The sequence below is a fragment of the Sminthopsis crassicaudata genome, chromosome 1, assembly GCF_048593235.1.
Source record: "Sminthopsis crassicaudata isolate SCR6 chromosome 1, ASM4859323v1, whole genome shotgun sequence".
NCBI lineage: Eukaryota > Metazoa > Chordata > Mammalia > Dasyuromorphia > Dasyuridae > Sminthopsis > Sminthopsis crassicaudata.
The window spans coordinates 555,070,759-555,142,847 of NC_133617.1; the positions used below are offsets into that span (position 1 = coordinate 555,070,759).

Sequence of the window (72,089 nt, forward strand, 5' to 3'; positions counted from 1 at the left end):
GGCTGCCTTGTAATTCACTACAAAATATTGGCTTTCATCATCATTATTCCAGAAGTCAGCATAATTGACATCAAAATATTATCAGAATAATTGCTTCAGATAAAGTATCACTGAGATAACTTTTTGATCCCTTTAGTTCTTCCTAGTCATTCTCCTCAGAAATATGGGAGAAGGGTACAAAGTCCATGTCACTTGATTGTCACACTTAAAGATTAAAAGGTTTAAAACAATGAATAATGGTTAATAGATGCTGTAATTTATTCATGCAAAAATGTAAACAGTCAGAAGTAAATTAATATATTAGTACAAATACAAAAAAAATTTCAGTAAAAGAGAGAGGATAAAGGCAGCTAGAGAAGAAGGGAATGCTATGTTTAACTTCTCTCATATTGCTTGCTATCTTGGGGAGGGAAGAGGAGGAGAGGGAAGGAGAAAATTTTGAAACACTAGGTTTTGCTAAGGTGAATGTTGAAAACTATCTTTGAAAACTATCTGGAAAAATAAAATATTATTGAAATAAAATTATTTTCTTAAGTGAGGAAAAAGTAGGGAGAGCTGAAGTGGGGACTCTCAATGTATAGAAAGTAAATTCGAGGCTTGATCAAGATAAGCCCTCTTTATCTTAATCTGGGTGAAACCAATAGGATTTATGTTTGGAGATATTTTTTGGTCAGGCTACCTGTTAACTACACTATGGAAAAATGGATGATGGATATGATTAGGTTGCAATCACCAATGATATGTTTTAAATAAGGCAAAGCATGAGCAAATAACAATTGGCCAATTCGTAAATTTGTTTTCTTTAAATATGAAAAGAATCAGAACAAGACCTCCACGGAGGTTTGGTAGTTACTTTATGGAGAGTATAGAGAAAGACATGAGTAAAAACAGGACATTGTTAAGGAGATGTGAAAAGTAGACTAACATATGCCAGTAAGATCAATAAATAGCTCTATTTCCCATTGTTTAGAAAGGGAGGGGGGGGTTTGTTGTTTTTGTTTAGTTTGATTAGGCTTGGCTTTTTGAGTACTAGCAAATTTTCTTATAAAGAAACTTGTTTACCAGAGGGTTCACTAATTCAAGCATCCCTGAAGAACACAGGACAGTTGTCTTATTTACCATAATTCATCAGTACTTGATGCTTTGTGCTCTGTTCTGCTCACAAGCATCTCTAAAATCCTTATCCTTACTATTGTGATTTCAGAAGATTCTGTAACAAGTTCACAAGAGACCCATTGTTCCATAAAAAAATGATTCTGATAGTCAGCCACAGGTTCTGGGCCTTCACTGCTTTCTTGAGTAGGAAGGCTGTCTTCATCCCTGCCTACAGGCTGAGTTGGACAAACATCGCCTAGGGCTGCAGGAGAACTGAGAATTAGGAGTACAAGCAGGGATTCATCATGCCAATCAAACCCGTTGGTTGGATATGTGGCCAAGTAGTGAAGAACTTTTCCGGGAAAAGTATACACAATCTTGTTCAAATGGGAGTGGGGGTGTGGGAAATCGGGATAAAAATTCCTCCAGACTTTCTTATTTTTTCAGTCTCCAAGGAATTGCCACCCATATATGTTGCGTTCTTTGGGAATGTGTTGGGGAGTATATTTTTAGTTAAGATATTTCTCTGGCTTCTTTTCATCTCTCAGTCGAGGGATTACAGAAAGCAGTCATGGACCTTGTAGACGAATTTAAGGATGAATTCCCCACCATATTAAGATTATCACAGTCAAACCAGGTAACGTGACTTTCTAATTTTGAAAAGGGATCTTCTTTTCAAAAAACAAATGAATATTGTATTTTTCCTACTACTTGTTTGATTCTTGATCTTGAGGTTGAATGCATAAAGACACAAGAAAGGTTGATAGCTCAAATATAAGGGGAAAATGTTTCCAGTTTCAGCTCATAAGACTCCCTAAATTTTAGTGCCCTATAAGGGTTCCAGCTTAAGGAAAGAAGACAAGATCATGGGTCAGAGAAAAAAAAGTCAAAAAACCCAACATACAAATGTTAGGAATTTGATTCCAAATCATCCAAAGGTCAAGAACTCCTTTGGTTCTATTTATATGATTAACAAATCAAAATGATATAGATGGCAATATGAAGCAGGATAGGAAATTTCACCATCCTCAAAGTAAACAAGATACAGTTCACATAAGATTTAATTAATGTAAAATAAAAATGCATCTACATATACTCTGAATAAATTTACTTGAATTAAAGCAAATGTGATAGGGAAATAATAATGGGAAAGAAATGTTGTGGATATGTATTATCCAGTCAGTTAATAAACATTTATTTGGCACCACTATATGCCAGGCAAAAACCAAGTGTTGAAATACTTAATTATCAAGAGACATTACTATGGAACTCTCTGAGTAAGTGAAAGGGTTTGAAAGAAAAATGACTGTCTTGCACGGATCAGGAAGAAATATAGCTTATTTATGAAAGATAAATAATCTGGTTTGCCAGAAAAGTTCATACTCTAAAGTTAAGGTTTTATTATAATTTGGAAGAAAATATTCTTTAAAAATCATCCAGTTACTTAATAACATCCCACTAGCAATCTCAACCATCTGTAATACTTCCAAAATTCATATTGAGATATTTAAAGCAAATATTTCAGCATATTTGGCTATTAAATAAACGTTACATAGACATATCTATGTAATGTAAAGATATTAATTTGGAATGACTTTTTAAAAATTCAGATATTAGAACGAAGTATAGCAATACTGAATGATTATTCTCTGTAGTTCATTTTCTTTTGAAAATCCAAGAAACATCAATTTAGAACTGGAAAAGATCTTAGAAACCATGGATTCTGACTCCCTCATTTTACAGATGAGGAAAAGCTCAGGATCACATAGCCAATAATTGCCATTTTCTTTAATTTTTTTTGTTTTATAATTTAGTTCGGGATACTGGATAGCGCCTGAGCTTGAAATTAGGAAGACCTAGATTTAAATTCCAACTTTGCCAATGAGCACACAGCACACTAGCTACATGACACGGGTCAAGACACAAAATCTCTTCATGACTCAAATGAAAATTTACTTGCTAAATTGTAGAAGGTTTCATATTGGTAGAGGGTGTTTCCAATATACACTGGAAGATTCCAATTCAATCAAAAATCCATGGAACATGTGGGGTTTGTCTAACAGGTATTATCATATACAGGGAATCATGGGGATATGAAGTTGTACAAGAACTAATGTCAGCCTTCAAGAAGCTTTCAGATCATATACCAGTCACTTTTCAAGCTTTGTTTTTCAGAAAACAGATGAGGTCGTGAAAACATCTAAAACAAAAATGGCTACCACTCTTGCTAGGATACAAGGAGGACCAGTCCTTCAAGGATTACATAAAATATCGAGATCATCAAAATCAGTTGCCAAACTTTTGCACCCTCGACTCGCCCATAGGCTTTTAGAACTAAAGACCATATCTCATCGTCTGCTGAGGGATATAAACATCCCAAAGCAACCTCTGTATAAAGTTCAGGTAAGAGAAATGAACATTTAAATGACAATAACTTTATTATTTGATAATCTAAAATGTTTGGGGGGGGGAGAGTATGTTTAAGTTCCTAGGTGCAAAGTTTGCTAGGACCTTTCATTTTATGCAATTTGTTCTCAAAGATTATGAAGGGGGAGAGTAATGAATACAAAGAAAATATATCTAAGAATGTCTCCTTAAAACAACCATATAAATTAGCATAAATCTCAAAGCTAAAAGAATTAAGCCACAAAGCTTAGGAAAAAAAAGCTTTGTTCTCTTTTCCTTTATTACCTTCTTTCTGCATAATTTCATACCTATGTATAATCAAAGATATGTACTATTTTGTTTTTGATTGCTGAAATCTTTTAAGATAGGTTGAATTTCTTTCATTAGCACCAGTCTTAAGCCCAAATCACTCCGGCTCTCATTAATTAGTCAACAATAGGTCCCAGATTGACTCTGAGAGAAAGTAGTTAATAATTGTTCTGTTTGGGCCAGAAACTCTGAGGGTCTTCCCTCCCAGATTGCATTTTTTTTTTTTTGACTACATAATAGGAGCCATTCTTTGCCTCAAATCTTATGTAGCTTTAATCACTGAATGGGTGTTGCCTCAGTCAAAATAAGACCTGTTAAAGATCTTCCCTTAAAAGGCAAAGGTTCCCCACTACATCCAGGGGCATCTTCAAGTCATCCTGATCCTGATATTTTGCCCCTGGACTCAGATGGCTCTGGAGAAGAAAGTGAGATTGATGATTCTGTATGGCCCACCCTCATTTAAATCCAACTAATTTACATGTCATATACATGCTCCCTGATGTCATGGTCCTCTTTGAGAACAAAGGACAAACAACAAACAACAGCAGCAACCCTTTTTTTTTTTTTTTTTTTCTCAACAGCATTTTATTTTTCCAAATACATGTAAAGATAGTTTTCAACATTCATTTTTTTTTTTTTAATGTTTTATGTTCCTACATTTTCTCTCTCCCTTTTTGTTATTAAAAAGACCCCTTGGAAACCAGCAGCTATTGCTGCCCATTTTTCTTTTAATAAGGATTTGATTTCTATACTTTTTCTTTTTCTCCTCTTGAAATCTTTTTAGCATCAGTTTACATTCCTCATCACTGGGAGATTGGTCATTCTTTCAACCATTATCCTTACATGACCTGATCCCATCATTTACACATCAGTGGATGGACCTACTGGTATCATCTTTGTCAGGGAGGTCTCTATTAGTCTCTGAACTAATTTTCTAATGCAAGGGATTATACGACATACCACAGCATTAAGATTCGTGGCTAAAAGATTGATACTGCCATTTCTCTCTATCTACCAAGCCAATTCCAATTGATGAGAGTTAGGTAAGGGGGAACCCCTTTTGGTTCAGCACAAGGATACATAGTTAAATGCAGTCTAGTAGCAGCGCAGAGTCCCCTGTAAAGGAATTTGCAGGCCCGAAAACCTAGATTGATAAAAGAGGTTTATTATGGCGTTTGGAAGTAAGGGTAAAGGTAGAAAGACACCAGGGCCAGAGCTAGTCGCTGGGCAGACAGGAACCCTTGGCATGGCTGACATAAGAATGCCTTGTTTGGGTTCCTGCAAAGAGTGGGCTCCAGAGTTCCCCTTTTTATAATGGGGTTGTGGGGGTTGGGGAAATCTGAGCAGATCATTAGAGTGGGGCTGGGAAAGCCAGGATATCATTGGAATTCAAAAGGGTGCTTTGGTGATCTTGAAGGTGGGTGGAGTCCCAGGTTGGCCTCTGGCTATAGCTTCAGCCAGGGTTAGAATTGAATAGAATTCAATGGGTTTTTAGATAAGGAGGAAGCTGTTTGTGGGGGTTGGGAATCAGAAAGGAATCTTAAAGGGACTTCAACCCACATCACAATCATTCAGTGATAGGGTTCTATTCCTGAATTCTATGCTAGTTCCTCAGAGAGGGAGGAGAACTCTTGCAAAACATTTGTAATACTATCTTGGGGGTAGCGTTGTTGGTATAAAAGTACAGCAACTCCCTTCTATATCTTATAAACTCCTTTTTCAGTCAAAAGCTTGTCTAAGACCATCCTCTTTTCCTAGGCCATTCAGCTTATAACATTCAGTTGGCTAGCAATACTCTTCATTGTCTCCCTAATGTAATTCATCCAAAAGTAGTTACCTACCAGAATAGGAATGACCCAGATCAGGACTAACTTGATTTCTAGTCTTGAATTCACTAGATACTACCCTTGACTTAATTCTTCCTGATTTGGTCTCATTTTCTTATTCAAATGCCATTGTAAGAGGAATAGCCAAATTGGATCAGTGCACAGATGCCCACTCAGTTCACAGGCAAAGTATTTGATTTGAGACTGCTGCCTCTACAAAACCATACAAGGTGCTAGAGGTATGCTCATCCCTGAGAAATTGCCAGAACTATCCTCAGTTACATTCTGAATCTGGGTATATGAAAGCACAATCCCTAGATTTTAGAATCTTTCACCCTGCCAGGGGAGGCAAGCTGAGTAATTTCCAGAACTGGGATGAGAAGGGCCACTATATCCTGGTTTATTTCCTCACAGAAAGAAATAGATAGAACAAAATACTGCAGTTCTCCCCAGGGTTATTTATTTTGGGAACAGGAAGACCACGCACTTGAATTCACTCTCATGTTTTTCCATACCTAAAGGGAATAGTACTATCTGGGCAGTGGGGCAACCCATAGCACAGGCACAGAAATTGCTTTTGTTCAGACTCTTTACAGAGTACTTTACCTATTCTAGTCTTCATATCCTATTTCCTATCTCTATTGTTTGTCTTAATTCTTTATCTTTCATCTATGGTTTAAGAACCATGATTCCAAATCTTCCTAGGAGACATCTATTCCCAAACCATATGTTGAACTTACTCTTTGATCTGCATTCTCTAAATGTCTAGATCTCATAGCAAACCAAACATTATCCCAAATTGGACAGGAAGTTCCATAAAATCTCTTTCTCCGCCAGGCACAAATACGTATTATAACTATTTAATTATCTGTAACTAGGCAAGCCTTTTGGTTGAGGTTGGGAAGGGGATCCCAAAATTTTGGGGTCATAGACCATTGTCATGAGGTATCTCAAAAGAATTTGCAGGATTGAACCCATTTCCTGCTCAAGGGGCAAAGTTTTATTGGTAATTACCAGTGGACTAAATTCCAAGAGAATTTAGCAGAGTGCTAAGATACCTAAGATACTTCAGCTATCATTGACATGCTAATTCTATGGCCCAAGGTAGGGCAAGGAGTGGTCTTCTCCAGAATTTAATTCTCACTGACCAACAGATTATCATTGTTGTCTTAGGAGTTTGGTCCATGGGGTTATCTTGAGGCCAGAAACTATCTGACAGTCAGCAATGAATTAAGGAGTGGTCTGTTTAGAATATGACAGATTGTTTATTAGATTGGGAATGTGGGAAGTCCCTGAAGCCGACTACAAAGACAAAAGATTTAGAATACTGACTAAAATCACAATCATTGCTGTCTATAGAAGCTATATTACATCATTTACCTTCTATAATTTGTTTGAATTGTTTGTGGGGTATCTTTTTCAGTAATATTTACCACTTAAATCTTAACCTAATGTCCCCCATTCTAAATCCCAAATACCATTGTAGCAGGGGAGGAGTTTTAATACTATAATCTCCCCCCCCCCACCTTCATGGGATCAACAAACTCCTTACTGGGGACCCACTCAGACACTGAGTAGATGGGATCCACTCACCAACCAGCTCCAGGTTCTTCCCAAATCAAAGGAGTCCAAAGTTCTTTGGGTATGGGGCAATAATCTCATTTTCTGAAATTACTTTCTGCTGAGAATGGGCATAGTGCTGTCATTTTACAGGGGCCCGATTTGGAGTGTTCCTCAGCTTTCTCAAATAGTTAAGTCCCACATCAGAGGCTTCAGATCTAGAAAGGGAATATTTTATAAGCCATCTCAGGACTAAGATGATGGCAGGCATTCTCATGTCATGCATTCTTTTCATTTGTGCCAGTAGGCTATAATCAAAACTAAGTGCAGGAAAACCAGAGGTTTTGCTTGTAAAGAACCAACACTGTCAAGTTAAAATCCTGCTCTAGGTTATCATATTCATTAAACAATGACATCACTATGCACTTAAGTAAATGCTAAATAATTTGCTGAAAATAGAGACCATAATAGAAGTAATAGGTTTGCCCACTTTCTGAGAATTTAGTTAACCAGAATCTAACAAACTTCTCTTAAAAGTTCCTTGCATTACTGAGCAGTAGAACTCTTGATACAACATCTTATCTAAGTAGATCTTCAGCATTACAGAAATCATCTGTCCTTTTAAATAATGGAAGCAATTTAACTTAACCAGTAGGAGCCCCACTAGTGAGTCACTGAACACAAGTGGCCTTTTTTTTCACCACCATCCCTCAACCCCTTTGGGAAAGGCCTCGGGCTAGGGCTTAAGGAACAACCACATCCAGTGGGAGAAAAAGCCAATTGATCTAAAAGGAAGCCATGAGATTATGCAAATAATAGTATGCTGTTTTCAATCCTCAATTTCAGATTAACTTCCAAAAATTCTAATGAAGAATTTTCAGAAATTCAAAGGTGAAGAGATTTCAAAATTATTTCACCTGTGCAAGGGAGCCTTATCCCTAAAACCCAGCTCTTTCCTCCTGATGAGGTGCTAATGATAGAGAATTGAGGAATCCCTTCTGGTTAGAGACACAGGTCCAAAGTGAAAGGATTCACAAATCCAGAAGTCTGAGGCAAAAGGGAATTTTATTGTTGGCACTGAGAAGCCAGCTTCACTAGGAAGACAGACTTCTCAGTGGATAAGATCCTGTCAGAGAAATAACAAAGATTAACACTGAGAAGAGGGTATTTTTACAGCTAACAGGAGTCCTGGCAGGCAGTTTTGCCAAGAAGAGAGCTTCTTGGCAAAGCATAATACTGTTTCTGACTTCGGCAGAGATTAGGAGTTTAGAATTGTCTTTTATTAGTGGTCTGAGGCTAGGGTTAGGATCAAAATTGAATGAGAATACCTCAATGTTGTCAATGCCCCCAGGCCTAGATTTCCAGTTGAAAAGAGAGTACTTATCTTGGAGTTTCAAGCCCTCAATAGGAATATCAGGCCGAGATCTCCAACTGAATGAGACCTCTTAAGAGGGTCTTGTCTGGGAGAGGTAAGCTTTTCCCAATGGAGAGCTTGAGACCCCAAATCTCCCTTCTTTTACAGATTATAGAGGATACAGTTTCAGGTTCACTCTTGTCACTATGGCTGTTGATATTGCTAATAAAAGTTTCAAGAAACCTGGCAAGTTTACAAATTAGGGGAAGATACCCAAAGCAGGGGCTGAGTCTGCTTCCCCTTTTTCTAACCTTTTGTTGTTATAGGCTATATTTTTTACTACCACCATCTCTCTTTTCCTACATATAGCAATTATCAATTGCAGGTTTCAATATTATGATAATAACCCCAAATAACTTAACAATTTCACAATTTTTATAAGTGATAACCAAACAGTCTTAAAGTTCAATTATAACATAATTTATCACAAAATTGCATAGGAATCTCATGTAATTTACATTGTTTCCAATCTTAACACATATACGAATTGAAAAAGTTACTTTGAAATCAACCAGTACTTTAATTTGTGAGATTGTTTAAATTCTAAACATGTTCCATTCAAACTCAATTGCCTTTTAGTTGTCCCACATTACACAAACTTTTTGTCTCTTTTTGTGAGCCAGGAAGTGTCTGTTTTTATTTCAAGATGCAGGTCTTTTAACTTTGAGGTTTTCACTGACACAGCCCCACTAACCTGACTTCTGCTAACGACAATACAAACTTCTTAATGCCTTTTAATGTTATGGATTGCTTTTACAATGAACCTTTCTTATCCCTTGTTTTTAAATACATTCCCCCATTTTAAAAAATTCTTTATTAAATTTCAAAAACTTTATCTTTTAAGTATAATTTAAGGGAGAAATCAAGGCAAACCTTAAGATTCAGAATGTAAGTAATATCTAAATAATTTTTGGCAATACTTTACAGAACTTATACCACATGGCCTTATCTATCTTAGAAAGTGTATTTATTCAATACACTTGTTGCAAAAATTTTTTCCCCAGTTAACTTCTAATTTTTACTTCATTAAGATTTGACAGTGACAGATGTTTCAATTCTTTATTCATTAAAAGTAATAGGAAACACAGCACAAAATGTACTCTTATTTGAGTTTTATATGATTTTACTTAACTTATATAAGACACAATTCTTGCATTATGGAGATCACAAAAACTGACATTGACAAAATAAAGGATGTTATTTGTGTTATACCAAACAGTCTGATGGTTTTCCCTACTTTATTCAATTTAAATCTGAATTTTGCAATGAGAAGCTCATAATTTGAGCTATATTATATTTAGTTCCAGATCTTGTTTTAACTACGTAGACCTCTTCTACCTTTGACTGAAAAACACAATTTAATTTCCATATTGAACATCTAGTGCTATTCATATGTATAGTTGCCTTTTGGATTGTTGAAAAAGAGCATTTGTTATAACCAGATAGATATTTTTATAAAACTATCTGTCTGTCCTTTGCTTCATTTTGTACTCCAAGGCCAAATTTGCCTTTTATTCTAATCATCTTTTGATCTCTCCTACTTTAACATTCCAATCTTTTCTGATGAATGACATCCCTTTTTATTATTTCTAAATGATGTAGGTCTTCACAGAATTGATCAACTCTGACTTTTTCAGCAACAGTGGAATGATTTGCCATGGATTTGGATATCATTGTTACTTTTGAAATTTTACCCTAGTACTGTTTTGTAGTAGAATGCCTTTTTTTGGAGTAAATGATTAAAATTTCATTTTATACTTCACATTAAGGCTTAAATTTTTTAACTTTTGTTAAAGTTAAAACTTTTAACTTTAAGTTTAACTTGTTAGTTTTTTTAAAAGAAAGAAAAAGAAAAAAACTTATACTTTTTTCTTTTCCTACAGGTCAGAAAGGGTTCTTTGTTAGATGTAATCTCCTTTCCAGCAAAAACTGTCTTTGCAAGCATAATATATGCATCTTATGCAGCGCTAATTTACTTGGTAGGTTAATAAAATACTTCAGAGTACAATAGTTCTTTCACGTGATAGTGAAAATATAATTTTATTTTTTCATAAAGATCAAATGTGGTATCATAAAGATCAAATTAGGGTATGGCTAGTATTTGGGTGGAATTTCAACTTTGATTAACCAGAATAAATACCTTTTTGAGAATAAGGATTACATACCCAGGCATTCATTCAGTTGTCACACTGTAAGAAAGAATGACCCCATTTTCACATCAACCTAATTATAGTACAGTAGAGCTTGTGTTAGCCAAAATCTTAATTAACTAAACATTTATATTATCTAAAGTATACTGAAAGAAAATAAGAGTGCTGAAATAGTCTTGTCAAAAGCTATTTCTAGAAATCTAGTATCATTTAAATGTTTCCTCTGACATTGAAATTGCACTATAAAGATCCTCAAATTTAAATCCTCAAAATTATAAAAGCTGTCATTATTTAATTTAGATATGTAATAGGGGGTCAGGAGACCATGGCTCTAATCCTAGTTCTACCATCACTTAGTATATTTGGGCAAATCATTTTACCTATTAAGGTCTGAGTTTCTTCAATTATAAAACTGGGGGGAGGGATACTAAATGATCCCTAAAGCCTTTTTTGCTCTTGATATTTGCTCTGTGGTCTATAAATTAACTAAAATAAAGCCACCCTTTATTTAGCTTGTGGCCTACCTATTATCATATTCCTAAACCCCCTATTTTCATCTAACTCCCAGAACTATCAATCAATAGAATGAGACCATAGCCATGCAAATAGGCTGCAAGCAGGCCTTTGGCCTAAGTACACCTAACTCATACTAAGTATTTTGTATAGCCCTAAAGCTTACTTAAACATGTTTGCCTTAACTTGCAAATATTCTGAGATAAAATGCCACAATTTTTAATCAAATTGTCAAAATATTACCAGATTAAAAAACAATTAAATCTTCCTTGTTAGAATTTTAGCTCCCATATCTTACTTTCCTTTTAAACACCCATGCCTAGTTGTTCATAAGTTACAAAAACTTGAATATATTCATAGCCTTCTCCTTGCTGTACTGGTTTGAGTGTTCCAGAATGAGTTGAGACCAACTCATGGATTGAATCTTGATATTTAATTATCTATTTGCATGCTGCTTACCTGGTAGAATTTAAGCTCCTTAAGGACAGAGACCATACTTTATATCTTTGTAGCTTCATGTGATAGAACAGTGTAAGTTGCTTGAGAAAATTTTGAATTGAACTGTACTTTTCTTGAGCAGTTGCCTCTAAAAGTATTTAGTTTATTTGCATGCTGCACTATACAGCATAGGCATGAGACCTGTTTCCCAACTTTTTGAAATTATTAAAACTCTTAAAAAATTTTTATTTCTCTCATACATACTTCTGATAAAAGGGTTATATAGTATAAATTTATCTATGAGTGAGACTTCTGGGGTTGGAGGGGATTTTAGTGATACTCATTGAGATAATGAATCTAAGATATCACAAAAGTTGGGCTGGAAATCACTGTTCTTTTTTCTTCCTGAGTTCCTCCCCAAATGATCTATATTCTTTTAAAATTATAATCTAAACAATTATTTCCTATATACAGAAATTCCAAAGTTGTTATTAAGAATTCTGTTTTATAGTATTAGTGGGGAAGCTAATTCAATCAATTAGAAAATATTTTCTTTAACATCATAAAAGCATAAATTCTGAAAATGTTACTGGAATACATAGATTGCTAACTTTAAAAGAAATATTTAATATTTAAAAATAAAATAGACTTTTCTTTTTATTACATAGACAGTCTGTATTAATGCATTGCTGGAGAAGGCGAAGAATATTTTTCAAGAAGAAGAGTCCATAAGGCAAAACAAAAAGGATAGTTTTGAAGTTAGAAAAGCCTTTTCTGAACCTGTGTTTTCTGAAAGTGAAATCATAGCTAAGCCTTATAGATCTCTGCCGGAGAACCCAGACACTGTTCTCCTTTCCAAACTTCCTGATATTAAGTTGAGTAACAATATTCAAGTATTACATTCTGTATTTGACCAATCAAATGAAATGAATGAATAAGTAAATATGAATACAAAAATCACTTTTTAAAAATGGAACTTAAATGCTATCTGAAGGTACATTTAATCTAAAAATGGGGAAAATGTCGATATATTGAATATACCCTACTTATAAAAAAAAAAAGCAATTGCTACTGAAATGTCATTCTCTAATGCTATGTAGAAGAAAAATAAAATGAACTGTTTTATATATATATATATACAACATGTATATATATATATATAAAACATATATATGTATATATAACTGTTACATATATGTGGTTTTCAGCTAAAAAAAGAAAAATTAATATAGATATATAAATCAGTGTAAGTCTTTACCTTAACAAATCAATATTAATTGGTAGATTGTGTGTACTATAGCATAACCTAGATTGTGGGTGCTCTTATAATAAATGTTTATTTTTTGAAGTCTGTTTTGAATATCTTTCTAACAACTGAAATTATTTAAAAATTTTAAATGAAGTTTTAAAGATTAACAAAATGATCTATGATATTTTTCATTATAAAGACTATATGTAAGTATTCACAAACTGCATAGTCCCAGATTATTTTGCCATGAATAATTACTTTCTGTCTCATTTTCTTTATCTGAAAAATGTATAGGTAAACACTTGAGATTCTTGGGTGATAGTACTATTTAATTATAAAATATTACATTTACAATTCAAATGTGATTTGCCTGGACAAATTTATTTGTATTACATCTTTATGATAACTAGATGATATAGTGGATAGAGACAAATTTATTTGTATTACATCTTTACGATAACTAGATGATATAGTGGATAGAGACAAATTTATTTGTAATGTATATTTATAATGTATTATTTATAGATTGCAGAGAATTATCAAATTTGAGGTCACAAATCAGACTCAAGCATCTTATCATATAAACAGGTAAACTCTTTGAGGAAAAGGACTATTTTTTTTTGTTGTTGTTTTGTTTTTGTATAACCAGCACTTAGATTTTTGTAATTTTTGTAATCTCTTGGTGTTTTTAGTGCTTAAAAAATACCCACTGAATTGAACTGATTTGATTTAAAGCTAGTCCTTTGACTCCAAAGTCACGGGCCTTGCAAATGAGCTATACTTGTTTTTTTGCTGTATCTTCAACCTTTGGGAGCAACATCAGTATATGGATATAGTTAACAAATTCCTTCCAGAAGGTGTAGAAAGGTAGTTATTATTCAGTCATATCTAAAGCTTTGTGATCTCTTCTGTGCTTTCTTGACAGGGATCCTGGAGTGTTTTGCTATTTTCTTTTCCAGCTCATTTCTGTAGTTGAAGAAACTTGAGACAAATAGGATTAAGTGACTTGCCCAGTGTTACAGAGCTATTAAGTGTCTGAGGATGGATTTGAATTCAGGTCTTCCTGACTGGGTGCTCTAAGCAATGTACCTTTTAGCTGCCATAGAAGTTCTTTATGCATTCTTTTAGTAATGAATGCTGGAAATTTGCTAGGAATTTGAGCTAATTTCATCATCCTATGGTTTAAAAGCCACCATTTCTTACCCACTTTTTTTTTTTTCTTAAAACACAAAAACAAAAACAAACAAAAAATAGAACATTTGTTCTTCCCTCATCCTGCAACAACTCTCACATTATCTGTACTCTTTCAAAAAGCATGAACACTGGTTCAACATTAACATTCCAAGAATCTGGGATACATTCCAGATATATCTGGGCCAGGTGACTTGAATTTATGGAGCAGTTAGTTGTTTTTTCTTATTATCTTCTTACTTATCTTGGTTTTCAACTTCTTATCATATTTATGTTCTATCCTTTGCCAGTCTAAAGATCATTGCCCTTGGTAGAGAAAACAGACACAAAAACTGAACACTTTTACCCTCCTGTCATTATGGCCCCCATTCACTAGAATACTGGTCCTATTTTTGAGCTTCCTCTTGTCTCAATTCAGATTAAACAAAATAAAACAACCCCTTTTTTGTTATTTCTAACATTCCTTTCTAGCCTCAGTTCTTTCTGAGCTTCAGTTTTCCAAACTTAAAGGACCATGACATGCTTTTGCATTGATCCTGGTATCTTCCCTTGCTTTCATTTTTTGTATATCTTTTACTTTTTAAAAAATTGACATATTTTGTTTTTACAAGATTTTTATTTTGCAATATATCTTTTTCCTCCCACACTCAGAGAATCATCTTTTATAAGAAAAAAGAAAAAAAATAGGGAAAAATGTTTAGCAAAATCAATCAATCATATGAAGTGACATTATTCAATATTTATACCCAGTCTCCTGCCTCTGCAAAGAAAGAAAGAAGGAATATTTTCATATCACTTCTTTGGGTTTAACTTTGGTCATTAAATTACTCGGTAAATATACCAAGTAATTTTTTTTAGTTGTTATTGCTGTTTTTCCTATTTACACTGTTCAAGTAAATATGTATTTTTCCCCTGGTTCTGCTTAAATAAGTTAATATGTCTTCTTATGCTTCTCTATATTAATATTCATAATTTCCTTCAATGCAATAATATTCCAATATATTAATTTCTGTTTCAATCAGTTGAAGTTAAAAGGCACCTACTTTATTTCCATTTTCCTCAAGAAAAAAATTTATTTCATTTTGTTTTATATCAATGAGTATTCTGATAAGGAAAATATATCATAAATTTTATTTCATATTACATTTCTGTTTATGTTTCTCTGAATTATTATTTTTTGATGTTTTTAATGACACACATGCCAGGTTAATTCTATTTATTGCCTTTTGTATAAAATTCTTTGAAAATACTTTCTTTACACACTTATGAAAATATTTTGTTTCATTATTGTCATGTAGTTTTAAAATCTGGAAATTTCTTCAGTGTAGAAGGTCTTTGAATTACTTTAAACTGTCCAGTAGCATAGAAATCAGAATCACATTTAAAATCTGAAGGCTTAGAAAGAGTCACATAAATATGCCCATTTTTTACAGTCACAGTATGGATCCTTTGCTTTATTCCTTTGGAACACCATTTGGGTACTGCTGATGGATCTTTAGGGTTTATAGATTGATATAGTCCTTCTCCTGTTGATAAAGTAATTTTGTATTTATGCCAGGGGCAAACAATACATGCTTTTCCATCAATATCCTAGGGGAGAAAATGATTAAGCACATTTAGCACTTTTGAATCCCAAATTCTCACATTAAGCATAAGATTTTTAATGTAATTTTTTTTTTCATATATCAGGCATTTGTTTTCTCTCTTCCCACCAACTCTGGGAATCAAAAAAAAAAAAAAAAAAAAAAAAAGGAAAAAAAACTTTTTCATTAAATTTAAATAGCCAAACAAAACAAAATCTCACAGTAGTAATTTCCAAAAAAGTATATATTTCTACCAGCATTTTGAATCTTATTTCTCTGACAGGAAGTGGATAACAAGGGAACAAGATTTTAAAAATAAAAGCTATATCAACTTACATTTACTAAATGCCTACTACCTGCCAGGCACTGTGCTAGATACAGTAGATAAACTCACTAATATGATAACAATTCATGTCCCAAAGCAACTTTAATTGTTTGGGGTTTTGGCAGAGACTTTTGCTTTAATCTGCATTCTGAGTTCATCAGTTCTCCATCTGGAGGTATAGTATGCTTCATCTTGAGTACTTTGGAATTGTGATAGGTCATTGATTAAAGTTAAGTCAAAGTTGATTATATTTACAATATTGCAGTTATCGCATACATTTTTTCCTGGCTCTGCTCACATCATTTTGCATCAGTTCATATAGTTTTTTTGTTTTTTCAGAAACTATTTAGTTCATTTCTTACAGTATAATAGTATCCCATCACATGTATATACCATAATTTGTTCAGCTATCCTCTAATTAATAAGCATTCCTGTTTCCAATTTGCTATGAAAGAGCTGTTATAAATATTTCTGCATATATGCATCCTTTTTCTTTCTCTTTGATCTCTTTGGAGTATAGCCCTAAAAACATTATTGCTGGGAAAAAAAAAAAGGCATATAATAGTTAAAAGTGTTTTGGACATAATTTCAAATTAGTTTCCAGAATGGTTAAACCAACTCCACCTACAAGACATTTGTGTAGCTATTTTCCCACATCACCTCCAACACTGGCTAGTATCTCAGACTTGTTTTAATTTGCATTTCTCTAATTATTAGTGATTTAGAGCATTTTTTAAAAATAGGGCTATTGATAGCTTTGATTTCTTCCTCTCAAAACTGCCTATTCATATTCTCTATCAATTGGGGAGCAACTTATATTCTAATAGACACCTAACTTATAAGTATAGCAAAAAGTGTGTTGGTCCTGGAGTCAGGAGAAATCTAGGGTTGATTCCTACCTGACATTTTACCTTTGTGACCATGGACAAATCATTTGCTCTTTATGAGCCTTGATTTCCTTAACTATAAGATGAGGATAAGAGTACATATCTTACAGGGTCTTTGATAGGGTTGAATGATAAGAGTCTATGTAAGGTGCTTTTAAAGATTAAAGAGATATATAAAAGACACTTAATTTCTGCCTGCTTCATTTTCCTCAACTGTAAAATGGGAATAATAATAGCAACTACCTCAGAGAATTGTTAAGGAACAAATGAGATAACATTTGAAAAGCTCTTAGCACAATGTTTCAGTGTTTTGTGCATAGTATGTGCTTACTCAATGCTTGTTCCTTCTCTTTTTCCTATTCATATTACAAAATTCAAAGTGAAATTCAAAGATTTTTATTCCCTGTTCCAATAAAGAACCAACGGTATGACATTGAGAAAGTTATTTAACCTGTTTTTAATCCCAGGAGTTTGAAATCTATCTGTTGGAGAAATATCTTAGCCATTAAAGATACTTTAAATGTTGCATTTGTAAAGTATTATAAAGTGTTTTGTATGAAGTATTTATAAAGCAAAAAAAAAAAAAAAAGTCCTCAGATAATATAAAATGCTCTATTCCCTTTTATCTTCAAGAGATTACAAAATAAAACAACCTGTACTTGTTATTTTAATTATGGCTTCTAATTCCAATGTGAGTTTAAGAAAGAAACAGAAAATGGAAGGGACAGATAATAGAAGGACCTTACAACTTCCGGATCCTCTATAGAGCAACACTTAAAGGAGAAATGTTAATAACTCTAGAAGAGTGAAGGAAGACACTTTAGATTGGGCACAATACTATGTTTGGATTTAACATGAATATCATTCTTAACATGAACATTTATTAGTAGGCCTTCAAATTTTACCCAACTGGTCTAATAGCTAGCTTCAGTTGGGAAATAAATTCTAAATGAAACTTCTGAATTTGTCATTCACTGTAATGCCCTATTAATCTAGCAATTTCTTACTAACACTAAATTACTAAATCCACACAAGTTAAATATGAACCAGATAGATACAAAGTTCAGAAAGAAAAAGGACATCTTCGAAAGGCTGAAGAAAAAAGATAGTGCTATCCATTTTTAGTATGGAGTAGAAGGCAACAAGCAAGAACTGAAAGGAGGGGCAGTTTTCAAAATTTTCTGTAGTTGAATGTACTTCTGTAGTTGTAGTAGAATGGCTTATGTATTTTGTAATATGAGTTTGGAAATATTCATGTCAATATCGCATATAAATCAAATTACATTCTAAAGCAAAATATAATTATGTTCCTCACTAGTTTTGATAGCCAAAAAATAATAAAATACTAATCAAAGAAAATATTAAGAAATGAAATAGACATGTCTGAGTTTGTACATACCTCTATTTCCCCCAAGTGTAAAGGTCCTCCTGAATCTAAAATATAAGTGAATACAATATCTGGTTAACAAAAACAGTTTCATAGTTAACTATATAACAGCAAAGAAAACATATGTAAAAATCTTACGGTAGCAGCGAATATCCATAGCATGATATTCTCCTTTGTGATAGAAAATGACAACTTCTTTGTCATGGACTACAGCTGTCATTCTTTGAGATTTTTTAATGTCTTCTTCTCTGCCAACACAGACAGGAGAATTTTCTTCTATTGTCTCAGGATCTTGTGTTGAGTTTTGCAGATTCATGTCTGCTAAATAAAATAAGTGAAAAAATATGCTAAATAACTAATAAGAATCATCTTTTTTGTTCAGGACCTTAACCAATACAGAATTAATTATATTGTATAAAAAAACCAAAAATTTCTTCCAGATGAATAAGACACTTTCCTTTATCAATATAAAATTCTTATAAACACAAAATCATTATTAGCTCTTAAAAAGATTCCCTCCTCCCCCCAGGATAAATTGGTAAAACTAGGTAAGCTGTCTTAACCAATAGTTTCCACATTGTTACTCCTCAATTGACCTAGCAAAGTCACTATTCATGGAGGGAAATACCAGTAAGTTATTACTAACTTTTTCCTATTAGTGACAGGAGATGCTTCTGGAGACATTTTTGGTTTTCTACTGTGGTGGTGGCAAATTTAACTTTCAAAAGGGGTAAAAAAACATAACTTTTCAAAGACTATTGTGTTTTGCTTAGTACTTTTAAAATGTTAGGAAAAATTGTAAAGTGTTAGAGTCTATTCCTTTAAGAAGCAAGGTTTTTGAAGGAAGGTACTTAAAAGGAATAAGTAAGGTTTTTCAATGGAGGAATAACTTCCAGGACAGAAAAACTTTAAGTGAATTAAGGTCAAACCGTGTATACAACTGTTATATACCACTATGATTTGAAGGGCAGCTCAGAGTCATGTAGAAAGCAAAAAATATACAGGTACTCAGAACTTTAGCACTCTAGACCAGTGGTTCTCAAAGTATGATGTGGGGATACTTGAAGGTCTTCAAGACTCTTACATGAATAGTCTGTGATTTTATAATAATACTGAATTGGTACTTGTCTATTAAAATACTATTTTTTTCTAACCTCATATCTGAGGCTGTATTTTCTTCATATACTTAATTCAAACAATATATTGCAACAGATTGAATGCAGAAGCAGATATGAGAATCTTTCTAATAAGCCAGATGTCAAAGAGATTTGTTAAAATATGTAAATAATGCCACTTTCCTCATTAATTATTTTTATTTTAGAATAGTTATTTGTAGAAAATGTTATTAATATTAACATGTAATAGGTTCATTATTATTTCAGATGAATAAATTAACATTTAAAAAGTTTACCAGTTAATTTCTAATACTGTAAATATTAGTATATATAATCATATTAACAAAAGTTCTATGGGATTATTCTTAACTTTTAACATGGTAAAGAAAGAGCTGCTGAGACCAAAAACTTTAAGAACCACTACTCCAGATCATAGTTTTTGTCAGAGAAGAATTAAGAGTAGTTAATGTTCACAACTGTTATAGAAACAATTAGCACATTTTTTCTTTAAATTAAGAACTAGCTAGAAGAGAAAGAGGAAAAAGAAGAAAACAAAAGCCCTGAATTCATGGTACAGGAGAAATAAAATGTGGAGTTTTAAAAGAAATCAAAAGTATTTTGATTGTATTTATTTGTAGTTTTTCTAATCAATACTTTTATTAGAACATCAAGTGAAATACAAGAACAAAGTTTTTTACTGACTAGCTTTGTGATCTGGACAAATTAACTCTCAAGGCCTCAGCTTTATTTTTAAAAAAGAGAATTGTTTCTTTAAAAAAAAAGTTTTAAATTAAAAAAAAAATTTAAACAATTCTAAGGTACTACTACACACCTCTTAGATTGGCTAAGATGACAGGAAAAGATAATGATAAATGCTGGAGAGGATGTGGAAAAACTGGGACACTAAAATAGTGTTGTTGGAGTTATGAACTGGAGAACAATTTGGAACTATCAAACTGTGCATACTCTTTGATCCAGCAATGTATCTACTGGGACTTTATTCCAAAGAGATTATAAAAAAGTGAAAAGGACCCACATGTGCAAAAATGTTTCGAGGAGCCCTCTTTGTAGTGGCAAGAAATTGGAAATTGAATGAATGCCCATCAGTTGGAGAATGACAGAATAAGTTATGGTATATGAATATTATGGAATATTATTGTTCTATAACAAATGATGAGCAGGATGACTTCAGAAAGATCTTGACTTACATGAAGTGATGTTAAATGAAAAGAGCAGAATTAAGAGAACTTTATACACAAGAAGATTAAAAGATTATTAAAAGATAATCAACTGTGATGGACTTGGCTCTTTTCAACAATGAGATGAGTCAGGCCAATTCCAAGAGACTTGTGTTGGAGAGAGTAGTCTACATCTTTTTTGGGGGACTGAATACAGATCACAACATAGTATTTTCATCTTTTTTTGTTGTTGTTTGCTTGTTTTTTGTTTTTTCCTGTTTTTCTTTTCTCCCATTTTTGATTTGCTTACAGCATTTAAATGTGAAAATAGGTTTAGAAGAATTGCATATATTTAATCTATATTGGATTACTTGCTGTCTAGGGGAGGTGGTAGGGAGAAGAGAGGAAGAAAATTTTGGAATACAAGATTTTGTAACAGTGAATGTTGAAAACTATCTTTGTATGTATTCTGAAAATAAAAAGCTATTTAAATTTTTCTTTTTTAGTCTTCAATATTCATTTTCTAAGGTTTTATGTTTCCAGTCATTAAACCATTTGGTACTGGCTAAGAAATAGAGTAGTTGATTAATGGAATAAGTTAGGATCACAGGACAAAATAGTCAATAGCTATAGCAATCTAGTGTAAAATATGTTTCTTTTCTTTTTTCTTTTCTTTTTTTTTTTTTTTGAGTATAGAAGTATTTATTTTTAGAATCTTGCAACTTCTCTACACTGGACTCCAAACCAGTCTAAAGAGGTTAATTTCCAGAGATTGAAATGAGTTATGTAGTCTTTTTTATTAATTTTATAATTATACATTTTTTGACAGTATATATGAATGAGTAATTTTTTTTATAACATTATCCCTTGTATTCATTTTTCCAGATTTTCCCTTCCCTCCCTCTACTCCCTCCCCTAGATGGCAATCTCATACATTTTACATGTATTACAGTATAACCTAGATATAATATATGTGTGTGTAAATCCAATTTTCTTGTTGCACATTAAGTATTGGATTCTGAAGGTATAAGTAACCTGGGTAGATAGACAGCAGTGCTAACAATTTACATTTACTTCCCAGTGTTCCTTCTCTGGGTGTAGTTATTTCTGTCCATCATTGATCAGCTTGAAGTGAGTTGGATCTTCTTTATGTTGAAGATATCCACTTCCATCAGAATACATCCTCATACAGTATCATTGTTGAAGTGTACAGTGATCTTCTGGTTCAGCTCATTTCACTCAGCATCAGTTGATGTAAGTCTCTCCAAGCCTCTCTGTATTCCTGCTGCTGGTCATTTCTTACAGAGCAATAATATTCCATAGCCTTCATATACCATAATTTACCCAACCATTCTCCAATTGATGGACATCCATTCAGCTTCCAGTTTCTAGCCACTACAAAAAGAGCTGCTACAAACATTTTGGCGCATACAGGTCCCTTTCCCCTCTTTAGCAAAATATTATGTTTCAATTTTTTTCTTTTTCCCTTACCTCTTCCCTCCCCAAGATGGCAAGTGATGATATAGGTTATACATGTACAATCTTTTTAAACACATTTCCATATTTGTCATGTTGTGCAAGAAAAATCAGACCAAAGGGGTAAAAAAAACCACAAGAAAGAAAAAAGCAAGCAAGCAAACAAAAAAAGGTAAAAATATCTTCACTTCACACTCAGCTTCCATTGTTCTCTCTCTGGGGGTGGATGGCATTTTCCATCTCAAGTCTTTTAGAATTGTCTTAGATTACTGCATTGCTGGTACATGCTAATTATATCATAGTAGATCATCACACAATACTGTTTTTTACTATATATAATGTTCTCCTGGTTCTGTTAACTTCACTCAGTAAATCTTTCCAAACTTTTCTGAAATCAGCCTGTTTATCATTTTTTATAAAACAATAATATTCCATTACATTTATATACCATAATTTATTCAACCATTTCTCAAGTGATAAGACATCCTCTCAATTTCCAATTCCTTGACATGACAAACATTTTTGCACATGTGGGTCATTTTCTCTCTTAAAAAGAGGTTTGAATAGATGAATTTTAAGTTCTCTTTTAGCTCTAAATCTATGATCCTTTGACTTTTAAGTCAACAAAGAGAAGAATCAAAACTTGAATCAAACAGAAAGGTTGATATTAGTAATGTCAAAGTTAAAGGATATGTTTGTTCTGTTAATAAGTAGACTTGAAGAACTGTGATTTGGGGAGGGGCCCAGATGGGCCAGGATAGTAGATAGGACTTTACGAGCTCTTCCTGGCATCCCTCAGAATCAACACTAGATCAAGTCTCTAAATGGATTTTGGAGTGACGGATCCTACAAATATTTGGAGTGTTAACAAATTCCCAGCAGGAGATATCTTGGAAGACTTCAGGAAAAACCTGTCTCAATTGGGTAGGGGTGGGACATGGCACAGTACAGGTGCATTGAGGGGAGGCTCAGAATGGAGAAGCTCTGCAAGGGGAACATAGTGGGAGGCTTTTAGCCAAAATATAGCAATGTTGCCTTCTTTGTCCTAGTTCATAAGGCCCATGGATCGGCAGACTAGACTTCCAGTGCAACTACAGAAGAAATAGTGAGCCCCTGAAGCTCAGCATAAATTGACTGTGTCTGCCTAGTGCAGGAAGGAAGCCTGCAGCACTGTTGGCCCCAGCACAGGCAGCCTGAAGCCCATGTCACCCTATAGAGGAAGCTTGGGACAGACCTCAACCTTTAAAAATGAACAAAAACAACAAAAAAAAGGAACTGACTATAGATAGATATAATAGAGACAGGGAAGAACAGAACCCAAATTCTGAGGAAATTAGAGGCAAAAATGCCTCCAGAAGAAGCCTCAAAGTGGGATATGAATTGGTCTTTAACTCAAAAGGCTCTCTTGGAAGAATTCTAAATAGATCTTAAAAGACAGAAGAAAAATGGGAAAAGGAAAAGAGAGCTTTGCAAGAGAATTTGGTAAAGGAAACAGAAATTGACTTAAGAAAACACGTTAAAAAATGGATTTGGCAAAATGGAAATAAAAGTTGCCATGGCCAAAATGTTTCTAAACCACTTGGTGATGAGATTTCCCAAGTTTAGTTAGACTAGTCTTCAAATGACAAATAGAATTCATAACTGGCCTTATACTTGAAGTCTTTCCAACTTTTTTAGAGTTTAAGCTCTAAAAGCAGAGTATTAATGAACCCTAGGTTACTGCCATCCAACAATGAAACATTCTAATAGGGCTTCAATGAGGGAGTGCTAGGCAATTCCAAAGATAAAAGATGGACTGGTAATAAGGCCTAAATATTACAAATAATATTGTGAAATAAAAGTAATGCTTAGATTCCTATTTTGAATTTTTCATAACTTTGCCAAATACAAAAATCTAAGAAAAAAAATATTTAAAAGAGATTTTAAAAACTAAGTTGAACTCTTGTTATTACAATGACTAAATTTGTGCTCAGAGAAAGGTAAGAGAACACGCTTCCCTTCTTTTGAGAAGGTGGGAAGACTATAAATCACTGACACATACTACTGAACTTGGTTGACCTGTTGGTTAGTTTTGCTAAGTTGCTTTTATTTTTAATTTAAAATTTTTTAGTTATGAGATGGCTTGATAGGCAGGGAAAAGGGTTAGAGATATATAAGGAAATGGTAATGATATAAAACTAAAATATTTTAGACCAGACTCATGATTTCATTATGAGCAAAATCTTACCCAATATGGAGAACCTGATCTATAAGTTGGAGAGTTTAGAGACTTCCTGAAAGCACCAAAAATATAAAAAGTACAAAACGTAAACTTTAGAAGCAGGGTTTTAAACCAATGTCTGTGACTAGAAGTCAGACTTGTTCTCTTTCTACTTTGCCATGCTGAGAATAGGATATTGATGAGGTTTAGGTTTTGGGGTTCCCTTCATGGAACCAAATGATGAGTTCTAGACTTAGGGAACCAAAATGAGATTAGGGTTCCTGGTGGTCAGGGAGTTAAATGATAAAATCTAGTGGCAGGTTCGGGGTTCAGAAAACCAAATGGAGAGGTTTGTGTCCCTTACAATCCCCTTGAGATTCGGCACAAGGGTAGGGAATTTTGGGGAACCCCCTTCTGGCGGTGCAGAAATTCTCTGTAAAGGAATTTATAAACCAGAAAACCTAGATAAAAGAGGTTTATTATAGGCATTGGGAAGTAAAGTAGTGGAGGAGTCTTGTCAGAGAAGTAAAGTTTAGAGAAATCCCAACAGAGAGGCATAGTCTCATTAGGGAAATAGGTGAGGATAAAGAGAGTAGATAGTACTGGAGGAGAATATTATTCCAGCAGGCAGAGGTTTCCATGGCATGGCATGTTAGGACCTCTGCAAAGAAGTGACTTCCAAGTAGCAGTTTTTATAAGGAAATCTGAGATTTCCTCAATGCTGTCACTGCCCCCCAAACCTCCCCTCTTCCCCCAGATAAGACCACTTACTGGGAATGATTGAGCCAACAATAGGGGTAGAAAATCTTGGAATTGAATACTTCAACTTGTCCCATCAAGATAACAGAATGAAGCTGTTTATCTTGTTTCCCTTGGGCAGGGTTCCACAGACACAGGGTTCAAGAGAATCTCTCCTTCAAAAAGTTTTAGAGAGTTTCAGGGTCCCTTCAATATAACTTTTTTAATGGTTCAGTCCAAAAATAAAATTTGAAAAACCATTAAGTTCCTTATCACATTCAATACACATGCATACACCCCCAAGCAACAACCCCCAAATGGTATATAATCAGATGTTCAACTGGCTTATGGATGCTTAAAAAACCTAGATTATTATTTTTCTCTACCCAAGCTACTTTTTATAACTAGTTTATTTGTACTTCTGATGTAACAGAACTCTGTGGTCCCCTGATTTTTGTGGGAGATGGGCCTGGGTTAGAAAAACCTAATAATCTGGCAACTCTTCCCCACACTCTTTCCACCTGGCCTCAGGAAACTCCTAAAATAATCTTCTTTTGGAGATCTTGGCCTGGGGAATAATCACCACCCATTATTGACTTGGAAATTAGTTCCTCAATTAATCTGGAGATCACTTCCTATCCCTGGGCCATAGAAAGCTAAATAAAATTGAACCCTGTATCCCAAATCTTTGCTATCTTCCTAATGAGGATCTAGCCCAAATTCTGGGTTCAGTGAAAATAGAGCCATTTTTGCCAAAACCTCACTTGGAGATTGGGATTGTGAATTCTTTTGCAAAACCTGTGACAATTGGGAACCTTCAACACTTCCACTGGAAGATTGTCAAGTATGATAAGATGCTATTAAGTTGTGATAAGACCAATTATTTAAAAAGTTGAAATTTTTGCCTCAAGTTTTCAGATTAAATGTGGATTTAAACTTTTCATGTTTCTCCCTATTCTCTAAGGTAAATGAGAATAAATTATTTCCTTGAAAAACAAAACAAAACAAAAAAATGCTTTTATACACACAAACTCCAGTGAATTAATTTAAGTGATATTTAGAAAGAATTGTATGTAAATTCAAAAAAATATTGGAAAAGTTTATTTATAAAGTAAAAGGCAACAAGAAAAAGAGGAAGGGTTGAAACACAGCTTCCATTGCTTGGCTTTGGACTTCAGCAATGAAATGCTAAAAGATCAAGGAAATTGAAGGCAAAAGTAAATAAAAGTTAACATATGGCTTTTCACAGTGAAAAGCCATAAAAGTAGTTATTTTATAAGGAAATATCTAGGTGTTTAATAAGTGTTCATAGTAGAGAACATTTAATCTAATCTTCCTCATTTTACAAATTCAGACTTAAAGAGGTTAAGATCATACAGGCAGTAAACAGGAAAGTCAGAATTTGAACCCAGAACCTTTCTACAAAACCAAGTCTCATCACTATATCATCCTATCTTAAATTAAACTAGTGGGTAGGTAAGTAGAAGTCAAATCTAGTTCCTAAATTTTAAATACCTTTTCTGAAAATTTAAGTTGTCTGTCTAGGCAGTGACTGTTTTAAAAGAAATTTCAAGGGAATAGTGGGGAGAGATAAATATTTATCTTCAAAGAATATACTGTCTACAGCACTGATATGGGTGAAGACTTTAGAGAGTCCACTTAAACTGGGCATTCAGGGAGAGAAAGCAAAAGATAGTTATATAATCCATTTTCCAGATTTAAAAATGTATATATATAAAAAACTGTCAGTACCATACAAATAAAGAAATGCATTAAGATGTGTAATAATATTAAAATTACAGCAATTAAATCCAAAAGAAAGTAAAAATAAAATACAATATTTTCTTAGTCACAGGACACAGGGAATCTACAACTTCAGCTTCTTTCAAGGTTAGCTGAGAAAAGGCTAAAGTGCGACTTTTTTGGCGTGAGATAAGAACAATAAAAAAGCTGTAAGTGGAATGATAAAGGTTTAAGAAACTTTATAGTTTTTTTCACACAGAAATATTTATCTTGGCTTTTCATTATAATTGGTTTCTTTGTGCACAACATAAATGCTATTACTTATTATATTTAGTGACTTCATAATTAACAGCTCCATGTCTTAATTAAAAATTGTGACTATCCTTGCCTACTCAGAATGTTGTAAACAAAACAATCCAATTACTATCATTTAAAATGAGTTATTCATATTTCCCTACACATTTTAATCCATCTCAATTCCATCAGAAAACAAGTCTTAATTGAAAAAGCACAAATTAAATTCATCCAATTGTTAGTATTAAGAAGGAAAATATCTCATAACAGTAGCCATTAAAAAAAAAATGTTTCTCCTTTTCCTAACTCTGAATGACAATACTATACATAATAAATTAGATAACCAATTCTGGGGGGTTCCTAATCTATTTTAGACACAGGAAAATACACTTATGATGAATTATAACACATTAAACTCAATTAAGTTTTTAAAATTCTATTGGACTTGCCAAGCATCTGCAAATGAATATTTCCCACAAAAGAGCCAAAGAAAATATAATGAAAGCAGGAAAACAAAAATTACTTACTGGTTAGTTCACAGTACACTGGGCTAATAGGCTCAAACTGTGGTGACTCTGCCTACATAAAATTATCAGAACTTTAAGACAGCCACACCCTTTCGGTCATTTAACCTGCTGTTCTGCTTATCTAATTTCTTCTTTATCAGAGACTCCGACCTTGGAGAAAGGCTGGTGTCAGGACTTGTAAATGAATTGGATTTCAATGAGGGAGGGCTCACTCTTTCCCCCAGAACTATCTGAGCCCACAGGCAATATACAGATCAAGACTAGAGATGGCTTGGGATGCAGAGAGAGACTTGACCTTTTAAAGTTAAGGTCTTGTCACAGGTTTCAGTCTATCACCCCTTCAATGATATATTTGATCAAATGTACCCTCTTCATAATGTTCAAATCTAATCAGTACCTCAACTAACCTCAATTCTATAATGTATTATACTAGAAAAATGCTAGCTGTGGTGTGAGGCACGCTTACCAACTATTCAATTTTGAGCAAGTTTTCATGTCCAGAGTAAAGGTGTTAGAATACATGACCACCAAGATCACTCATAGCTCCAAAAAACAAAACAAACAAAAAACTCAGGAGAACAGAGGCTCTTGCCAGACTCATTCTCAGCATCTTTCTAGCTCTCCTTTTTGTATCTTTCATTGCCTCTCCCCCACTAATTCCATTTCTCTCACTTCTGAAACCAGCTTTAAAATTTATTTGGAAACCTTCCATGATTAAACTCTAATGACTACTCAATAATTAGGTACTATAAATTCTATCTTGCACTTATTAGTATGTTACTCTATAGAAATGTCTTTGGTTAGTTCTGTATTCTTTCCTGTGTTCTCTATTTTTCAAACTACATTGTAAATTCCTTTTTTTGCAGGTAGTGTATCTTCTATTTCTTTCTATCCCTCAGTGATAGTTGCTGTATAGGTTTCAGTATATTAAAGGATTAATTGAGGTGAAAGAAGACACCATAAGCAACAGAGAATGGAAAAGTAGCTCCTGAAATTTAGATGGTGACTAGAAAAGTGTTACAGTTTAAAAATTTCTGTAGATTAAAGTTCATCAAGATTATATTTGCTTACTTGAAAAGTAACAACATAGTAAATATTTGTTAAGGCTTGCAAATTATAAACATATGTAATATGCTACTGAAAGTGATGAGGGGAGCCCCCAAACTCTTTCTCTTTCTCTAACTTTGGGAGTGAGCCATGAAGTAGAGCACTGAGAAACTCCTTCAAGGAGAAAGTCTCCTTGAATCCTGCCTCTGTAGGGGTCCCTGCCCAAGGGAAACATCCTAACAACTTCATTCTGTTTTCCTGAGAGATGGGCACCACCCCCATTGATAACACACTCACTACTTATTAAGCTTCCCATTGAATTAAAAATCAAGCCTAGAGACACTCATTCAATTCTATTCAAATTCCAGCTCAAGCTGATCAGCCCCCATCAAGAGCAACCTCAGCTTGTAGCCAAGATTTCTGTTATAAAAAGAGCCGATTTTTAACTCAGTCCTTGCAGAGGACCTAATATGCCATGCCATCCCATGCCATGCTATGCCAAGGAAATCTCTGCCCACTGAAATAATACTCTCTTTCAGAGTTACCCTCTTGTTATCTTCCTCACCTATTTCCCTAACAAGACTGTATATCTCTGTCTGGACTTTGCCATTAAAGAATTCAGCCTTTCTATTCATGTATAACAAAAGCTGACTTCCCAATGCTAATAATAAACTTCTTTATACTAGCTTTTCAGATTAGTAAATTCCTTTACAAAGGAGCCACCAGGAGTTCCCACAACTTCCTACCCATGTGCTGAATCCAAGGGGGATTTAGAGGAGCCAAACCTCTTCATTTGGTTTCCTGAATCCTAAATTTGCCACTAACCTCACCTTTTAACTCCCTGACCACCAGGAATCCTAATTTCATAATACATGTATATTTTATCTGTATATGTACACAACCATATTACAGAATTAGTATGCATATATAATACCTATATATGATATGGCATATATACACACACACACACATACATACACATAAACACATTTTCTTGCAATGTTTTCCAAACCGTACAGTTAAGGCAGTTAATATCTTCTATTTATAATGTATATGTACACACACACACATAATCATAGCAGTTGAATATTTCCAATAAGCATGGGAAACCTTAGTCAATATAACAATAACAAAATGTCATGTTGAAAAATGCCTTATAACATCAAGGGAACCTTTCATTTTACAAATGAGAAAACTGAAGCTCAAATAAGTAAGAGATTAAAGAGAGAATTAATTAAAAATAATTAAATAATTAGAGATTAAAGATCAAAGAGAGAATAAAGAGATTAAAGCCCAAGGTCATTCAGCTAGGCAATAAAGACATGACAAGAACTCAGGTCTCCTGGCCCCTACAACAATTTTCTTTTCACTTTAAAGGAATAAAAAATGTATTCATCAGAGCACAATCTCATTTTCTATCAATTGATTCTCTGAAGATGAATTCATGGTCTTTAGACATGTAAAAGACACACACATTTATACATACATATATATATATATATATATATATATATATATATATATATATATATATTTAAACTAAGAGCACTAAGGAACAATGGCTCTCAGAAAAGGAATTGTGACGGCTTGCTTTTTTGGATTAAATAGCAGATCTAAATAGTCAAGAGTTCACCTCTGAACTGGCTTAAAATCTAACTGCTAATATCCCAGTGCAAGTGATTTCATTTCATTGTATAAAGCATTTCGTTTCCTCCTAGGGAAAATGAAGGCGTTGAATTTCATTATCTTTAAACTACGCTCCGCATACAAATACTATGAATGGAGAGCATCTTCTTGGGGATATGAGGTAAAGTGTAATAAGGCCACGGGCCCGTGTTAAATTCAGAGTGGCCAAGAGAACCCAGAAATATCCTCTCCCCTCCCCCCACCAGGGACACAAGAGGTTCGGGTCCACTGCGAACAGCTAAAGGAACCTCAAGGTCTGTGCTCGGGCCACGCTTTCACAAGTCAAAGGCAAGCGCGGCGACAGTGGCCGCGGCGCTCGCCGGAAGTAGGAAGCAGTTCAACCTTTCCTCGAGCCCTGCCCCACCCCCACCTTCACCTCCCACCCCCCTCCCCGCCCCCCTCCCGAGTCCGCCTTCCCGAGAGGACAGAGCGTTCAAAACCCGCGTTTAGCTCCTCCTCCTCTTCTCCGCCCCCTAACCTCAATCCAAGGTAAGGGAAGCCTCGCCACGCGGTGCAGCGGTCCCGAACGCCTGGCGATCCCCATAGACTGAAGCTTTTGGGCGGTCCGTTCTCCTTGGGGCGGAGCCATATCAAGCACGTGACCCAAAACGGAGCGTCTAAAGGCTGGTGGTCCAGCCGGGGCTATTAATTTGTAAACTCCTCCCCTCTGCTTTTTGAGCTGTTCTAGGCCGCGTAGTATATGGTGTCCCTGTTGAGGGGACTCAAGTTCGAATCCTGCCTCCACAACTTAACAATGTGATTTACAAGCCACCCAGCCTTAGCTTCCTCATCTGTAAAATGGGATGGTATTACCTGCTTCCTGGGTTGGCTGTGAGGACCAAATGAGATAATTTTTCTAAAATGCTTTGAAAACCTTGAAAAAGCACTATGTAAATGGTAGCTAGTGTAAAAGAACTCTTAAGAAGTATAATTAAGGCTCAGTATGATTGATTTAGTCCTACAACAAGGTGTTAACTCAGTGGAATTGATTGACAATGGTTATCTAATTTAGCATGTGAGTTCTCTAGTTCAGCAAGATTGCCCTAGTGATATAATGATTGGTTTATACTTGGTATGCTGTAATGATGTAATTATAATAGAGAATATAAACTGGGACAAATTCAGCCAGTGACAGACTATGAGGAGACAGGGGACTGGAGGCTGGAGCTCAGGCTCTTGGATTCAGAGACATTCTATCATCATCAGTCTTGTGGTGTCTGGCCTGTCCTCCTGCTTCTCCCACTGAGACCACAGCCCATTGAAGGGCCTCCAGAAAGCTAGTCCAGGCCCCAGGCAAGGAGACACATGGAAAGAAACAATAAAGAGTTTTGGACTTTACCTTTGGCTATTCTTCCTGATGATTACTCAGCTAAAACGAAGGCTGGTCCCAAGACCTCCAGAAAGCTAACCAGAACATTACAAGCTAGTATCAATGTTATTATTCTTACTCCTCACTCTTTGTTGCCATTGAACCAAAGATGAACCAGCTTGGTGTGTCCACCTCTTGCAAATCCCTTCAAGTCTCAGCACAAATGCCACCTTTAAGAAGCCTCTTCTGATTTTCCCAGTTGTTAGTTTCCCCTCTTCCCCCCACCTTGTATATATCTCCTGTATTTACTTATTCAAGTAAGTGACTCTACATATTGATAATTAAATTCTAGTAAGAGGTTTAATAAATGCTTGTTATTGACAAACAGTTCAGCTTTGTTGATCCAGAGAAAGTGATTGCAGGTCTCTGCTTCATTTGTAAAATGCCTCCATGGAAATAGATATGTTAGATTACCAACAGTCTTGTATGTTTCCACAGCACATTTTTTATTTTATTTTTTTCTGCTAGGGCTTAAAAAAATTTAATAACTTTTTAATTTTCCAAATACATGTGAAGGTAATTTTCAACCTTTGCAAACCCTCCTGTTCTAAATTTTTCTCCTTTCCCCTCTTTCGTCTTCTTCTATACAGCAAGCAATACACTATAGGTTAAACATATGCAATTTTTCTAAACATAATTCTACATTACTCATGCTGCCCAAGAAAAATCCGATCAAAAGGGAAAAAAACATAGGATAAAGAAAAAAACAAACACAAAAAAAGATAAAAATACTATGCTTTGATCCATATTCAGTCTCCATAGTTCTCCTCTAGATGCAGATGATTCTTTCTATCACAAGTTTTTTGGAATCCTCAGCCCTTTAAAAAAAAAAATATAATTAGCACAAACCTCCATCTATGTATTCTAAATAGCTAGCATTGTAGACTCAATTTTTAAAAATTAATTTTATAATTATAAATTTTTTGACAGTATATATGCATGAGTAATTTTTTTTTATAACATTATCCCTTGTATTCATATTTCCAGATTTTCCCCTTCCTCCCTCTACTCCCTCCCCTAGATGACAGGCAATCTCATACATTTTACATGTGTTACACTATAACCTAGATACAATATATGTGTGTAAATCCAATTTTCTGGTTGCATGTTAAGTATTGGATTCTGAAGGTATAAGTAACCTGGGTAGATAGACAGTGGTGCTAATATTTTACATTCAATTCCCAGTTTTCCTTCTCTGGGTGTAGTTGTTTTTGTCCATCATTGATCAGCTGGAAGTGAGTTGGATCTTCTTTATGTTGAAGATATCCACTTCCATCAGAATACATCTTCATACAGTATCATTGTTGAAGTGTACAGTGATCTTCTGGTTCTGCTCATTTCACTCAGCATCAGTTCATGCAAGTCTCTCCAAGCCTTTCTGAATTCATCCTGCTGGTCATTTCTTATTGTAGACTCAATTGAAAGAAATTTTTATTTGGATAAGCTTGACTTTTTCAGGGCATTTAAATTACTGATTAAGCATAATACTGTAATCACTTTTCACATCAATCCAGCAAAAGCCAAACTTGTTCCCAAAGTTATTCCTTGGCTCATTTGTTTTCCTGTTTCTACTAGAATAGAGTTTTGATGTGAAGAGAAGTTAATTGGATTCTCAAATCAATTCATTATCATCATCATCATTATCAGTTATCGGATACTCAGAACATTGTGCCGAGAGTTGAGCCAAGTGTCTAAAGATTTAGGGAAGTATAAAGATTCAGGAAGCACAGCACCCTGTCTTCAGGGTGTTTATAATTTATTTGAGGAAACAGATTCACTTAATATTTTATATTATAATATAATATTATTATAATTATAATAATTCCAATAATAAAATCCATTTTTAATAAATAAAAATAATACAAGAAAAATGAAATAAATCTTATATTTAACTAATAACAATCATAGAACAATAAGAATAATTTACTTTGATTTGTTTAATCAAGAAGTCCTATATATTTGTTTAATCAAGAAGTCCAATATAAATATATTGGACTTCTTGATTAAACAAATCAAAATAAATTAGTTTTCTAATAGTAAAAAGTGATTATCTTATATATATATATATATTATATATACTGTCATTTTACATACTGTCTTGTTACTGTGATGTGCTCAACATATGTGTCCTTGCTCCAGTTAATTAATTTTCTCATAAGATTATTAAAACTCTGCCCAATTTTTATTCTGGATCCCATCCTCCCCAAAGCCCCATAATCATTGTATTATTACAATCTGAAGTTGAATAATCTAATGACAGAATTAGAGGATAGACAGTAAATGTTGTATGTCATTTCAGAAAAGAGAGATAGAAATCCAAGAATTTAGAGTTTATGAAGACTTCATGGAGAAAATTAAGACAGAATCAGAGACCTGAAAAGGATTTGATTGTCTTGATGCAAGCATAGTATGAATCACCAATGTTGTGGAAAAGCTCTTCTTCTTCCTCACCCACCTATGGCATCATAGATCGAATTAAGTAAAATGTCTAGAAATAGGAAGTCTGCTTTATTTTGCTTTGTATGTCATGACTAGTTTGAGGCATCCAATTTAAGGAAAGGCATTGATGAACTGCAGCATCTCCAGAGAAAGAATAGATAAGGAGATGGAGGAGGAGGGAGTCTGAGTTTGGTTGTAACTTCGGATATCTGAAGTGATGTCAAATGGGAAGAAAGATTAGATTCATGCTACTCTTCAGTAAAAATAACAATAAGATTTTAGTTTAGTATAAGGAGGGATTTCCTAATAAACAGCTGCCAGAAATACTTGTTGATAGATTCATTAAGGACACACAATAGTAGCAATTCAGAGGAGAAGCAACACTTATAGCAGTGGAAACTCGGGGGAAATAACATATTGCAATAGTGGTAGAGTGGAGAAACCGCCAGTGGAAATTGGCAACTCCCTGGTAAACAGCAGATGGCAGTAACAATGCAGGAACAGGTAGCAGCTCAGTGACAGCACATAAACAAATCATTATCTCTTAGGGGTGAGGGGAGGGGGAAAGCTACAAGCAGTAGTTTTGCAAGCTTGACATTCAGCAGCCTTTCAGTCAGTGAGCATTTATTAAGAACCTCCTATGGACCAGGCACTGTGCCTCATGTTGTCACTTATATCATACCCCAGCCACCTCTCCATAGCTCTCTTTTCTGCTGCCAGGGGTCTGGTCCATCCCTCAAAACTGATTCCTCCCTTGTATCTCTATATATCCATATAGATCTTTTGGGGGGTTTTGGAGGCAATTGGGATTAAATGATGTGCTCAGAGTTTCCCATATCTAACTGGAAAGTATGGATTTCTCTTAATTATTCTCAAACTCTCTCAAATCAAGGGACTCTGAAAAATGCTGTATGGGATATCTCCTGGGCAAATAACTAGTAGATGGCATGGCCTTTTAGGTTCTTACTAGGTGCTAAGTCCGTACTTAACAATTCTCTAGCTCAGGATTCACATCTCTAGTTCACACCTTTAAAAGGAGCAAATTCATTGGTTGTAAGTAGTTCCCATAAGCCCCTGGAGTACCTACAAGCCCATTCTCTGGGAGGATAAAAGGAGGCAACATTGAGCCTGGAGAGTAGTTAGGATTGGGTTAAGGACAAGACTTCCCGGGAGAACTTCAGGGAAGCTGGAGGAGATTCAGAGCCAGGATTCAGGAAGAAGAGGATTCGAGATTCTACCTTCACTCTGGCTGGAGGCTCCAGAAATCTTCCAAGATACCTGCTCACAGAGAAAAGGATTTACAGAAAAGAAACCTCCTCCCAGAGAAGGATTATAATTGAGAGACAATAGGGCATTACAATGGTCCATGGAGAAAAAGAAATCATCTTGTCCCTTCTTGCAGGGGTTTTCTTTAAAATGTATTTCCAAGCCTTAATCCCTTAAACTGAACTCTAGATATTTAAAGTCCTTGTGAATATGTGCCTAATTTTTTCTCAGCCAATGTATAGTAATTCTTGAATTCTGTAAGAGAAAGATATTCATACAACTTTATAGTTAAGCACTTTATTGATACCTCATGATTATATTTTGGGCCTTCTGATTTGAGAGATTGTTCAAAGATCAACTCTGCTATAGCAAATAGAAGATTGTATATTTGATCCTAGAGTTAGAGTTAATCACTAGAGTTTATTGAGTTAAGTGTGATATATTCAGATTTTTATTTTGTAAAAATCACTTTGATGGTTGTACTGGAATGGGGAAAAGCTTAAGGTAAAAGAACCTAACAGGAACCTATTCCAGTTGTTAAAATGAGAGATGATGAGGGCCTGAACAATGGTGGCAGAAAGGAAAAGACAATGAGAAATTTTGTAGAGACAAACAGGACATGATTTGACAACTGAATATGTGGAGCTAGTAAGAATAATGTTATGTCAGTCTTCTTGAGGAGGGCAGTGAGACTTAAGAACCTGGAAAAGTAGAAAGATGATGGTACTTTCAACAGTAAGAGAGAGGTTTGGAAGATGACAGATTTGGAAGGAATGATAATGAATTCTGTTTAGGATATGTTGAGTTTGAGCTGTCTATGACATAGGATTGAGACTAGATATATAGAGCTGAGAGTCTTCAGTACATAAATAATAAATTAACTTAAGGGACTTAATGAAGTCATGACATGAGAATATATAGAGAAAAGAGAAGAAAGCCAAGGACAGAGTTTTGAGGTACGCCCATATTAGTGGCCATGACATAAATTAAAGTTCACAAAACAGACTGAGAAGAAATAAATAAGTAAGAAGAGGGTTGGGCTGTAAAATGCCCTCCTGGCAGTTACTATTACCAGTCAGTCCTAGGCCCAACAGAGTACCTTTGACCACTGACCTTTGCAGTGTCAACTCTACCCGGCTGGCCTCCTCTGAGGCCTTCAAAGGTCTCTGGCCATGATTTCTTGAATCTATAGTTTAATAACTGGTAGCGCACTCAAGAACAGCCATGTGTAATCTTAAAAGCCTTTATTATACCTACTCACATAATGCCATGACTTGTTAACTCCTTAGTGAACACCTGGTCTGAAGACCCACATGTTCACTACCAAACTCCTTACCTCTCTTGGCTATCCATCAGCTTGGCTCAGCTACCCCAGGCTAGGGAGCCAGGTTAAAGAGAGTGACTTGCTGCCTGCAGTGGGCTTAGAAAGGGCCTGTGAGGTCACACACACAGCCAACCATCAAGAGAGCTGTCACCCATTACAAAGCTATCTCAATATGGCCAGGATCCCACCCATGGGGCAGTCCTATATGCACAGAGATTACTTCTGGGCAACTCAAATCTCCTGTTGCTCTGTGGCTGCCCATTTAAAGGGCCCTTACAGCCCCACTGCTTCTGCCCTCATTGGGGCTGGTTCTTTCTCACCCAGGGCTACTCTCAGCAGCACAGCTGGGCCTGGTATTCCCAATCAGTTGAGGTTCCGTCCTCCTGACCTCAGACCCCAACTACATAAACTGTATGAGAGGTGAAAGTCTCTGTGGTTCCTGCTGAGGATCCAGTCACACCCAGCTAGTCCCAGGGATTCCCAGTTGGTGGTTTTTTGGGGTTAGCCTGGAGGTGTTTGCACTTCACACAGGTAAATCCCCAACCCAGGATTTTTCTTCAGATCTTCTCAAGTTGTATCAGGAGGACCCCTGTTTTGCTCCAAGTCTTCTTGATTTTTCATCCCGAGGTGCAAATTTGTTCTGTTTGTAGAAGCAATGTGGATTGCTTGAAATTTACTAACCTACTTCAACATCTTCCCACAATCCTTCTGATTCTGGTTTTTAATCCATTCTGCTATTTGCTTCCATTTTATGGGTGAGTTCATCCCATTCACCTTTACGGTTATGATAACTAACTATTTCTTCCATGCTACTTTTTGCTTGTTTATCCATTTCTCCCTCTTACACCCTACCCTTTCTCTCCATACAGTATTTTACTTCTTGTAATATTCTCTCTAAAATGTAATCTTTTGTTGGGGTTTTCTTGGGGTTTTTGGAGGCAGCCTTCCTTTCAGTTCAGTAATCACAAGACTATAGACAAAGGTTAAAATCCAAATCCTTTATTATATCTTTCAAAGTCTTGTCTCCTCTCCTGAGGCTTGGTTAGCTTTCTTAGAGGCCTATCTCTCTCCTTGGTTCTGAGAGCTTGAGTTCCCACCTGCCTTCTCTGGCTACTGAATCTCCCCTACTGAATCCTGGTTGAGGCTTCTAGATTATATATGCTCTCTTAAAGGTGTGAATCTTGTAGTACTATGTACATGTACTGAATTAGAGAACATTAAGCATCATGCTAAATTAGATAACTATTGTCTCTATCAATTCCACTGACTTAGCACCTTGTTTCAAGTTCTGTTCCATAACAACTTCTGATTGCTGTCTGTTAGGTTCTTACTAAGTGCTAATGAGGTAATGAGATATTAGGTTCTTATTAAGTGCTAAGTCGGTACTTAACAATTCTCTAGTTCTGGTCTTTACTAGGAGTTTAACCCCTTTGAACTCCTGGGGAGGAGCTTGCATGCTTAGGAGGAGCAAATTAATTGGTTGAAGTATTTCTTCCCAGAAGCCCTTGGGTTATCCCACGCCCATTCTCTGGGAGGATAAAAGAGGGCAGCACTTGAGAGATAGAGAGTCTTGTCTGGGCCAGATTTAAGGCGGCTCTCCGGAGGAAGAAGTCACTACTCTGGACCAGAGTTGGCGGTAACTGTCTGGAGACAAGGCCTCTACAGGAAGAAGAATCTGTCTGAGAGATTTGAGTTGACACAGCAGATCTCTTCCCAGACAGCGATCGGCAGTTTCTAGAGGCAACAGCACATTACATCGTGACGTCCACAACGTGGGGCAAGGACTTTTGCTTATCCTGACAAGGACTTATTCTGAGCCCTTCAGAGGAGCTAGCCCAGACCTTAGCATTTAAGGACTTATTCTGAGCCCTTCAGAGGAGCTAGACCAGACCAGTGCAACTGTCTTCCCCAATACACCCTCCTTTTTATCAGTCTGCCCTCCCTCTTCGATTATCCCCTCCCTTTTTACTTCCTTTTAGGATATGATAGATTTCTATATCCATCTCAGTGCATATAGTTTAAGCTTTGTCTGCCATCCACCTATCCCTCATCCTCCCTTCCATTATAATAGTTCTTTCATGTCTGGCAATAGATAATTAAGTATCCAATTAGCATCTGTTCTCACACTCTGAAAGAGATCATGGTGCCCCAGTAAAGATCTTATACTGCTTCTGGCCCTTGTGGGTAGCCTCTCCCTTCACTGAAAAGCTTTGCCTAGCATTTTCCTAGCCATATCCCATAAACAAAGTTCACAGACCTCTCTATTTGTTTCTATATCCTGACTTTGACTAGAAAAATAACTCAATCTAATTTTTTTCCTTGGATTTCTCCATCTAGATTTGGCCAGTGGAGCAGATTATGTATATGAGAGTTGGAAGAAATTGGACATAATAGCATGGCATTTAACAAACATAGAACTACAACTAGTGGAATAAGAATGACTAGTTTAGTGACAAATATCAAAGGGGTTGTGGAAGGTTAAGCACATTAGTGCATTGTAGAAAAGCTGTGTAGTGGTCCAAACATCTTGAAAAGCAATTTGGAACTATAGTCAAAAATTCACTCAACTGTGCATATATATCTAAGAAGGCAAATATGCAGTCCTTTTTAAAAATTCTTTTATTAGAAGAAAACCCCTCATATTTCTTTATATTGTTAAGTCTATAATTTTTGTAAAGTTCCTTATTAACTAGTAAAACAAGCTACATTCAATTTCTTTACTTCCTCTTCTTTTACTCTCTTCCAAATTCTCTGAAACTTAGTTTATGATGTTATTACTCATCAGAAACTTTCTCCAAAGTTACTGTTGATTTCTTAATTTCCAAGCTGGATGGATCCTTCTTGACATTTCTACTATAATTGACACTATTAATCATCTTCTCCTGGATACTGTCTCCTCTCTGAATTTTTGTGACATTATTCCCCAACCCTTTTCTTATTTATTTCTTCTCAGTCTGTTTTGTGAACCTTAATTTATGTCATGGCCACTAACTATGGGAGTACCTCAAAACTCTGTCCTTGGCTTTCTTCTCTTTTCTCTATATATTCTCATGTCATACTTCATTAAGCCCCTTAAGTTAATTTACTATTTATATACTGAAGACTCTCAGCAAGAAGGCTGCTGGCTTTGGGCATTTGCAGAAGTGAAGAGCTCTTGCTTTAGGTTTCTTGGTCAAAGGGAGAACTGAAATGAAGCTTGAGGCACCCATGCCCCCACCCCATGATTAGAGGTGCTTACACTAATAACTCTTATTTAAAAAACCAGCAAAGAAGAAAGAACTCCACCATAGAATCATACTATAGGAACAGGGACTGAAGTAAAAAAAAAAAAAAAAAAAAAAAAAAAGCTTTTTGTACTCCAAAGAGTACAAACCCAAAGATATCAACTTTTGGAATAAGAATTCATTATTTGAAAGAAACTGTTGGGAAAACTGGAAATTAGTATGGCAGAAATTAGATATGGACCCACACTTAACACCATCTACCAAGATAAGATCAAAATGGGTCCATGATTTAGGCATAAAGAATGAGATCATAAATAGATTAGAGGAACAGAGGATAGTCTACCTCTCAGACTTCTGGAGGAGGAAGGAATTTATGACCAAAGGAGAATTAGAGATCATTATTGATCACAAAATAGTGGCTCCCTGTCCAAAGAGAATTTATAGAAGAATTCAAAAAAGAATTTAAAAATCAAATGAGACACATTGAGGAAAAACTGAAAATAAGAAATAAAGATTATGAAAAATAATATTATGGAAAAAAATTAAACAACTAGAAAAGAAAGTACAGAGTCTCAAAAACAAAAATAGCTCTTTGAAAAATTAGAATTGGGCAAGGGGAGGCCAGTAAAGCTATGAGAGACCAAGAAATAATTAAACAGATTTTAAAGAATGAAAAAATACAATAAAATATGAAATATAAGAAAAATGACAGATCTGGAGAACAGATCAAGAAGAGAAAATATTAGAATAATTGTGCTGCCTGAAAGTTGCAACGAAAAAAAGAACCTTGACACAATAATACAAGAAATGATCCAAGAAAATTGTCCTAGAGTGATAGAACATGAAAGGGAAAGTAGAAATAGAAAAAACCCACTGATCACCACCTCAATGATATCCTTTATGGAAAACACATAGGAATATTATCACTAAATTTCAAAACCCTCTGAACAAAGGGAAAATTTTGCAAGAAACAAGAAAAAAAATCCAAACCCATTGGAGCTAATTGTGCAGGACTTAGCATTAGCCACAATAAAAGATTGTAGGTCCTGGAATCATATTTACCAGCAATTGAAAGAACTAGGTCTGATTAAGTGCTTGTGGATAGGCCGAGTGAATATAATTAAGATGACAATACTCCCCAAACTAATCTATTTATTTAGTGCTATAGCAATCAGACTCCCAAGAAACTATTTTAATGACCTAGAAAAAATAACAACAAAATTCATATGAAAGAACAAAAGGTCGAGAATTTCAAGGGAATTAATGAAAAAAAAAATCAGATGAAGATGGTCTAGCTGTACCTGATCTAAAGCTATATTATAAAGCAGCAGTCACCAAAACCATTGGGTATTGGCTAAGAAATAGATGAGTTGATCAGTGAACAGGTTAGGTTCACAGGGCAAAATAGTGTACAACTATAGCAATTTAGTGTTTGACAAACCCAAAGATATCAACTTTTGGAATAAGAATTCATTATTTGAAAAAAACTGTTGGGAAAACTGGAAATTAGTATGGCAGAAATTAGATATGGACCCACACTTATCACCATATACCAAGATAAGATCAAAATGGGTCCATGACTTAGGCATAAAGAATGAGATCATAAATAGATTAGAGGAACAGAGGATAGTCTACCTCTCTGACTTGTGGAGGAGGAAGGAATTTATGACCAGAGGAGAACTAGAGATCATTATTGATCACAAAATAGAGGATTTTGATTACATCAAATTAAAAAGCTATTGTACAAACAAAACTAATGCAAACAAGATTAGAAGGGAAGTAACAAATTGGGAAAACATTTTTACAGTTAAAGGTTCTGATAAAGCCTCATTTCCAAAATATATAGAGAACTGACTCTAATTTATAAGAAATCAAACCATTCTCCAATTGATAAATGGTCAAAGGATATGAACAGACAATTTTCAGATGATGAAATTGAAACTATATCCACTCATATGAAAGAATGTTCCAAATCACTACTGATCAGAGAAATGCAAATTAAGACAATTCTGAGATACCACTACACTCCTGTCAGATTGGCTAAGATGACAGGAAAAAATAATGATGAATGTTGAAGGGGATGTGGGAAAACTGGGACACTAATACATTGTTGGTGGAGTTGTGAACGAATTCAAGCCATTCTGGAGAGCAATTTGGAACTATGCCCAAAAAGTTATCAAACTGTGCATACCCTTTGATCCAGCAGTGCTACTACTGGGCTTATATCCCAAAGAAATACTAAAGAAGGGAAAGGGACCTGTATGTGCCAAAATGTTTGTGGCAGCTCTTTTTGTAGTGGCTAGAAACTGGAAAATGAATGGATGTCCATCAATTGGAGAATGGTTGGGTAAATTGTGGTATATGAAGGTTATGGAATATTATTGTTCTGTAAGAAATGACCAGCAGGAGGAATACAGAGAGGCTTGGAGAGACTTACATGAACTGATGCTGAGTAATATGAGCAGAACCAGGAGATCGCTATACACTTCAACAATGATACTGTATGAAGATATATTCTGATTGAAGTGGTTTATCTTCAACATAAAGAAAAGCGAATTCACTTCCAGTTGATCAATGATGGACAGAAACAGCTACACCCAGAGAAGGAACACTGGGAAGTGAATGTAAACTGTTTGCACTATTGTCTTTCTACCCAGGTTACTTATACCTTCAGAATCCAATTCTTACTGTGCAAGAAGAAATTTGGTTTTACACACATATATTGTATCTAGGTTATACTGTAACACATTTAATATGTATGGGATTGCCTGTCATCTAGGGGACGGAGTAGAGGGAGGGAGGAGAAAATTTGGAAAAATGAATACAAGTGATAATGTTGTAAAAAAAAATTACTCATGCATATGTACTGTCAAAAAATTATAATTATAAAATTAATAAAAAAGGCCTTAATTAAAAAAAAAAAACAGAAAAAAAAGAAAGAACTAGGTCTGCAGCCAAAAATATATCCAGAAAAATTATTTATAATATGGAATGAGAACAAATGGATATTCAATGAACTTAAAGACTATCAGGTCTTTCTACCAACTAGGAACTGAACTTAACAGAAAATTTCACATATAAGAGCCAATATTAAAGATCAATTTTAAAGAACTCAACATAATTTTTTTTAACACAGGAAATGAATACCATATGTTTAAAATTGACAATAGAGCAGCTCAAAAGAAAGATTGGAGCAGAGTTAAGGTAAAGATAGTTAATTATGTTATACAAAGGAGGTTCAAAGGAAGAATAGACACAGAAGCATTATAAGGGGGAGGAGTGCTTGCAATTCAGAAAACCTACTCACATAGGGAATAGGTTAAATAGGCAGCACTACATATATACTAACTATGAAAGGTATAGCACCCTACAAAATCTATAATAATGGAGGGATGGGCAGATGGGGAAGCAAAGGGTGAGAAAAGAAGAGAGAGGGATCCATGGGTTGAGGAAGGTTAAGGAATAACAACGCAAGTTAAGGATCAGAATTAAAGCAAAAGATCAGAAGGGATAGGAAAGATATGTGCGTGTAAGTGGGGAGAGAGCAGGATGTGTGTGTGTGTGTGTGTGTGTGTGTGTGTGTGTGTGTATGTATATGGATATATCTACATATATCTACATCAATATATCCTTTCTTAACTATAATTTACTTAGGGGTAGTGGATGGAATGAAAGGGGGAAAAAAGGAATAAAGTAAAAAAGATAAACAGCAGAAAACAAAAGAACAATTTACAAGGAAGTAAAGAAAAGATGAACACTGATGAATATTATTTCTTCTACTAATGTATATTTCTTGAACTGGTAATTTGTTGTTATATATTTTGAATCCTCCCTGATGTTCTGCTAGGTACATGACAGAGTGCTCTCTCTCTCTCTCTCTCTCTCTCTCTCTCTCTCTCTCTCTCTCTCTCTCTCTCTCTCTTTAAAATTTTGTTTTTTGCATTCCTTTTTTGTTTTTGTTTTTTCTTGTGGTTTTTTTTTTTAATATTTTAAAAACAAGTTCTATATTATAAAGGATGACTCCTGGAAAAGGAAAAAAGCTCCACAAATAATAGCAATAAAGTTTATTTTTAAAAACTAAATGCTTTTGAACTGAACCTTTACTTGAAAGGCTTATGAATGCATGATTGGAATAATAATACATTGTTGGTAGAGATGTGAACTGATCCAACTATTCTGGAGAGCAAGTTGAAACTCTACCCAAAGGGCTATAAAAGTGTGCATGCTTTTTGAAATAGTAATACCACTGTTAAGTCTATACCCAAAAACATCCAGAAAAGGGGAAAATAATATATTAGTACAAGGATATTTATGACAGCTCTTTTTGTGGTGGCAAAGAATTGGAAATTGAGGAGATGTGCCTCAATTGGGAAATTGGTAAACAAGATATGATATATGATTATAATGGAATGTTATTGAGTTATAAGAAATGACAAACAGAATGATTTCAGAAAAACCTGCAAAGACTTACATAAACTGATGCATTGTGAAGTGAACTGAAGCAGGAGAATATTACATACAAAATAACAGCTTTATTATTCAAGGAAGAATTGTGATTTTTTTTGTTTTGTTTTGTTTTGTTTTTTTTTCCTGAGGCAATTGGGGTTAAGTTACTCTATCCATTGCCCCACCTAGATGCCTGTTTTAGTTATTCTGAACAAAATAATAATCCAAGACAATCCCAAAGGACTAATGATTAAGCATACTATTTGCTTCCAGAGAAAGAACTTATATTGATTGAATCTATACAGACTTAAATCATGCTACTTTTCTCTTTGTTTCTTTTATTTTTCCTTTTATTCAAGTGTTTTTAGAAAAATGACTAATATGGAAATGTTTTACATAATTATACTAGTATAAACTATATCTGGTTGCTTACAGTCTCAGGGAGGGGAGTGGGGAAGGAAGCAGGAAAAGAATTTAGAACTCAAAACTTTAAATAATTTTTTTTTAATTGAAGCTATAAAAAACTGAAAAAAATTAGAATAAAACGTAAGCTAGTTCATAGCAAAAACATCTGATCTAGAGAAGACATAAAGAAAAAATTAGAAAGCTAAACAAAATGACCAAAAGAGCCAAGGTATCATATTTCAAGAAATTTTAAAGGAAAACTCAGATCTCAGAATCAGAGGGCAAAGTGGTAATAGAATCCATCATTTAACTCCAGAAAGAAACTTCTCTCAGGGACATCATAGCCAAAATTCAAAGCATTGAGATCAAAGAAAAACCACTATGAATAACCAGAAGGAAAGAATTAAAGTACCCAGGAGCCTCAATGAGGATTACATGAAATTTAGCAGCTACCACTGAAGTAGCAGAGAAATTGTAATATGATATTGCAAGAGGGAAAGAATAAAGGCTTACATCTAAGAATAATTTAACAAGCAAAATTTAATATAATCATATGGGAGGGAAATGGATTTTTAATGAAACAAAGTATTTCCAAGCATTTCTGATGAAGAATCTAGAGCTATATAGAAAATATGGAATTCAAACATAGAAGTTGGGAGAAAGAGAAGGAATATTAGGAACACTTATAATTGAAATTTATTCATAATCCTCTTACACCTCTTCTCTTTGCTTAGCCTTGACCTTTATCATTGTTTTTTAAATTTTCTTTCTCTCCTTTTAATCCTTTCTTTACAATCCATCCTGGGAAGTCAAAATTTGTTTTACTTGTGCTTATTCCTTTTTATTCTAATTTCTAATTCATAGATAAGCATTAAGTTAATTATTCTACTTAATTACTTTTGATCTCTAAGTAGTTCAATGGATGAAACTAACACAGGAGAGGAAAGTACACCTTGAGAAGTCACTGTATTTTATCATATCTGCAAGGAGAGACAGTTTTATTTTTCATTGCTTATAATTTCTTTTTCTTGCTAACATTTTAAGGACAAAGCTGAATAATAAAGGTGAAAATGGACATCCTTGCTTCATTCACAATCTTATTGGGAAGGCTTTGAGTTTGTCTTATTTGAAAAGGGTACAATTGATATTTATGCTTTTTTGCATTTGGTTCTGAGATTTTTATGCTTTAATATATGGTCAATATTTATGAAAGTGCCATGTACACTTGAGAAAATATATTTCTGTCCCCATTCAGTGTTCTATAGAGGTCTATTGTATCTAACTTTTCTAAGCTTCTAATCATCTTGACTTCTTTCTAACTTTTTTATGGTCCTATTTATCTAACTCTGAGAGACAAAGGTTCTAGTATAATTTTACTGTTTATTTCTTCCTGTAATTCATTGAACTTTTCCTTTAAGAATTTGGCTGCTATGCCATTTGGTGCATATATGATTAATATTGATATTACTTGATTGTTTATGGTCCCATTTAGTAAGATGTAGTTTCCTTACTAATTATTACCTCTTTAATTAGGTCTATTTTTGCTTTTTCTTTGAGATCTTATCTGCTATTTTTGCCTTTCTTACTTCAGTTATATTTTATAGGTTCTGCTCCAGCACCTTGTTTTAACTCTAAATGTGTCTCTCAGTTTTGAGTGTTTCTTGTAAACAACATATTGTGGATTATGGTTTCTAATCTGCTCTGTTAGCCACTTCTGTTTTTCTGTTTTATGGCTGAGTTTATCTCCTTCATAATCACTGTTAAGAGGAGTACATTCTATCTTCTGTTTATATTTCTCTTTCTCTTTTTATCTTGTTCTGCCTTTAAAGTCTGTTTTGCTTCTGGCCACAGCCTTCTGTTATTTGCCTTTTTTTCTTCTTATCATTGCTCTTCTTTCTTTTACCTCCTCCCCCAGTTACTTCCCTGTAACATAAGGAAGTGTTCTATTATCAGTTAAGTATGTGTACATCTTTTTCTCTCTAAATCACTTTAGATGTGAATGAGGTTCAAGCATTGTTCACCTTCCTTCCTTCACCATTTCTTCCTCTACTGTAGAAGCTTTTCTTTTTGTACCTCTTTTATTTAAGATAAGTTTTCTCCAGTCTTTCTTTCCTTTACCTCTTCTCTCAGGATATCCTTCTTTGTCTCCTATCCATTTTTTTAAAAACATCATTCCAACATAATTGACTTATTTCCATACCCTCTTTCTCTGTAGATTCCAACTGCTTCAATAATTATAAAGTTTTGAGGCAGGTAGGTGGTGTAGTGGATAGAACACCAGTCCTGAAGTCAGGAGAATCTGAGTTCAAGTCTGACTTCAGATTACTTAACACTTCATAGAGGTGTGACCCTACCCAAAAAAAAAAAAAAATTATAGTAATAATGACAAAGTTTGTCTTAAGAACTATGTATTATTTTCCCATTTAGAAAGGTAAACTTTTAACCTATTTAATCCCTTATAATTTATCTTTCATGTTCATCTTTTTGTCATTTTCTTGAGTCTTCTATTTGAAAGCCAAAATTTCTATTCAGCTCTGGTCATCAAATATGCTTGAAAGTCCTCTATTTCATTAAATATCCATTTTATCTTTAAGGATTGTGCTGTTTTGTTGGGTAGATTATTCTTGGTTGTAATGCCAGTTCTTTTGTGTTTTGGAACATCACGTTCCAAGTATTATGCTTTCTTAATGGCTTCATGGTATTTGAATGTTTTTTTTCTAACTGATTGAAATATTTTCTCTTTGACTTGGGTACTTTGTAATTTGGCTAGAAGTTTTCATTTTGGGATGCTTTTCAGTTGGTGACAAATATATTGTTTCAGTTTCTACTTTATCCTTTGCTTCAAGGATATTGGTTTATAATTTTATTTTTTAAAATTTTTAATAATTTTATAAATTTATAATTTATAATTTTTATAATTATAATATAATTTTTATATATTTTATAAATGAAATATCATGTCTAAGCACTTTCTTTGATCATAGCTTTGAGCTAGTCTAATAATTCTTAAATTATCTTTCCTTAATCTATTTTGCAGGCCATTTGTTTTTCTAGCAAGATATTTTATATTTTCTTCTATTTTTTCATTTTTTTTACTTTATTGTTTTCTAATATCTCATGGACTCATTAGCTTCCATTTTGTCAATTATGCTTTTTAAGGGTCATTTTCTTCAGTGAACTTTGCACTTCTTTTTTGATTTAGCCAATTCTATTTTTTGAGGTTTATTTTCTTCAGTGTTTAAAAAAAAACTTTAAAAAACTAAGTTAATTGTAATTTAATAATTTTCTTCCTTTGCTTTTATTGCTTTACATATTTTTTTCTTTATTAGTCTTACTTGATTTTTAAAATAATTTTTTTTAGCTTTTCCAAGAATTTTTACTGGCCTTGTGTTTATTTACATTTTTCCCTTCTGGAGGCTTTGCTTGTAGCTATTTTGATTTCTTTGTCTTCTCCTGAGTGTGTTTTCATCTTTCCTCTTAATCATATTTACTTTTATAGATACTTTCTTTTTTTTTTTTTTTTTTTTTTTTTTGTTGTTGTTAGCTCATTTTCCCAATATTTTTCTTGATTTGAAACTTTATATTGATATTGGATCTGTTGCCAGAATGGAGGTGTGATGGGGAGGAGGAGGATGGGAGCATTTTCTCAAGCTTAGGATTTCTTTCCCACTGCTATATCAGAACTAGTTCTGAGTTTTTTTCAGTGATTCCAAGGTGATATGAGTTGAGGAGTGGTCACTGTTCTCCTGTTCTTACTCTTATCTTTATCCATGAACTGCTCCTGAATCCTTGGGATTGCAATTGCTATTGCTCTTCAAGGCCCCTCCTTCCTTGGGACTAGAAGTGATATTGGCCCTCATGATCCCCTTATTCTTTGGGACCAGAAGGGATACTGCCCCACAGAGCTTCTATTTCCTCTTGACTGAAAGTGTTCTCCCTTCCTTGAGCTGATTTAAAAGTGAGTATACACAATGGAGTTGCCAAACAGTGTCTGATCTTGTATTCAGGGCTTGGATGGAGTTCTCCTGTAATTTCTTTCAGACCATTGCCAGGTCCCCTTACTGTCTCTAGCTTTACATTTCCAAACACTGCTGCTGTATCTGTTAGTACCACCTAGTTCCACTACTGGTGTTTCATTCACATGGGCTCAGGGCTATCCTCCTCTCCTATGTCACAGATCTCTCTTTCTGACCTCCTAAGTGTTCTTGGGCTGAAAAGGTATCCTCACTCTGATCTTTTGTTGGCTCTGCCACTCTATAATTCAACTTGAGGTGTTATTTTAAAGTTGTTTGGAGAAGAGAGTTCAGTTCTTTCTACTTTGCCATCTTGGCTTTTCCCCTCAGAAGATTTTCTTTTTATTTAAACTCTGGATGGTTCTCAGATTAGAGCAAGGGTTCTTAACCTGGAATACATGGATAGAATTTACAGTGGGTCATGAATATTTTTAAAAATATTTTGATAATAGCATTTCAATATATCTTATATATTTTATTTTATGCATTTAAAAATCTTCTGAGATATTCCAAAGGAGTCTGTGACACAAAAATGGTAAAGACTCCTTCCTGGATTAAAATAAAGTAGAAGTATATATTTGCAAAGAAATGTGATATGAAAACAAAACATCAATATACACTTTTAAAGACAATGGCTAGTTAAAAGAAAACTAATAGCTAGTATAGATGTTGTTTAAAACCAGGAATGTGAGTTAATGAAGGCACTATGCTCTAACCAGACAAATTAGAATGATTATAATGTGAAACTTTAATTTAATGTAGTCCACAAAAAAAAAATCTTGGAAAGAAATGGCATGAGCTATTTTAAAAATCCACACAATGTTATATGGCCACAAATCTGGAATGCTGTAACCTCCAAGGGAAACAGAGTGATGAATGATAGAATTCAGCTTTTTAAAGATCTGTAGCACTACTGCCTTGCACAAAAGAACCTTATAAGTTGTCATCTAGAAAATGTGCGATCAGAAAAGGAGATGGAATAGATATACACAGGGAGAGCAAAACATTACAGGTAGTCTGCAGCCCTGATATCTGAACTGTGCAAAAATGCCAGATCTTTTAAGTTCAATATATCCTCTAAGGAGATACAGTCAAGAGCATGTATGGGCTTCAGGATTGTGGAAGGGGGAAAAGATAAAAGATCAATTGAATAATGATAATTTAATTTTACATAGCACTTTATAGTTGAAAAAGTTTATATATATATATATAGATTGAATGTTGAGTTCCTTGAAAGAAACGACTATCTTGTTTTAAAACTTAATAGTATTTTATTTTCCCAGTTACATGTAATGATAGCTTTCAACATTAATTTTTGTAAGATTTTGACTTCCAAATTTTTTTTTCTTCCTTCCTCCCTTCTCTCTCCTCTCCCCAAGGCAATATGATATAGGTTAGATACATACAATTATTTTAACATTTTCATATTAGTTATGTTGTGAATGAAAAAATGAAAAAGAACAAGAAAAGAAAAACAAAGAAAAAAAGGTGAAAAAAGGATGCTTCAATCCACATTCAGTCTCCATACTTCTTTCTTTGAATGCAGACTTGTCTAGGATCAGCGTATTGCTGAGAAGAAATAAGTCTGTCATAGTTGATCACACAGTCTTGCTGTTAATGGGTATTAAGTTCTCTTGGTTCTGCTTATTTCACTCAGCATGAGTTCATATAAGTCCAGGTTTTTCTGAAATCAGCCTGCTCATCATTTCTTAAGGGAACATTAATATTCCATTACATTTATATACCATAACTTATTGAACCATTTCTCAATTGATGGGATCCATTTAATTTCCAATTCCTTGCCAACACAAAAAGAGCTGCTACAAAATGCAAAAAAATGCACATGAGGGTCCTTTTCCCTCGTTTATGATTTCTTTGGGAAGTAGAGGCACTATTGAATCAAAGGGTATGAACAGTTTGATAGCATAGTTCCAAATTGCTCTCCAAAATGGTTGGATCAGTTCACAACTCCACCAGCAATGTATTAGTGTCCCAGTTTTCCCACCTGCTCTTCAACACTGATGATTGTCTTTTCCTGTTAGTTTAGCTAATCTAATGGGGTGTGCTGTGGTACCTTAAAGTTGTTTTAATTTGCATTTATCTAATCACTAGTGATTTAGGGCATTTTTTTCATATGGCTATGGATGGGTTTAATTTCTTCATCTGAAAATTATCCTTTGACCATTTATCAATTGAGGAATGACTTGATTTTTTTTTTCCCTGAGGAAATTGGGGTTAAGTGACTTGCCCAGAGTCACACAGCTAGGAAGTGTTAAGTGTCTGAGGTTGGATTTGAATTTAGGTGCTCCTGACTTCAGGGCCAGCCCTCTATCCATTGCATCATCTAGCTGCCCTGAATGACTTGAATTTTTACAAATTTGAATCAGTTCTTTCTTCTATATTTTAGAAATGAAAACTTTATTAAAATACTAGTTGTAAAAGTGGTTACCCAGCTTTCTGCTTCCCTTCTCTTTTTGGCTGCATTGGTTTTGTTTGTGCAAAACCTTTTTAATTTAATGTAATCAAAATTTTCAGTTTTGCATTTCATAATATTCTTTAGTCATAAATTCTTCCCTTCTCCAAAGATCTAACAGGTAAGCTATCCCTTGTTCTCTTAATTTGCTTACATTATCATCCTTTTTGTCCAAATCATGAACCCATTTTGACCTTATCTTGAAATAAGGTGTGAGATACTGGTTTATGCCAAGTTTCTGCCATATTATTTTCTATTTTTCCCAACAATTTTTGTCAAATAATGAGTTCTTATACCAGAAGCTGGAGTCTTTGGGTTTAACAGTACATTACTATAATCATTGACTATTGTGTCTTGTGAACCTAACCTATTTCACTGATACATCACTATTATTTCTTAGTATCAAATGGTTTTGATGACTGCAGCTTTATAATATAATTTTAGGTCTGGTATGGCTAGACCACCTTCCTTTGTACTTTTTTCATTAATTCTTTTGATATTCTTGACTTTTTAATCTTCCAGATGAAATTTGTTGTTATTTTTCCTAGCTCTATAAAATATTTGTTCACAGTTTGATTGATATGACACCGAATAAGTAGATTAAGTTGGATAGAACTACCATTTTTATTTTGTTAGCTTGGCCTATCCATGACCAATTGATATTTGTACAACTATTTAGATCTGACTTTATTTGTGTAAGGTGTTTGGTAATTGTGGTTCATAAAGTTCCTGGTTTTATCTTGACATGTAGACTCCTAAATATTTTATATTGTCTACAATTATTTTAGATGTAATTTCTCTTTCTATTTCTTGCTGTTGGGTTTTATTGTAACATATAGAAATGCTGATGATTCATATGACTTTATTTTATTATATCCTGTAACTTTGTTGAAGTTGCTAATTGTTTTAATTAGATTTTTAGTTGATTCTCTAGGATATATCATCATATCATCTTCCAAGAGTGCTAGTTTTGTTTCTACATTGTCTATTCTAATTTCTTCAATTTATTTCTTTTCTCTTATTACTAAAGCTAATGTTTCTAGTATAATATTGATTTATAACTGACATTGTTATTTCACCCCTGCTCTTATTCATAATGCTTTTAGTTTTTGTCTTCCTTTGTATCCCTAGTGCTTAGCTGCCTGTCACATAGTACAAGTTTAACTGCTTAACTGCTAATGTTAACTGATTAATAAGGTCACTAGCTCTAAAGTTCTATGATTCAAATATCTATTGAAATTCATTTAAAAGTTATCCTGAATATTAATTAAGGCATAAAAAGGTTGTATCAAAGTGCGAAGTCTAGATATATAAAACAATTATTTCTTTTGCATTTAAGTCATTGTAAAATTATAAATAGAACTTTCATGGGTTGCCTAGTCTGTTTTTTCATATAACTAGAAAATTGGAAAATTAATATATTTTCTCTTCTAAGCAAACTAAAAAATATTTTATTTTAATGACATGAAGCTTGTTACTATCTACTTTAAAAACAAACTGGGATTCTGCTTTTTAGCAATATTGGGAGCTTCTGATGAGGAACTCATTATACCTATGTAAATCAGCACATTTCTAAAACTGAACTTATTATCTTTCTTCCTACTTTCCCCACCTCTACTTTTCTTATTACTGTATAGAACACCACCACCTTCTCAATTCTTCACATTCACAACCATCTTGGATTCTTCACTATTTCTTACCCCACATGTCCAACATATCCTACATATCTGTTGCCAAGGTCTATTGATTTTACATGTAAAGATAGTTTTCAACATTCATCTTTTCAAAACCTTATGTTCTAAGTTTTTCTCCTTCCCTTCCTCTCACCCCCTTCCATTTACAGCAAGCAATCCAATATAGGTTAAACATGTGCAGGTCTTCTAAATGTATTTCCATATTCATCATGCTGCAAAAGAAAACTAAATGTGAGGGGGGAAAAAGCCTTGGAAATAAACAACAACAACAACAAAATAAGGTGAAAACTGATCTGTTTTCAGTTTTCATAGTTCTCTCTTTCCATCCCAAGAGATGACTCTTTCCATCCCATTTAATTGTTGAAAAGAGCCAAGTCCATCACAGTTGATCATCATATAATCTTGTTGTTGTGTACAATATGCTCTTAGTTCTGCTCATTTCACTCAGCATGAGTTCATGTAAGTCTTTCCAGGCTTTTCGGAAATCAGCCTGCTTATCATTTCTTGTAGAATAATAATATTTTATTATTATTGTTATTAAATATTACTATTATCATTAAATATTATATAATATTAAATATTACATAATTTATTCAGCCATTTCCCAATTGATGAGCATTCACTCAATTTCCAATTCCTTGCCACTACAAAAAAGGCTGCTACAAACATATTTTTCATATGTGAGTCCTTTACCCTTTTTAATGATCTTTTTGGGATATAGACCCAGTAGAGACACTGTTGGATTAAATGGTATGCACATTTTGATAGCTCTTTGGTCATACCTTTGATGCATTTGGCATCAAATAGTATGCTCTCCAGAATAGTTGAATCATTTCTCTAATCAAGAGTGATTTAGAGCTTTTTTTTAATATGACTAGAAATGACTTTAATTTCATTGTCTGAAAGTTGTCTGTTCATATCTCTTGCAGGTTTATTGATTTTATCTTTGCAATATCTCTTGTATATACTCCCTTCTCTCCTTTGATACTGCCACCATCACCATAAGACCATTGAAATAGCCTAGTTGTGGGTCTGCTTGGCTCAACTCTTTCTCCATTCCTATTCATCTTCCATTTAGCTGCCAGAGTGCTTTTTCTGAAGCACAAGTTTAATCATGGCATCTCCCTATCCAATAAATTCCAAGGCTCTCTATAGCCTCTAACATGGTCTATAAAATATTCTATTTGGCATTAAAAGTTTTCACAACTTACCCTCTTCCTACCTTTCCAGTCTTCTTATATCTTATTCCCTATCACTTCCTTTTCAATTCAGTGACTGGTCTCTTTGCTGTTCCAGAAATAAGATCTACCTTTTCTTAGCTCTAGGCATATTCCATGTTTGAAATATTCTCCTTTCTTATCTTTGTCTACTGGTTTTCTTGAAGTGCCAACTTAAATCCAATTTTCTTTAAGAAGCTTTTCTTAACTTTTTATTCTAGTTTTCTGATTCTCCTCCTATTTATCCTGTATTTGGCTTGCTTTGCATATATTTATTTATTTGGTTTTTTCCTTATTAGATTGTAAGATCGCTTCCTAACTATGTGACCCTGGGCAAGTCACTTAACTCCACTTGCCTCATTTAAAAAAAAAAAGATTGTAAGTTTATTGAGGACAAGAATTATTTTTTGTCCATTTTTGAATTCCCAATACTAAGCATAGTTCATGGGTATATAACAGGTGCTCAACAAATATTTATTGACTGAGTTTGTAATTTATAATTTTAGAGAGTTGTGGTGGGCAGTGACAAAGAAGAGAAACACTAAGAGGTTGAATTATTTAAATGTGTGTTCAAAGGGAGAGCTTAAATTCTTGTTTTTCTTGACTTTTTATCCACCAGGCTAGTTTTTCAATGCTTTATTTATTATTCTACTGACTGATGCGTTCATTGTATTGCTATCTTCCATATACTCTTATTCAAGGTATAAAATTTCATTCATATTTTGCCTATTAGCTACAGTCTGTTTCAGTAGCATAATCCAAACCACATATGAGTGTGCCTTTCTTTTGGAAGTAGATAATAGTCTCTATTAATTTTTATAGGATCAACATCCAACAATGAGATGAGATTGCTATTTACTCCCTATCCTTTTCCCATGGAGACCAATTAGGTTCCAAAACAGCTCCAGGAATGCATCCCTTAATTATTGCATTCCTTAATTATTTGCAATCTATAGGGTTAGGTAATTAGCCTGATAGTTAAATTTTATTTTACAATGGAATTGTAGTATCTTTTGAGGTTGCTCTAGAATATAAATACATCTCTGTATTTGTAGTGGTTTTCGAAATGTGATCTAAGAACCTTTGGGAGACCCAAGATCTTTTCAAGGGAGGGAAATCTGAGAAAAAAATTTTTATCACAATAATATTAAGATGTTATTTGCCTGTCAAAATACTCCTTTTTTTCAACTACATATCTGTATACCTGGGTTTCCTTCATACAGAATGAATACAGAAGATATGAGAATTCATCTATCTTCTATTAAAATTTGCAAATACATGCAAAGCATTTCCTTGTTCACTATTTTTGGAAAATATATTTCTTTTTAATAAAAAATAGTATTGATGTTAGCCTGTAATGGGTTTATAATTGTTATTTTAAAATAAAAAATACAAATTTAAAAACTAATTAGCTTTAATTTCTAATATGATAAATATTGATAAGCATATCCCACATGAACAAAAACTCTGTGGGGGCTTTAAAAATTAACAGTGTAATAGTCTATTGAAACACCTTTCCACTGTTTGAAAGTCACTAGACTACATGATTATTATAGGCTCTGAAGATCTATTTAGGCAAGGATGACTCAGTTTTGGATTTGACTTGCTGGGGCCACTGTAGAAAAGTGAATCTATTTCGCTTTCATCCCTTGCCTCAATTAGGTTTGTAACAGCCAATGACAATATCAACATAAACTCCAAGGAACTCAATTTAGTCTGATTTCACATTAATTTCACTCTTTACTTTCTATTTTGTTTTCTGGTCTTAATTGTGGAATATACAGAACACTTCAAGTAGATAAAACCCAGTTATAGAAAAAGTCTGTCAGACTTTTTATATCCTTTTCTAACTGGTACAACATGAAGGTTCGGATCTGTTAAATTCATGGTTTTCTTATTGTATAGTTGTATTTTAATTATTTAGTGGTTTAGTAGTTGTAGATTTTCCAGGTATTCTTCTCTTTACATTTGCTATATCAGTATCTTAGTACTTTCAGTAAAAGATAGAGAAAGTCAGAGAGAAGAAATAAATAAATCATTACTGCTTGATAACATGTCTGAAAAAAGCTTTTGGGAAGGAGGTTAAATGGTTAAATGGAGACTTCTTTATCTTTGGACATGGTTTATCCATAATTTTCTCTTCCCTCATGATGGATTATCAGTAGTAAAAACAATAATCTTTAAAAATGTTAACATATTATAACATGATAATTATAAATATTTATAAATATAAAATTAATTAAATATAATTATAAATATTAGTAAAATAGTTTTGGGTTAAGTTTCTGGTTCTATAACTTTGACCTCAGCCAAATTATTTTACTTTTACATGTTTATTTCTCTATTTGTAAAAGGATGTGAAACCATTTTTCCCCTGATCCTTTGAGCTAAATGTAAACACACAAATTGTCATCATTTAATCTTTCTTGTGTAGTGAAGTGCTCACATATTCAGTCATATTCTTTCTTAGAACCTACAGCACCAAGAGGGAAAGGCCGAGGGATCCCACTGTTATCTCCCTATGTTCTGATTAATCCATGATTTTCAGCTTTCATCTTCTGGTAAACATGCTAATATTATATAGGCTTTTTGAAAGGTTTCCACACAGCTCTCTAAGGATACAGTTTCATTGCCAGCTCCCTCTTCCCTATATGACAAGTCCTTTCTTCCCAACTAATCTCTAAATTCAGTGGTGTCTAATCAAGACAGTAATATAATAAAGGCTTTGTAAGTCTCCTTCCTTCCAGTGAAAATTTTCTGATGTGGGTTATTGTTAAAAGGCTGTTAGAGTAATAATGAAAATACCCCATATTTACATGTGCTTTAAGGTCTGCAAAGTACTTTAGATATGTACCTTCTGGGAATCAGGTTAATAATGCCTTTAGAGAGCAGAGGTCAAATAAAACAAACAAAAAAAAACTACATTTTTTTTTTAAGGAGAAACTAATAATTCTTTGCATAATGGACGCTTGATAAATACTTGTGGAATAAAGGAGTGACATGAAAAGTTACAATTTTTTTAGAAAACATTTTTATTTTATTTTTTATAAATACTCTATCACTAGTCTGTTACCATAATGTAATATAGCAAGATTACAATTCTAACAGCATCTCAGCCACAGTAGCTAATCAATCAAAGAGAAAGGATGTCTTTTTCTTGGTTTGTTTTTTTCTTTTGTGAAAAGAGAAACACAGGTTGCATGGTGTAAAAGATGCCAATAATACACTTCAAAATTGACAGCAAATACCCCAAATTTGGCACTTCAGTTAAAACACAACTGCAGAATTCAAGATTTTTATTTTTTAGTATTAAATAGATGTAAAAAGCCAGAGCTCTCTAACAATTTTAGTCTTCAGAACAAGTGGCTGCCTGATTTCCCCCCCCCCCCCCTTTTCTTCTATGCATATTGGAGAATGGGATGAGAATTCAAGAACGAAATGAAAAAGTTAGGAAAGGAAGGTGGGGAATAAGTGAAAGAAGGAAGCAATGAAGGAAAGGGGAAGGAAAGGGAGTCAGGAAGGGAAGAATGGAGAAAGAAAGGAAACAAAGTGAAAGAGAAAAAAGGGAAGAGACAGCCAAGGAGAAAGGAGGGAAGAGAAGAAGGAGAAAAGGAGGGAAGAAAAAAAAAGCGGGTAAGGAAGGAGGTTTTAAAGTAAACCGCTTCTAGTATTGTAGTTCTCTGCTTTTCTTGTTAATCAGGGACCTCTGGTTGCGGGCTTCCCTGGCTTCTCCCAGAAAGGTGCAAAAGTGAAAAACAGACCTCTCCACTGGCTAGAAGGCGCTTTCACAGGAGCAGGGGAGCTGCTTGGAAGCGGGCGGAACTGGGGGATGAAAGGAGCCCTCCGACCCGAAGGCTCCAGGTTGCTCTCGACGACGGTGGTGGTGATAGTGGTGGTGGGGCCAGCGGTGTCGGTGGAGCGGCTGATGTCCTTGGGCCGCTTCGTCCTCGCCCTCCCCGTCTCCTTTCTTCGGGCAGTGGCCGCAGCAGCAGACGGTGCCCAGCCTCCTCCACAGCCGCCGCAGCCGGCTGTCACCAGCTTGGAAAAAGAGGTAGACGTAGGGATTGAGAGCGCTGTTGGTGACCACCACGATGCCCAGCGCAGAGGCCAAGCCCTCGCCCTGCCCTTCGTCCGGGGCCTCAGACGACCAGGCAGCTGCCAGCTCTGCCGCGAAGTAGGGCAGCTCGCAGACCACGAATAGCAGGGCCAGCACCAGGGTCATCTTCAGGCTTTGCACCTTGGCTCGGGTGAGGGCGCTTCGAGCTCTGCAGTGGCCGGCCTCCCAGGCGCAGGGGGACCAGGAGGCGGGAGTTGGCGCCTGGGGTGGCTGCTGCCACAGAATATAGAGCAGGCGCCCGCAGGCGACGCCCAGGATGGCTAGAGGTGCCAGGAAGCCCGCGATCGCCCCATACACAGTGTAGACCTGCAGGTGCCAACGAGGCAGGGCTCTGAAGATGGTACGACACCGACGCTCCCCGGACCATGCCCAGGCAGAAGCCGCAGACCCTGGAGGGCTCTGAGAGGCGGTCACGGAAGAGCTAGTGGTGGATGCAGCCGAGGGCAAGGCTGGAACCCCGCTGTAGCCGTCGGGGGGACTGGCGGCCGGCCAGCCACGGACGACGAAGGCCTGGGGCAGGGCGAGGAGCAGTGCCAGCAACCAGCCCAGGGCCACAAGGGCGCGGGTGGGCAGGGGCGGGCCCAGGGGCCGGCTCACCACTCGGTGTCGCTCCAGACAGATGAGGGCGAGAATGTTGGAGGAAGCCAGGAGCGCGGACACCTGCAGCAGCTTGACGACTCGGCAAGCCAGGTCTCCCGCCACCAGGTGGGTGTTTCCCAACAGCTCCCAAGCTAGTTGCGACAGCACAGTCCCCCCGCACACGTACAGGTCGGCCAGGGCCAGCTGCACCAGCAGAAAGTCCATCTTCCGACGCTTGGGGCCAGCCCAGGGTCCGCCGCCGCCGCCGCACAGCGTGCAAAGCACTGTGGCGTTGCCCACCACTGCCACCACCAAGATTATCCCGAGGGAAACGAGCCGCACCTTGTGGCTTAGAGGAGTGGGTAGCGGGGGCAGCATCCCGGCAGTAGGGTCCCTCACGGACGACTGGTTGAAACCCTGCCCCAGCGGGATGGAGATGGAGAGGTTAGGTACCTGCGGCAGAGAACCAGGGCCAAAGGGATCCTCCATCTCCTGGCCAAGGATGCACGGATGGTGAAGCGGTGGCTAGGCAGGTAGTTGGGATGGGGAGTGGTAATTTGAGGTGAAGGTTAAGGAGCGCTCCACCCGCTGGGCCACCGGGTTAAGTTCCTTCTCGGAAAACAAACTTTCTTGACAACGCACAAAGAGTGATGAACACCGATGGATTTGCTCTCTTCCCTTTTTTCGTTGTGTCTCCGTCATTTGATACTGCGAGACGTGGGCTGTGCACCAAGAGAAGACACGATCGCTTATTCGCCACCCCCCACCTCGAGCCGACGCTTTCCCCTCCAAGCAGTCCTGCCCGCCCCCAGTCTTCCCTGGAGCGCGGTGAATGGAGTACATCAGCCTTGAGAGAACGGCGCACACTCGCTAGAAGTGGCCTTGCAGCGCAGTCAGAAAATTCTTTAGGCACAAAAGCACTTGGACAGATAATGAACGATTTGGCGTGAGTCTTGTAACCGTCTCCGCTCGGCAAGCACCTGCGCGCGGGAAGCACCTGGTACTCTAGGGCTTCATAGGAACTTCTTTAAAGGACTGAAGCGTTTTCCTAAACGCTGAGATGGGGACAATTTACCCGGTTGAAATTTCAGCTTGACTCAGCATCAGCATGAGAAAACAAAAGCACAGAACACGATAGCAAACATGAAATCAAACCAGGAGAATCTCCAAGAAGCTTGGTACGTATATCCCGTCCAATAATAGTGCGGATTTTGTTGCACTGACTTCTCCCAAGAATGAAGTCGAAGACTGGCAGTTGTGATTGTTCGATCAATAAAAGGGTTTCCTCTTTTCTACAGTAGCCGACAGCCACCCTCTCTGTGATGTGAAATTAATTTCATTAGCTAAAGAGTGAGTTAATAGGTTTAATGCAAGTAAGTAATCCATCTATTGCTTTTCCCCTTATATTTTGATCCAGGGACGGATGTATCGTGTCTTCTCAATCTCTTAGTTTCCCCTTCCACCAGATGGGACCGAGGGACTACGCCTCCATTAAACCCAAGAAAAGGTGACTAAGAAAATGTAAATGCAGCCATTTTTTTTTTTTGAAAGAGAAATCCAAGTAAACGGTTTCGATTAAATAAATACTTTCAGCAGACCTCGCCTCCTCAGCCTTCCCATAAACATGATTTAATTTTTTTTGTTGGAGACATTAATTTGAACAGTTGCAATCCTTCCAGTAAGGTTAAGGATCCTGACAACAATCGGGTTTATAATTAGGAAGGAAAAATGCTTGTAATCCGAGATTTGGGAAAGACTAAAAATCTGAGTGCTAGAACCCCGTGGTGTTTGCCTAGTTATCCCCTCCTGCCAAGTTTTTTCTCGGAAAAAAATATATTTTTCACACATGCTTTTCAATACCACCTTTAATAATGCCTTTGTCAATGATTATTCATTGTCCTCACCTCCAGTGGATTTGAATTAGGGGTTCTAATCCAGGTCCTTTATATTTATTAGCATAAATATAAAAGGTCAGTTGTGTAGCTCTGGATAAGTCACTTCATATCTTTCCATAAATGTCAAATGAAAGGGTTGTTCTAAGCCCTACCAGTGAACCAGCTGGGTGGTACAAGGGATAGAGTGTCCAGCCTGGAGCCATCTTCCTGAGTTCAAATCTGGCCCCCCCAGACACTTATCAGCTTTGTATCCCTGGGTAGTCATTTAACCTGTTTGCCTCAGTTTTCTCATCTGTGAAATAACCTGGAGAAGGAAATGTATCTTTGCCAAAAATTTGAGTTCCTCTTCCCGTTATATTTTTTTGGTGAAACATAGCAAGTCACTTCATGGCTGTAGAGATCATAAAATTCAACCACAATGAGCATATTATAAAGGTCTTAAATAATTTATTTATATTAAAACATATTGTTAATATATTTTGTTTTAACATGACAGCGATTTCAATATCTTTCTTTCCCCTGAAATCTCCTTTGAGACAAAGAATATGCCATCTCCATCTAAACCCTGAGAAATAGGTGGGGAAATACACTTTAATTCTTCCTGGAGAGGAAAAGACATTTGGGGAAAAGGTGGTGGTTTAGTCATTCATTCAATAAAGATGTATTAAGTGCCTGCTATATGCCAGGTACCAGTGCTGAGTGCTAGAGTAGAAAGACAAAACACAGTCCATACCCTCAGAAGCTCATAATCTAATGGGGGAGAAAAGCAAACAACTGTGTACAATCAAGCTATATAAAGGATAAATGGGAAATAATAATTAGAACAATACATATTTATATAGTGCTTACTATGTACCAGGCACTATGCCAAGTGCTTTACAAATACCAGGAAAACTACCTATTAGATTTGTTAGGAAAAACTACCAATAGTAGGTAGGATTTTGGCTGGGATTTGAAGGAAGCCAGGAGGCAGATGAAGAGGAAGAGCATTCCATGAATGGAGAATATCCAGTGAGAAATGTCAGAAGATTTTTGGAGATCAGTGTCACTAAATCAGAGTAAGGAAGTGGGGATAGTAATAAGATCATTAAAGTTGTGGTTAGGTTATGAAGATCTTTGAATGACAAATGGAAGTAACAGGGAGCCACTGTTCATATACAAAGTGGTGTGGATGAATTGGTTGGACCTGCATTTTAAGAAAAGCACTTTGGTAGATAAGTGCAGCAGGATAAATTGGAGAAGAGACTAAAGCAGGCTGATTTACCAATAGCATGTTACAATAGTTCAGGGGTGAGGTGATGAAGGCCTTCACTGGACAGTGGCAATTTCAGAGGAGACAGGATGAGAGATATTGGGAAATAAAATGCACAGGTTTTGGCAACTGCTTGGATATGGAAAATGAGAGAGAGAAAACCTTTGTCTTTGTGCAAGGCTTTCAGACAAGACACATTTAACAAATAAAATACATTTATCATTTAAATATTTATTAGCATAAATATAAAAGACATTCAAGAGAACTCATAGAATGGGAGTAAACATGACTGAAGAACATTCAAATATGAAAAAAATAAAAGAATGACATCTCACTTTATTCATTTGCAAAATGTTCTTCAATGGAACATTTTTTTTTTAAAGCAACTACAGTGATAACAAAGTTAAGGCTAGATCAAGGTTCTTTTTAGTCTTAATAAACTCAATTCCCCAGGCTCATGCAAATTTTAATCCAGAGTGCTGAAAGAACTGATGTGTTCAAGGAATGAAATGATAAACTGTCTAGTGAGTCTGCTTTTTAATGTCTATGAGAAATTGGGTAAGTTACGTAACTTCAATGGACTTCACAGTCTTCTATGAAATAAAGGCATTGAACTATCCATCTTCCAGTTCTAAATCTATGATCTCATGGCTGTTCTTATTTGATATATAATAAAATTTAAAGTTTCAATAAATTGTTAAAACATTTCACATATTATCCTCATGTTAAAGTATTTCTAACTATTTAGTTGTTTTATTCATATTTTAATTAGGTTTTTAATGTCAGCACCTGATGACAGCTATATCAGAAAACATAATTTTAAAAACATCTTTCTTATATTATAAATTATAATAGCATTTAATAAAATTGCTTTGACTGCTAATGGTCACTTAATTGTCAATTGTAATTGCTATTTATATTATTTGTATAAAGATATTTATACTACTTGTATATTTACTTGTACTATTTGTATAAACATATACTACTGTATTTTTATACTTCTTGTATAAAGATATAAAATCACATAATTAGAACATATTGTTATACATTTTTGTATATTTTATAAATTAGTGTTGGTTTTAAGCCATTGGTCAATTGCACTTTCATACTTCATTGGTTCTTTCAGCCAATCCTGGTGCCATCTAAGGTTTGCTATAACTTTTGTATAGTTTTGTCCTAAGCTGTTTTTCCAGCTGATAAACTGTTTCTTGTTGTACTGGTGGACAGACGCAGAAACTAGAGGATAGTTTATAATGGAACGAAGCTTTTGGTCCAGAGAATGAGCGATTTCTGGAAATATTGTGGCTATATTTGTTAATTCATCTGGATCTGAAGAAAGGTCTGAAAGAAAAAAAAATCATATGGCTGAAAAATGTATTTGTTATTATTCAAAAATTATTAAATCACCTGCAGGAAAGGTAACATTTTATGTTAAATTCAGAATGTAATTCAGAATGTCATTATTTTATATTAGATTTGGTGTTTGTGAGAAACTGCTTCCTTTATCCTCTTGTGGTGTCAAAATAAAAAACATTAGAACTAGTTAATGTGAATGATGAGCAGGAGGTGTACCCTCAGAATGCAAATGAGGAACGGTCCCATTTGTCTGTCTGATAATGGCAATGTCTTACCACTATTTGGCTTCCTGTTATCCTTTCCTGTCCATTCATTAGCAATGTGGCTCAAAACTTACTCCAATTATAAAAGAACAATCTTGGTTGCCAAAGTATAAATCCTTCTGGTAATTGAGTAAGTTACAAGGATAAATTCCTTAAGAACCATTAAAAAAATAACACCCGGATTCATGAATTCTTGATATATCTAAAAGAAAAATAACTTGTTCTTGAAACTTTAGTTAGACATTAATTTCTTTCATATTGTTGCTTTCTATCTACAAAGACAAAAATCTGCTCTCTTAACAAAGGGGATCTAGTTCTAGAATAAGCAAGTTTCTGGTAGATATATTTAAGGATTTAATATTCCTTTCATTTAAAATATGCTAAGAATACTGAGTATGATATATTATGTTTAAAGTAACGCGAAGATGATAATGTTAGTTCAAAGGCTAAGCACAGCTTTGTGCATTAAGTAGGTGCTTAATAACAATCTGTCCATCAAATGGAATTATTAGAAAACTATTTAAATAATTCACACCAGACATATACTAATAAAAATCAAATTAAATTTTATTCATAAAATACTTTCAGAATAAAAGTGACTTCAATCATTAATTTAGTGCTATACTGAAGTACTGTGGAAATAAATTTAGGTATAACTATTTCTCTTCTTTTTCAGGTTAAGTTGTATGTAGGTATCACCAAAAAACTTTAGGTATGCTGAAAATTTTATAAATATCTTATATATCTGGTAATTATTTTCCTAAAAGTTCTGATTGTTTTAGGGTTGTCTATGTCTATGTTTATAACGAAATTATCTATTTGATCAAATTTCGTTGAGTGTATGTTTGATTTTTTCCTTTACAACTGTATATTCTGTGTCCTGTAACAGAGAAGAAAATCTCTTGCTGACTTGGCCTATCACTCTATGTCAATTGAACTTACTAGTCAAGTGCCACCAGAAGTTTGTTTCCTAATATATATTATATGATAGCTTTTTAGAGCAGGGAGACCAATGGAAAAATTCTACAGGGAAACCTGTAGAATTCCAGGTGAGACTACTAATTGGTTTCCTTCCTTGGCCTACCTTTGATTCTTTTAGAAACCTATTTCACAATAAGGAGGACCCTGATCTATGTACCAGTATATAAAAAAACCCATAGTCACCTTCTGATGCTGACATCCTGAATTCTTGTTGTAGGGGAACTGGAATATTATTACTAATATATTACTATAATACAATTTTTTAAATTTTATATAATAACTGACATTAACATAGTGCTTTAAATTTTCTAAGATGCTTTATGTACATTACTAGTTATTTTGAAATAACTTTGATAGTTTGATAATTAAAGAAAAAATTAGCATTAACATATGATTAAGGAAAAAACTGGTATTAATATGTGATTTTAAATACTACCATAATATTCCCATTTGAATTTTTTCCTTTAACAACAGGATATATTATCAAGATTTTTAGAAATTTAAATACTTTAATACTCAACTTCATTCAATGATATCAATGAAAAATTACTTTCCCACTTTTGCAAAAAAAAAAAAAAAAAAAAAAAACAACAACAACAACAACAAAAAACCAAACAAACAAACAAAAAAAACCAAACAAAGATAACACATCAGTATAAGACAGAAGAGTCCTTCAATTTCTATCTGAAAGAAACTGGTGCAATGTATATACCTACCATATTAAAGCTTGATTCATTATACTTTTGTCTATTATAATATGAAAGGACAAAAACTGTGAAGTTAATGAAATCCTGCTTTGGAGATCTTTACTAGAATCAATTTAGAGTCAGACTTGCATTCAGGAAGACATGTGGTTACCCATTCTGATTATGGGACCCTCAAGCATGTTTCCTACTCTCTTAGGCAACTTAGGCAACATTCTAACACGATAATGGGAATACTGCCAATACTTCTAAGTGAGAATTATTGACTATAATGAAATCACAGATCTAAATTTTTAAAAAGGATATAAAAAAATGAAACTTGCCAAAGAGTTGAGGAGGTGATGAGGCACCATCAGAGTAAGCTATGTATTTCCATTTGTCAATTCTCAGCATATAGGTGGAAGCATTCACATTGCAGCCATGGAATTCACTCAGAATCCAGGGAGGATGAGGTCTTGTGGACTGAGAATTATTACTGAATGTTTCTGATGATAATGGAATCAAAGAATATCCACTCAGGTTCTGATGGAGAGGAACTCCAGCAATATCTAGTCATCAAAAATACAATAGCTTTTCAATAAAGTTAAAGGCACCTACAATATTATTTATATTTTTTCATTTTTCAGGCTAAGCAATGGTTACATTCATTATGAAGAAAAATAAATCATGTTTTTGATATGGAGCACAGACAGGGCTTAGTTGCATGAAATATGCATAAAAATTCTCAAGTTAATATTTTTAGCATGACAGAATAAGAAATCAATTTACAAATTGAAGTAAATTACATGCAAAAAAGTCTATAAATCTATAAAATTGCAATGCATTTTTTTCATCTGAATAATGGGGTTAAGATATAAGCCCATGATCTCACAATGCACATAAACTATTTTTCACTTACAACTTAAAAAAATAAAACAGTAATGTTCAAACTTCTTAAATAATGGTTTCCACATCTATAAAATGAGAATACTACTATTTGTATTTATTGTCTCACATTGGGGATGAGAAGATTACGTGTGTATGTGTGTGTGTGTGTGTGTGTGTGTGTGTGTGTGTATATATATATATATATATATATATATATATATATATATATATATGTAGACACTGCCTCAATATTTCCTGAAGTCCCAACCACTGGTTAGATATCTTCTTTATAGGCATCTCAAATTCAACACATGCACAACAAAACTCATTATCTTCCACGATTAAATGTGATCCTTATTATAACTTCCTTATTTTTGCATAGAGTTAACAGTATTCTTCTAGTCTCCTAGGTTTATAACTTCAGAGTTGTAATAATAGCTAAGATTTATGTAAGTTTACAAAGTGTTTTATATATATTATTGAATTTGATTTTCACAATAACCCTCTGGGGTGGGTTTTATTATTATCAACCTCATTTTATAGTAACCTCTCCTTCATGCCCTATGGCAAATTACTTGGCAAGATTTGTGGAATTTATCCCCAGTCACATTAAGGACCCTACTACTTGTTGCTTAAACAAGTAATTCCTTTCCAAATGGATATTTATCTTTTAGTATCACTTTCCACCAAACCCTCTTTCCCATGGCTGCCAAAAACACTTTACTTAAAGTATAAGTCTTGATTGTTATGAATCTGTATGCTTACTTTTGCCCCTTTACCCACTGATGAGTTTCTCTTAGAATTTCCATTTTGAGAAAGTTCAGCTAGCTTTCTTTCTTTGGATCTCACTATTAGACTTCTGCCTTCTCTCTCTGCCCCAGAGGCCTCTCTGGGTTTCTCTAAGCTCATTTTGAGGAAAAGCTCCAACAACTCATTCTTCATTCTCCTGGACTTTGAAATTTTGCCCCTATAAGGATAATTTCCACTCCTCTCTCTCTTTAGTGACCTTTTACATGTTGTGTTCTGCCAATAGAATGTAAGCTCCTTGAGTGCTAGGACTCTTTTCTTTTTTGGTTGTATTTGTATTCTCAGTACTTGGCTCAGTGCCTAGCACATAGTAATCCCTTAAAAATACTTATTAATTTGACTTGCTAAGAGAATTATATATGTACTAAGAGGCCTTGTAAGAGGCAGAAAACAGACTGGGTTACAGATATTTATAGGGTATTGTAGTCCATTGGATCATTTGTGTGTTACTGTTTTAACAATTGTGAAAGATATAACTGTTTTGGAACAATGGGAAGATAATATAAGAACTGGGTAGAAAAGTGAAATTTTAAAACTTTACCTTACAAATCTTTTTTTTTTTTTCTCCTTGAAGCAATTGGGGTTATGTGACTAGACCAGGGTCACACAGCTTGGAAGTGTTAAATGTCTGAGGTCATATTTGAACTCAGGTCCTGTTCTTTTCCACTGCACCACCTAGCTGCTACTATTTTACAAATCTTGAGATGAATAACTGCTTATGAAGTCCTGCTTTTAGACATTAGAAACCAGAGATAGGAGGGCTAAGAGATGATCAGGCCAAGAAAGAAGTAGGAGAATTAGGACACAAAGGAGAAGTTCAGGCATAAGGAGATAAGAAAAACTGTTCTCAGAAGTCAGAATATAGAGCCTAAAAGATTTTGATTGAAGCTGACAGGCTGCTCTGCAGCTATATTGCTGGGAGTCATGTTGATTGAGAGGTATTGTTTTTCTGAGAGGTGACTGGCTAGATAAAGACACAATTGCCCTCTAGTACCATCTACAACTTGAGGAAAGGGAAGTTCTGAGATTCACTTGTACTGTCCTTTATGGCCTTTAGGAGAAAAAACGAAAGGGGGAAAGATGGGTTTTATATTTACTTTGCTGAGAGACTCTTAGAAGGAAACAAAATCCCTTACTAATAGAAGAGCAGGAAGGGGAAAGGCTGGATGGCCCTATTATTGTCTATAGTTTGAGAGATAGAAAATCCTCAGAGACCTGCATAGATCTAAGGAGTCTGGAAATTTTTTTGGCTTAAGCGTATACCGCTGAAAAAGCCTAACACTCTCTCAGAACCTTTCCAAGGGTAGTTGGAAAAAGCTCATCCACCAATTCAACAGTCTGAGAGTAGAAGAAAAGTAGCTTTGATAAGGACTAGAATAGGAACAGAGAAGTGGTTTTGCCCAGCAACTACACTGCATAGACTGAAGACCTGCTGTTTAGAGTTATGAGAGTTCCTAGGCACATAGATGTTATCATTTTTGTTTCTCTACTAGGTTTCTGTGTTCAACTCCATAGAGATTATGTCCATTAGTCCATTAAATTACTTCACCTTCTATGGAGTAAATACTATAATTTCTGCATGCAACATGCAAATAATCTATATATTTCTACAGTGTTAAAAGTTACTTCTTTAATATTACATTGTGTTTTTAGGTATGTTTTTATGGAAATTAGTTTTTATAGTCAATTTTTCTAGTAATTCTGCCATTGTTCTCGACTCCATATTATGATATCAAGGAGAAAACATTTATCATAGTAGTAGGAAGGTAACTGTGTAATTGTTAACAATAACTAGTTTAAAATAGTGGGGAAAGATTAAAAATTATAACAACAAAAACATAGTGATATTACTTTTATTTATTTATTTATTTATTTTTCTGAGGCTGGGGTTAAGTGACTTGCCCAGGGTCACACAGCTAGGAAGTGTTAAGTGTTTGAGACCAGATTTGAACTCTGGTCCTCCTGAATTCAACGCTGATGCTCTATCCACTGCACCACCTAGCTGCCCCTGTGATATTACTTTTAAAATAGGAAGTATAATTTCTTGACCTAGATAATATTGGCAAAGAATCTCCTAGTTGTAGCATTAAACTCATTCTGTTTACTAAAGAACATCTATAATTTTCATGTATCAAGAGAAAGAGGTAACATGGTAGAATAGATAAAGGACCAGCCTGAAATTAGAGACTTGGGTTCAAGTCTTTTGCCTACCACAATTGTGTGCCCATTAGAAAGTGATTTATTTTCCAAGACTATAAATATAGATAAGTTGTTGATCTATATCAGTGTAGTGAACTTTCACTCCACAATTGTCTCATACTAATGAAATTAAAAACTGATTTAAAAAAACTGAATGTATGAAAGATAGATCATGTTTTACTATCTCATTCATCTTAGTTTGGTTCATTAGTTTTGACTCAATAATATTTGGGATATGGTATCTATATTAATTAATCAAGTCCAAAGCTATCAATCAGTCAAAGAGAATTTTAAAATTTAAATTACTTGTAACTGGTAAATTTTTTATAACTAATTGCATTGACTTTGTATAATCATACTTCTAGAATGCAAAGTCAGTTGGATTTTCTATAGAGGACTCATGAAGTGAGTCAAGACTCTCTAGAATAAGAAATTGATCAATAGCGTAAAATGCTATGGAAAAAACAAGGAGAAGAATTAAAAAGAGGGCATTGGATTCAAGAAAACAAGAGAGAACTGATGACTTTTCAGAGAGTGAGTGGTTCAGTGACTTTAATTCAAATATTTAGGAAATTATTTTCTTTTACATATGCAATTAGAGCAAAACTTGCACAGGAGGTTTCTGTGTCTATTTGCTTCCTTAGAGAAAATACAGATAGAGATACACATACTACTCATCTCCCTGCAAAAGAATAATATTCTCTCCTACTATTCTGTACTTAAAAGAAAGCACACAGACATTTGGAGGCTTCATGAAGATTTTTACAACTAGCTGCAATGGGAAATCTTTTTGTTTTCTGTTTTACCCAACCCCTTCTCTTTGTTCACTAACACTTAAACCTTGCAGTCAAATAAAAAGTCATTTGGAACTGTCACAAATTGGAAAGGGTATGTTTGAGATACAGTGGTATTCTTTGCTGTTAAGTTCTCAAATGGAAAATGGGTGATTTCTTTTAGGGAATGCTATTGAGAAATTTTTGTTAAATTATTCGTTGATTTGGATGACCTATTAGTTCTGTTCCAAATCTGAAATTATATGATTTTCACAAGGTAAGAAATTACGGAGTTATCAGTGGAGTGCCTGAAAATGTCAATGAAATAACAAAAGAATATATACAGGCCTCTGAAATCTCTGTAATGGAAACTGACTTATCCTAAGTGACCAAGGTTTCATCTTACCATTTCCATAATTTTTGGTGAGAATAGCTTATATAACACATACTCCTGTTAAAAGCTTCTAATGATACCAGGAAAGAAAGGGATATACTTAAGAATCTTATAATTTAAAATAGAAATCAAAAAACCTGATCTCATGTGCAAGCTTTCCAAGGGACAAAAGTAGAAGGGTATTTGATCAATTGCATAGAGATATCAGCAATTAATGACTAAGAAAATATAAGATTGAAGGATTCTTAAAAACAAAAACAAAAAAACCTAGAAGGAAAGACATACATGAAAAAATTAAAACATTAAAAATATGATTTGAAGAAAGGAGAAAAAAAAGAGGGTAAGGATTAAAATACTTTATTTATTTTGGCTGAGGCAGTTGGGGTTAAGTGACTTGCCCAGGGTCACATAGCTAGGAAGTGTGAAGTATTAAGTATCTGAATCCAGATTTGAACTCAGATCCTCCTGACTTCAGGGCTGGTACTCTATACCACCTAGCTGCCCCAGGATTAGAATATTTTTAAAGAATAAAAACCATTAGAAAATTCAATTTTATATTAGACTCTATATTACTTTAGAAACTAATTCAGAAGCCACAAAACATATTAAAATTTTCTTTTTCAAAAATCATCAAGTACTTATTCATTGTTTACTATAAGCCAGGCATTATGTTACATTAACATTATTAACATTAAGTCTGAACATTATCTTCTTCTGACTTGAGAGAATTTTGAAAGATAGCATAGTGTAGTGGATGGAGAGCTAGTATGGAAGACTTCAGATCAAGTTCTAGTAAGTCATTTAACATTTCAATGCTCTAGGCAAGTCTCTAAGTCGGTAAATTTCAGAAAAGACAGTAGAGAGAATTTTTTCATCTGGGAGATCCATATGCCAATGAAAAAACAGGTACCACTTCTATCCTTAAATGTATAAGTTTTATCATTTATAACATTTATCATTATCAAATCTTTATCATTTTGGGCAAAACATTATGACATCATTTTACATTTTGCTACAAAATGATACAAGGCAAGAATATAGAGGATAATCTTTGCCCATAGGATTCTTAATAATTAGATACATAATCATTCAAAAAAGTCTGATATGATTATCTACATAAGAAAGGCTAAGTAATGAAGAAAATTCCATGAGGACAAGAATTGTCTTTCACTTCCATATTTATAGAATATACTCTCTTGAAGGTCAAAGACTATCTTACTTTTGTATTAGTACTTGTAGTGTCTAGTATTGTATGGCACATGGCACCTGTTTAATAAATTCTAATTGTTATTGATATATTCAAGACAGAAAAAAGAAAACATAAAAATAAGTATGATATAAAAGTAAATGGAAGGCCAATGAAAAAGAAGGTAAAGAAGTTCAGGAAAAAAATGATTATATATGAGGGCATGGTGGCATTTGTGGGTTATAGAAATTATTTTATAATTCCCTGTCTCTACTACTGCAATCATTTCTTTATCATCTTGTGGTCTCCCTGCCTTAAATTTCTTCCCTCCAACCCATCTTCCACAAAGCTGCAAAAGTGATATCATTAAAATCCAGATTTAAACATGTCACTACTTTAATCAAGAAGCTCTAATAGCACCTTGCTATTAGAATCAAATACAAGTTAGGAATTTTAAACCCTTATACAAGTATGTAGGACTGAGTTGTAGAATTAAACCTTTTCAATGT

At 34.8% G+C, this 72,089-nt stretch overlaps 4 protein-coding genes across 10 annotated transcripts in view; 1 reads left to right on the plus strand and 3 right to left on the minus strand.

The window, feature by feature from the left end:
* The first annotated feature begins 1,251 nt into the window (after positions 1-1,251).
* Positions 1,252-12,687, plus strand: SPATA9 (spermatogenesis associated 9). Its single transcript, XM_074282056.1, has 5 exons — positions 1,252-1,461; positions 1,644-1,732; positions 3,271-3,498; positions 10,494-10,589; positions 12,380-12,687. The coding sequence occupies exons 1-5, from the start codon at positions 1,401-1,403 to the stop codon at positions 12,647-12,649; spliced, it is 744 nt and encodes a 247-aa protein (XP_074138157.1). The 5' UTR covers positions 1,252-1,400; the 3' UTR covers positions 12,650-12,687.
* A 2,060-nt stretch (positions 12,688-14,747) lies between these two features.
* Positions 14,748-30,916, minus strand: RFESD (Rieske Fe-S domain containing). 5 transcript variants are annotated; one of them, XM_074282058.1, is made up of 4 exons: positions 30,816-30,916; positions 18,472-18,651; positions 18,346-18,380; positions 14,748-15,741 (listed from the first exon to the last, which is right to left on the minus strand). In XM_074282058.1, exons 2-4 carry the CDS (start codon positions 18,647-18,649, stop codon positions 15,442-15,444), a joined length of 513 nt encoding a protein of 170 aa, XP_074138159.1. In that variant the 5' UTR covers positions 18,650-18,651; positions 30,816-30,916; the 3' UTR covers positions 14,748-15,441. The 5 variants fall into 5 exon arrangements, with proteins under 5 accessions (XP_074138159.1, XP_074138160.1, XP_074138161.1 ...); XM_074282059.1 differs by having other exon boundaries at positions 18,472-18,654; XM_074282060.1 differs by lacking the exon at positions 30,816-30,916 and adding an exon at positions 27,605-30,112.
* A 26,320-nt stretch (positions 30,917-57,236) lies between these two features.
* On the minus strand, positions 57,237-59,654 carry GPR150 (G protein-coupled receptor 150). Its single transcript, XM_074282055.1, has one exon. It carries the CDS (start codon positions 59,390-59,392, stop codon positions 57,980-57,982), a length of 1,413 nt encoding a protein of 470 aa, XP_074138156.1. The 5' UTR covers positions 59,393-59,654; the 3' UTR covers positions 57,237-57,979.
* A 2,609-nt stretch (positions 59,655-62,263) lies between these two features.
* ARSK (arylsulfatase family member K) overlaps positions 62,264-72,089 on the minus strand; it is a 37,534-nt gene continuing 27,708 nt past the window's right edge. For all 3 annotated transcript variants that reach the window (XM_074282052.1, XM_074282054.1, XM_074282053.1), the window contains 2 exons: positions 65,678-65,902; positions 62,264-63,391 (listed from right to left, as the gene is read on the minus strand). In XM_074282052.1, the coding sequence (XP_074138153.1) occupies positions 63,111-63,391; positions 65,678-65,902 (506 nt within the window). In that variant the 3' untranslated portion in view covers positions 62,264-63,110. The remainder of the gene's footprint in view (positions 63,392-65,677; positions 65,903-72,089) is intronic.

Excerpts from the sequence above, each read along its gene's own strand:
- GPR150 (XM_074282055.1), bottom strand. The coding sequence starts at position 59,392 with ATGGAGGATCCCTTTGGCCCTGGTTCTCTGCCGCAGGTACCTAACCTC.
- RFESD (XM_074282058.1), bottom strand. The coding sequence starts at position 18,649 with ATGAATCTGCAAAACTCAACACAAGATCCTGAGACAATAGAAGAAAAT. Across the intron at positions 18,381-18,471 it reads TATGGATATTCGCTGCTACC|ATTCAGGAGGACCTTTACAC; the intron begins GTAAGATTTTTA and ends CTTATATTTTAG. Across the intron at positions 15,742-18,345 it reads TACACTTGGGGGAAATAGAG|GATATTGATGGAAAAGCATG; the intron begins GTATGTACAAAC and ends TTTCTCCCCTAG.
- SPATA9 (XM_074282056.1), top strand. The coding sequence starts at position 1,401 with ATGCCAATCAAACCCGTTGGTTGGATATGTGGCCAAGTAGTGAAGAAC. Across the intron at positions 3,499-10,493 it reads AACCTCTGTATAAAGTTCAG|GTCAGAAAGGGTTCTTTGTT; the intron begins GTAAGAGAAATG and ends CTTTTCCTACAG. Across the intron at positions 10,590-12,379 it reads ATGCAGCGCTAATTTACTTG|ACAGTCTGTATTAATGCATT; the intron begins GTAGGTTAATAA and ends TTTATTACATAG.